This window comes from Pongo abelii, chromosome 20, assembly GCF_028885655.2.
Source record: "Pongo abelii isolate AG06213 chromosome 20, NHGRI_mPonAbe1-v2.0_pri, whole genome shotgun sequence".
Classification (NCBI taxonomy): domain Eukaryota; kingdom Metazoa; phylum Chordata; class Mammalia; order Primates; family Hominidae; genus Pongo; species Pongo abelii.
The window spans coordinates 36,140,841-36,212,929 of NC_072005.2; the positions used below are offsets into that span (position 1 = coordinate 36,140,841).

Genomic DNA, 72,089 nt, shown 5'->3' on the forward strand with positions numbered 1-72,089 from the left:
TACCCACCTCTGCAGCACAAGCAATCCCTCAGTTTATGGTATTTGCTCAAGTGCGTTCTGCAGAAATCAATGTCTGTGACATGCTTCCCAGGATTTACATACTGGGAGGATTTCCCCTGTGGGGTTTAAGGGCCAATATCTCAGGGGTTGGCCCATCAGTGTTTGAAAATATGAGTTGGAGCAGACTCTGGAAATCAAGACAAGTGTACCTCTGAGAATATTATTATTATTATTTTTCTTTTTTTTATTATTATACTTTAAGTTTTAGGGTACATGTGCACAATGTGCAGGTTAGTTACATATGTATACATGTGCCACGCTGGTGTACTGCACCCATTAACTCGTCATTTAGCATTAGGTATATCTCCTAATGCTATCCCTCCCCCCTCCTCCCACCCCACAACTGTCCCCAGAGTGTGATGTTCCTCTTCCTGTGCCCATGTATTCTCATTGTTCAATTCCCATCTATGAGTGAGAACGTGCGGTATTTGGTTTTTTGTCCTTGCAATAGTTTACAGAGAATGATGATTTCCAATTTCATCCATGTCCCTACAAAGGACATGAACTCATCATTTTTTATGGCTGCATAGTATTCCATGGTGTATATATGCCACATTTTCTTAATCCAGTCTATCATTGTTGGACATTTGGCTTGGTTCCAAGTCTTTACTATTGTGAATAGTACCACAATAAACATACGTGTGCATGTGTCTTTATAGCAGCATGATTTATAGTCCTTTGGGTATATACCCAGTAATGGGATGGCTGGGTCAAATGGTATTTCTAGTTCTAGATCCCTGAGGAATCGCCACACTGACTTCCACAATGGTTGAACTAGTTTACAGTCCCACCAACAGTGTAAAAGTGTTCCTATTTCTCCACATCCTCTCCAGCACCTGTTGTTTCCTGACTTTTTAATGATCGCCATTCTAACTGGTGTGAGATGGTATCTCATTGTAGAATATTATTTATAAAAGCCTTTTTCCAAACTTTAGAGTCTTGATGCATTTTTTTTTCAAGATGGCAGCAATTGCCTGGCTGGAAATATGCAATAGAGTCCCTGTAGAAATGACTTCCATTCATCCTCAGGGACCTGGCTGTGGGGAACCATTAGGGAAAGCAATAGGGAGCCCCTATTGCTAAGGTATGGCATCCAATGACTGGCACCAAGGGTGATGTCCATTGCTGAGAATTGGCTGTAGAATTCCCATTTACATTGATATCTTGACTTGCTAGCTGGACACGTAACTATTTCAAAGTAGAAAAAAGCAGACAACACAGTAAGCATCGAATGAAATAATTTCAGCTCAAATATCCTGACGTGCACAGGAGGCCAACACTAACAGGCAGAAACTTTTAACCGGCATGGGAGGTCAACACCACACACTAGCACAGCTCAGAATCAGCGGCTGCAACCCATCAACTCCTGGCTGAGCATGCTGCCGGAAGGGTCTTTGGGAAACTTGACCTTGCCCAAGCTTATCAACACCTGTCTGTCAATGATACTCTCGTGCACTCATCACTCACCAAGGGCCATTTTGAGCTAAGTGCCTTCGGTTGCAATACACAGAAATGTTTGGGAAAGTTTGGATGTGTTGGGTATCACTGAAGAAAAGAATATTTGAACCCAGGGCTCCCAAAGCAGTGCCCATAGGCTGCTATATCCACATGGAAGAAGGTATGTTTCTCATGTCTCACGTATGCATTGTGAAATGCTGCAGATAGCAAACAAAATTAAGTAATAGATGCAAAATGCTTACCCCAGGTCCTGGCACAGAATAAGTGATTGATATGCAATAGCAATAATAATTGCTTCATTATTCTCTAACTACTGCCACTATTCCTACTAGTACTTCTCCTGTAATTACTACTTCAAGTTAAGTCCAGGTTTGCTTCAGGGCTCCTTATCTAAATTCACTGTGGCCTTCCACAACCAAAAAGGCTGTGCTTAAATGCTACACTTCATGATTTGTAGCATTTCACTCTAGATGGCTCTCTTGGTTTTAAGAATGAGGGGCATTCCAAGAGGGAGGACTCTGCAGCTGTAAAAAAGAGTGGTGTCTCTATATTCCACAGTGATCTCCAAGAAATATAGTTCTGTGAAACAAAGCAAGATAGAGAACAGGAGGTGCTGTATGCTCTTATTTGTTTAAGACAAGGGGGATGCCAATATACATTTTATATTAAATAGTTAAAAGTCATAGGTGTGGTTATAAGGGGAAGAAAGGGAAAGAGTACAAGGGACAGAGAGAGAAGCTAGACTTGTCTGAATAGACCTGGTTTGAGTAATTAATTTAGGAACCCACTAGATATTTTATATAATGATCAAACACAATTAATTCAAAATTTAAAAAAATTGGTTCCTACAAACCAAGGGCAAAAGAAAAAAAAAAAAGAAACCAAATGAAAGTAAATATGTGTTGATTTGATTATGTAACCTACAGAGATAATTTGCTTTAGGTGAATTCAAAATAGCTTCCCTAATGGGTTATATCCTAAGGGCAAAAAGGAGCTGCCAACATGGTTTTCAGTATCATATTATTAGTAATCATATTGGTATTGTCATTCTGAAACTCTCTTTCTTTCACACATATGTGTAGTAGGAAGAAGCAATGAAGTAATTATGCTAATGCCACTAGAAAAGTATTTGCATAAGAAAAGAAATACAAATGGAAAATCAAAATTAAAACCTAAGTTTGAATTAAAAATGTCAGTTTGAATTTGTGATGTATCTTCTCTTGGGAAAGGAGAGTTATTTCCTGTCCGTTCACTGAAAAGACCTGAAAATGATGACCAACCCAGGAGTGCTGAGAATCTCTACAGCCAGACTGTGGTCTCTAAATACCACTTTCACCAAAACGAATCGGGGCTCCTTAGAGAAATGTCTGATCCCAGATTCAGGGCAAGTCCTGCAGAACATCTTGTCAGATAAGAAAGCAAGAAGGCTCTCCAGGATGCCTGACATTGTGTCAAAAAAAAGTAAGAGCCAACATGAGGCTTCTGTTGGCCAGAGACATGGAAATTTACATGGTCAGAGAGTTTCACTGTGAATATTAACCACAATGGCTGGAATCACATTAAACTTGTTAAAATCCACTTGCTTGCAGTAGTACTTAAAAAATCAAACAAACACCTTGTTAGTCATCTTTGGAGGCCACATCATCCATTCATTATTGTGAAAACTGGCAAAGGCAAATAAAAAAGAATCCAGCATTTAACTTGTGTTTGCTGTGAGAACTATACCTCAGGCTAGCCAAATAGTTGAGAAGAGAAATTACTCTTTATAGAAGTATGGCAGCTAAAAAAGGAAGAAATGATGATAGGTTGTTTAATTCCTGAAAAAAATGGATTTAGGTAATAGTTATTAATGGCTACTGACACCACAAGAAAAGAGATAGTTGGGCATCATGTACTTCCAAGCCTGAATCATACCCAGCTTCTAGATCTAAGTATCACTTTACAGGAAATAAATACAGGGGACAGAGAGACATGTTTAAGGGCACAATAGAGTTGCAATCAGCAAAATCCAGAATGAAGAAATTTCTCTAGGACAAATGACATGTTTTTTCCAAAAAATAAAAATATAGAGGAAAGACATGGAGAAAAAAATCTAAGATTAAAAATGGAATAGTCCTTTGGGTATATACCCAGTAATGGGATGGCTGGGTCAAATGGTATTTCTAGTTCTAGATCCCTGAGGAATTGCCACACTGACTTCCACAATGGTTGAACTAGTTTACAGTCCCACCAACAGTGTAAAAGTGTTCCTATTTCTCCACATCCTCTCCAGCACCTGTTGTTTCCTGACTTTTTAATGAATGCCATTCTAACTGGTGTGAGATGGTATCTCATATAAATCATGCTGCTATAAAGACACATGCACACGTATGTTTATTGCGACATTATTCACAATAGCAAAGACTTGGAACCAACCCAAATGTCCAACAATGATAGACTGGATTAAGAAAATGTGGCATATATACACCATGGAATACTATGCAGCCATAAAAAATGATGAGTTCATGTCCTTTGTAGGGACATGGATGAAACTGGAAATCATCATTCTCAGTAAACTATTGCAAGAACAAAAAACCAAATACCGCATATTCTCACTTATAGGTGGGAATTGAACAATGAGAACACATGAACACAGGAAGGGGAACATCACACTCTGGGGACTGTTGTGGGGTGGGGGGAGGGGGGAGGGATAGCATTGGGAGATATACCTAATGCTAGATGACGAGTTAACGGGTGCAGCGCACCAGCATGGCACATGTATACATATGTAACTAACCTGCACATTGCGCACATGTACCCTAAAACCCAAAGTATAATAATAATAAATAAATAAAAAAGAAAATAAAAATGCGGACCCAAGAATCTGGGGTGAAAAGTTAAAAAAAAAATGGAATAAACCAACGGTAAGCTAACAAGTAATAAAATTTTTCCTGTTGTCTATTAAGTTGTTTTAAAATCGACTGTATATTTGATGATACTCTGCTCTCATTAGATAGGATATAATGTTGTTTTTTTAGAAGTACAAACTGACATATTTATTGATGAAAGAGTGTAATAGTTGGGGTTTGTTTGTCACAATACTTTTCTTTGGTGGTGGAGAGCTCGTGCAATTGATGAAACAAGACAGGCCATGATGATAGATAATTGTTGGAGCTGGGCAGTATGTAAATGAGAGTTCATTATGTTATTCTCTTTATTGGGTGTGTGTTGGAATTTTCCATAATAAACGTTAAATAAACGAAAGAGTGTGATATGTGATATAAGCCTTTTTTTCTCACACATCTATTGCATACACATATTTTGTCTGGCACCGTGCTAAGATAGCAGATAGAAAGTTTGCTATGATGCAGTCTTGTCCTCTAGGGACTTGTGGAAGTTGGAGAGACAAGTCTGTGGTCCAGAGATCACAGGGTGTACTGGGACCCTGTAGGAGGGCACTGCTGCTGTGCTGGAAACCTGCTTTCTGGTGTGATCTGACACCAGCAGCAGCCAATTCTCTAGAGTCCACTGCCTCCTGAGGACTCAGCAGAGCCACGGGATGAAGGAGGTGGAATTATCTCTATTGAGATAGGAACACACACTAGTATTACTGGCCACCTCACTGGGGGTACTCCTGGCCAGGTAAAAATATACCTTGTAGAATCAGATATAATGCATTGGTGTAGAGACCATGTGCTCACTGGCACACATGACAACTTTAAGTAAAGTCCTTCAGTTATCTCACAACTAACTGAGCATCACTGCTGCCTGATACTACAGGGAGCCAGGTGGGTCGACCAACACCTGCTGATGTAATGCCATCCCTTCATGGGTGCTTATGATAATTCTAGTTTGGGGAAGTGTACCTTGAAATGGAAGGGGGAAAAATCACTGCATCGAGTAACTAGGAGGGCTATTGTGTATCCCAGGGGATGCTGTAATCCATTTAAGTCATTTTTAGTTTTCAGCCCTAGTGTGTGCCTATAGCCTCATGCTCTGTGGTTTAGGATGAGCTGAATGGCTGCTCTTAGAGGTTGCTCTGCTCCTGCCTAAGTCTCCACACCCGGGAGAAACCCACAACTCACCTCAACCAAGAAGACAAATCCATATACGGTGGCAGCAGCTCGAAGAAGCAAGTGACAACACAGCCTGTCTAGCACTACCCTGTGCAGTGCCTGTTGTGTGCCAACCCATCAGCTTTGCCAAAGATGTCTCTTTGTGGCACAGGGAGTCTAAGGTGGCCATTTTCTCCATTTCTGCTTGCTATGAGATGCAGCTAAAGAGTTCATCAGTGATCAATAAAGAGCCACATGCTTACGTTTGCTCCTTGGATCTCAAGGACACTTTTTTTCCTTTAAACCTCACCTGCTTTTAGAGGAGTCCCTGCTGGGAGGGAAAGAACAAAATACTCTTAAAGTAGAAGAGCTTCTGTAGAGGTCCCTGGTGTCTCCTTGCTCACTGAGGACAGCCACAGCTCTGGCATCTCTACATAGTTTTCTTTGATGGAGCCTGCACTCCTGCAATGAAAGGGCCTCAGGTGGGCTCTCTATCTGTGGGGCTTACCCCATGCTCTCTAAGGGCTTGGGGGCATAAATCAAGCAAGTGGCGATTACAATAGTGGGAGACCCAGCTCTGCCTCTGGGCAAAGTCCTGCCCTTGGGGATGCAGAACACTGAGCTGTTCTCCATAAAGCACAGCTTGGAATTGTGAAGCAGGTCAAGAAAATGCACACCTTTGAAGAAAAAGAACAGAGGACAGAAGGTAGAGGTGGGCTGTTTTCCAGGAACCAGCCAGAACTGTTGAGGGGAGAATGGGCTCATCCAAGGTATTCATGTGCATGTATGAGTCCTCCAAGAGCACAGATAAGTGCCTGATCTCTCACTGTGCTACAGCCATGACAGCATGGAGACTTTGACACACACTTCTGAGCCTGAAGTTACTCCTCCCTTCTCCTGCACATCCTCTTCCAAATTTCCCTTCCCATCTTCCCCTCTTTAACACGAAAGCTACCCTTGACTGTGAGTTAGCATGAAAGTGTGGGCACTTTCTTGAACACACGCGAAGAGTCCTTGATGATTCAAGTTCCATTTGATCCCCATACACAGGTCTTTCCACAGACAAACGAGATTTCTTGGGGATTTCATATGATACAGTTTTTCCTTCTCCATGCAAGTTGTAGTAAGTCTTCTGGCTTCTCCTTACTTTTTACCACCATGTTCATTGTCAAGGTGTCACAGGTCATCACTAACCATTTTAATGTCTTCTATGGACACAAAACTACTGGCATTAATAGGCCAAAAAAAGCGCTGCAGTGAACAGTCTCTCTAAGTATTGTGTAGACCACATTGGTTATTCTGTATATTGGCTATACAGAAAAATGTGTGTGTAAATGAATGTGTGCAAAGTAGACCTATTTCACGTTTGTGGAAGAGCCTGAGAAGTAAGGTTTTTATGTGGGATTTCAACACTTTCATCTCCTGCCTTAAAAGCTATATGGTTTGATCATCTGTGTGGATGTGATACAGAATGCACCCAAAACCCTTTGACTAAAAGCTTCAGAGTGTAGCTGTCTTAATTTGGTTTTTTAAAATACAGAGATATGGGAGCCTCTGCGATATCAAATTCCAGAATTATTTGCAAATTTCAGAATACGCTTGAATTTTGCCTTCTTAAGTATATGTAGTTAGGAAACAATATGAAAAATCCACTTAATCATGATGAGATTAAAGGATTTTTAAAAGCTGAGTTGCAGCCACATTTACATTCCCCGATAATTTCTTAATTTTCTTTCAAATCACCTTTCATCTTCATAAAATGAACTGTAAAAATCCTTCTGAATTCCATAATGTGCCAAGAAAAATGGGGAAAAATTAAGGAGGCCCCTACCTTTTAATCATTCTGTTCATAAAGTGCTTTAACTGCACGCCAGAAAAAAAATGGAGGCTCTGGTGTCTGAGGTATTCTGTGCCATAAACTCCCATAATAGAAACAGATGGTGAAACTGCCTTGGAAGTGAAGAAACTAGTGTACACGCAGCTCACCCTAACATATGAAGAGATTCAGGGCTGACACATGAAGGAATGCATTTGGCGCTGTGCCAGCAGTACACTCTAATTCAGCCGTGAGTGTTCAAGCTTGAGATGGGAGACCCACAATTTCAGGATCTGGAATGCCGGCAGCTCCAGGATTTAGAATGCCGTGGAAGGTTCTTGGGCTCTTTCCATCCTGCCATGGAGGACGGTGTTCTCAGTGTTTCAGGTGACCGTGAGTTCCAACAGAGAGCTCATCCTGGCTTTTATAAATGGTTCATAAAAACAATAGTGGAGAAATGCCAGGTTTGCTGGAGCTTCCTTTAACTAAGTTAGGATTTGCTTTTTACCTAGAGCTGCCGCCAGTGGATGCTGAAAGAAGAGAAAATGTGCAGGACAAAGAGACATCAGTGAAAATGATATTAGATGGGAAGGGAAGGACCCTGGTGTCAGCCCTACCTGTGACCCTAGTTGATTGGATGGCACGTGCAGGCAAAGGAGCCTCTCTTGGATATCGTGTTTTCCCAAGAAAATTTAACACATTTCCATGTTGTATCCCAATGGCATTAATACATGCATTTTTTTTTCTACGTGCTGTATTAGTTAGGGTGGGTTAAATTCTGTTACACAGACCCCAAAATGTAGCTATGCAAACACAGTGGAAGTTTACGTGTCCTGTATACAGCAGTCTAGGGTGTGCAAAGTGGTGGGGAGGTCTCTGTCCACCTTGAGGCTCCCCATCCAGCGGGGTCTTGTCACCTCCAGCACCCAGCAGGTGGGAGGGAGAGAGCACAGTGGAGGCCCACTGCTGTCTTCAGAGCTGATTCCCAGAGTTCTACATTCCCCTTTGACTCATAATCCACTGGTCACAAGGACTTGGGTGCCACGGCCTTGCACGTAGACAGAGAAGTTTTGATGGGCAGCTGCAGTGTGGCACGTGGATGTATTAACTAGATGTTCTGTCATCCCAGGAGGGTCTTGCATGTTCTCCCCACCTATTCAAGCCTGTCTGAAATTGATGCTCTCTTTTCCCTTCCAGGAAATGTGGTGTCCTCTGATCCTCCTTCCTTCCTGAGAACTGGGGTCCTTGCAGATCCACCAAGTCTGGAGGTGCCCAGTGGCCCCGCATTTCCTTCCACCAGAGTCAGCTGAATTCTGATAAAAACTTAGAAGAACGTTCCTCCCTCCACGGGACTCAGCCCTGGGGCTGGGGTGGAGCTGGGGACCAGACCCAGTGGAACCCTCATTGTTTATCCTCTCTCATCTCTGATCCCAGGCACTCAGGTCCCAACCGTTCTCTTCCTAGCCTCTTTAATTCTATGGAAATCACTCAGACATTGAGAGATCCCTGTTGTGAGAGGTTGGGAGACTCAAGCTCTACAAGCCAGTCTCAGCTGAGGCTGAGCCTGAATTATTCCTTGTGTCCCTGCAACAATTCTCCTTCTCAGCACTGCAAATGATATTTGTTTCCCAAAAGCTAGGAACATGCGAGGAGCAGAGTGATATTTCCACTTAGGACCAGACCTTACAATAAGTACAACTTCCCTCATGCCATTAGCCCTCCTTGATCCGGAGAGGAGACAGCCAGGCAACTTTAGTCTCTGCAGGGCCTGGTCCTAAGGTGATTGTGTAGGATTTGGGAGAGGAAGGGGCAAGCTGACCACTCTGATGTTACCCTGAGATGGCTCCTGTGCCGTGACTGACTGTGCTGTGACCAGGCGACTCGGCATATCTGGGGTGGGCCTGTAGGGACACAGGAGCCAATTTCCTACCTTAGGCTGGCCAGAGGCTGGTTTGGGAGCAGGACTAGGTTTTGAGGGGTGCTAAAGCTTACACAGTTTGAGAGGCCCTCTAAGAATAAGAGTATACAATTATGAGCACAAAACTGCTAGAGTTCCTCCAGGGCCTGTGACTGGTGGGTGGGGCAAGGGGTTCCCCAGAGACTTGAGCTTCATGAGGACTCTGCTGTTTATGGAAGTGGGGGTTAGGGGGAGAACAGGCAGCATGTCTAGGTGGTGTGCACCAGCCAGTTCGTGCTGGTAGCAGGAGGCAGTTGAGGACATCTGGGGCTGAGGGTCTTTCTGAGAGCAGCTGATGGAGGAAAGGGAGGCCTTTGCAGAAGAGAAGTCTGCTGCTCAGGGATGGGACTGAAAGGCTGATTGTACAGATTCCTGACCCCTTCAGAACTGCTTCAGCACTTCTGCATCACCTGAAGAAAGAGAAAGAGCGCTGGTGCCCCTTCTGCTTCTCCAGCCTGCTTTTTCTGACTGACCATTCCCTACCCTGGTCACCCCTTCACCTGTGGCCACAGACCTCTCTCCAGTGGGATTTATAGCTGGTTTCCCATTGGCCATGTGGCTTCCATGAGAGCATGCATTCTCAAGAGTAAGCCCAACACTGTCTTTCCAGGAGGCTCTCCTCACCCTCACTCCCCACCCCACTTCCTGTACCTGGAATGCTGTGGGGAACAGTACCTGGAATGGTGTATGGAAGAAGCCTGATTAGATGCATGGAAGGATGAAAAGATGGAAATCTTTAGCAGGTTCCTATTGAACGGAAGGATCAGACACTGCCTCACAGCTGCTTCTGTATTTATCTTTCTTCTTGGCAAGTCTGGCTTTGAATAGACTGCAAGCCCCGTGTAAGCTGGCTGTGTGTCCGTTGCATTATTGTTAATCTCTCACAGCCTGGTAGAGGGCTGAGTGCTCAGAAGGATCTGAGCAGGGCTGGTGGTGCAGCTGACTCCATCAGTGGCTGCTGTTGACATTTCTCTAGCATGGGAAGACAGTGGACCCTCGGTGTGCAAGGGAAAGATGGGCTGCCTTAGGCATACAGGAAGCTGCTCTGGTTGCCATTAGAAGGTGTATTCCTGGAAGACTGTGGGGGTGTGGCAGCCATCTCTGCAGGCACCAGGCAGGGGTAGCTAGGGGTCAGCCTCCCATCTGTTTCTGCTCTTCTTATCCTCCTGTTCATACCCAGCTCCCTTGAGAGCCTTATTCAGGCCCCACGAGGCTCAGTTAGATTCTAGGGAAGCTTCTTTTTTCCTATGCAGAAGGGTCAGCAGTGGAGGACGACAGGCCAAGTAGGCTCAGAATATTGGGACTCCAGGACCCCAACGGGATGTTTCCCAACTGATTCTCTAGGCCCATAAACAGATGGGTTCCCTGAGGGCCCTGCTCTGTGTCTGGGGGAAGGAAACACCCAGGACTGGTTGAATTCCAGTGAGAACGATGCCGCCGTTGATTTGTGGTTTGACAGTCAAAAATAATCCAAGTATTGCTTTGCATGTGATTTATACAAGTGTCTTAATTGGCATCTTGATTATATGATTGCGTGAAGGGCTGTTTTCAAGAAGGTGTATCTCTAAATAGAAAAAAGAAGAAATATACAGCTGTGAAGTGTGTATGAAGCCCCCCAGGATCTATGCCTTCCCTTTGCTTTTATGCACTGACACCACATTTTCCAGTTTCTGCCCCTAGACTGGACCTTTAGTGGGAAACATTTCCTCAAATTGCGTAAATTTTTCCTGCAGACGTGGAGCTTGGTTTGCAGTTTTTCTCTGGATCTGATGCATTTTTCTCTGTTACTCAAACTCAGTGATGTGGTCTCTCCTAGTCTGATTACAGCTAATTATTTTAGAAATATATTTTAAAGGCAAGTGATCTTAACTTTATGGCTAATCCAATGGAGAAGATCTAAGAAAGACCTGAAAATCATAAAATGTTCCAGAACATTATATTTTATGCAGTCCAGAATGTGACACATGGGGTCTTTAATAATTCACTGCTTGTTAACATTAAACAACTGTTAACATGCTCAAATAATTAGTTATGCTTGCTTGACATGTTTGCATCTTTAATAATTGATGCATTTATCTTAATTACTAACAGTATTATGGTCGTAATATGCATCTTTTTTCTATCTTAAAATTTTAACAAAAACTGACTTTTTGCCAAAAATGATTATGCTCTAAGTTTTAATTACTCATTGTAATTAAATTGCAAGCTGCAGTATTTTACTAAAATATCTTTCACAAAAATATTTAATGGAAAATAGGTGATTTGTTGTTTATGTAGCCAAGTTAGTAAATATTTCATAAGTTTGATATTACCCTTTCAGAGTGGATATAAAATAGCATTGCTTTGAAGATATGAGTCAATTTAAAAGTCTTCCGTAGCTTAAGATTTTTCTACCATTTCTACTCAAAATGTCATTCCCCCGCCAACCCACCACCACTATAGAAGTCTGGTACCACTCTTTGTGTGGAAGAGAAAGGTTTCTTTAACCAGCCAGGCAAATAGGAATTTGAACCTCTGTTTCAGGAGGTGGTGTTGATTGGAAATCAATAGAAAAGCAATGTTCACACTTTCCCTCCATTTCCTTTCTCCAGTCCTGTTTGTGTAAGCTATTCCAGAAGACCAGCATTGGGGTGACTCTTTGATTAAAATGTACCTTAATAAGGGCGCAGACATATGTCCCATTGTTTAAGCTTTGTCCAGGTGCTCATGGATGACTGGAAGGTTACTATTGATTAAGAAAGACCTACTGCTTTTGAGAACATTAGCACTGTGAAAGCCTGGGAGATTATGAGAAGCAACCACTTCATTTACTGACAGGGAGACTGAGGCTTGCAGGCCTTTGGCCCAAGCTCACACAGACTGACCCAGGTAGATAAGAACCTAGATACTCAGATGACATGTCCAGATCTCTGTCTTGTATACCTACAGGCCTTTCCTTTAGCCCGTTGGGCTATCTTTGAGGATTCATCAGGGTTCCTGCACTAGGCAAACTCTATCAGCACAACTGGCCAGTTCCACAGAAGGCAGGGTTATGGGCCAAGACCTTGCCATTTCTTAACTTTCTAGGCCCCTTACTGGGATCCCATTCATCTGGGCTCTATTTTCACTGTTCTGGGGCTCACCTAGGCTGGAAGCATCAAGAAGTACACGTGGTTGAGATTTGGGTGATGCCCCAATGTGTTTTGCTGGTTAATTAGTTACTGCTGTAAGTCATCAGAGGTTTTCAAGATGCAAGTCAAGCAATTATGGGGCTACTTGGAAACGACAAGCAGACCAAGAGTAAATCTCAGCCCCAGCAGAATGAGGCCCGGCTTACTAAGGACCTGGAACTCAACCCACTCCTGTCTGCATCCTGAACACACAAAACTATTTTCTTCATCAGCAAAACTGCCTGACTTCTTGGGGACCTAAGAGAGGGGCAGGACCACTGGATCTGTAGCATGGGGAGGTGCCTCAATTCTTCACCATCAATTTCAAAAGCACCCAGATCAGTTAAGATGCCTTTAGTCATAGCAATGAGCACAAAATCTCAACTTATATTGACTTGAAAAATGTGGAAATTTACTATTTCACAAAACTAGGTATCCAGAGCAGTGGGGAGGAGTGAGGTAGAATGCCTCCATTCACAGCACAATAATCTCATCAAGGATATGAGTTCTTTCCATCTCCCCAGTCTACCACCCTCAAGATCTGCTTCATCACAAGCCTTGGCCCCCTTGGGTCACACAATGGCTGCAGCTGTTCAGCTAACATGTTCAGACACAATATCCAGAGGAAAAAGGTGGCGCTGTCTCTCTCTGTGCCTTCCGTGTAGGCATGAGAAAATCTTTCCCAGAGGCCACAGCAGATTTTCACCTACGTCTTTTTGGCTAGTTCTAGGTTGGACACTTCCTCCTGAACCAGTCATTAGCAAGTGGAATAAAATGACCAGGATTGGCTTAAATTTGTCATCCTGAGATAGCATCGGCATGGTGGAGACAACCACTGTATCCAATATGCTCCCTTATGTCAATCAATCACCCCTTATTCAGTAGTCATTCTCAGCTGGGTACGTTCTTCATGCTGGGTACAGTGTAAGGCACTCCAAGGTAGATAAAATAAATAGACACAGGCTCTGCCCTAAGAAAGTTTTTGATAATAGGGAAATGAGACATAGAAACAAACCACTAAATGGAAACCTACTGCAATTGTTTAGAAGAACAGCTAACAAACGCTGGGCTCAGCACAATTCATCAGGGATTTTCTAAACATCTTCTATGTGCATAGATATAGCTTAGGTGTTATTGAGGAGACAAAAGAACATAAAAATGCATTCTTCCTGTTAAAGAGCTTAGTTAAGGAGTCCAGATATGCATACCAGGGACTTTCTCTGTCTTTCCCTTACTCCAGACAGAGGTACAGATGGCTCTTGGTGAGCTTAAAGGAGTATTTATGGTGAGTAATTTCAGAGCTTCTGCTGGGCCTTTGCATAGGTAAGAGAGTGGCCATTAAGATGTGTCTGTCAGTTGAGAAAGCTTTTCACTCTAAGTAACAGAGAACCAGATTAACTGTGTCTAAAACACCGAGGACATTTATTGTCACAAAGTCTCCAGGTTGTTACTTAGCTCAGCAGTGCAATCAAGGTTTCAGAATTTTTCTGTCTTTCCCTTCTCTCACCTTTGGCTTGCTAGACTTTCATCTGTCTTTTTTATTTTTTTGTTTTGTTTTGGTTTTCCCTCATGGTGGCAAAATGGCCATTGCAGCTCCAGGCATCAAATCTGTATTCAAAGCAGCCAGTGCTCTGCGGGCACACTTTCTCTTTGTTCCTGTTCTTTTTATCAGGAAGCAATATAACTTCCTTAAAAGTCCACCAATAAACCTCCCTTATATCTTGCTGGTCAGAACTGGGCCTCCTGGGCATTGCTATGTGCAAGGGAGGCTGGAAGACTACAGTGAGACGTGGAAAGGGAGTGGGGTGTGACGAAGGCAGTGGATTTGCCAATCAATCGTGCCTATCACAGGAGGCGTGGCTCAGTCATACGTCTTTCTTTCGTAACAGGCAGGAGGACCAAAGGAGCACAAAGTGAGAACAGAAAGATGGAGGAAGGGACCCACTGTGCCATTCAAGGTCTTATGAGTCATTAGTTTCATCGTAAGAGTTTCTGTTCAAATTGTGGAGCAGTTGGGCAAATATTTCTTTCCCCTAATATTTTAGATGGCACTGTCTTTAGGATAGTTGTTGGCTTTGGTTAGGGGTATATGTGTGTGTGTGTGTGTGTGTGTGTGTGTATGCGTATAAGTCAAACTATTGGGCAATTTGAAGAATCAAAACAAAACAAACCAACAAACAGCCTCAACCCCTGGTACTAGAGACATCTGTGCATGGATGGCTTTGGTGTATCTAACCCTGTGGTTCCCTTTCCATCTCCATCCCTCTACTTGTTGCAAATGTAGTGAAAATCCTGGGACACTGAGAAACAGGTGGGGCATGGGTGATTTGCGGCGGGGGGGGGGCATTCTTTCACAGGATGTGGTAGAGAAAGCAGAGCCTTGTGCAAGAGTAAGACTGATTTTCTGATCACATAAAAGGCAAAGACTCAGCATTAGAAAGTCTGATGCAACCTTCCCTACCAGGATAAAGTCTAAACACCTTAACCTAACACTAAAAACCCTCCAAGATTTGGACCCTCCAGCTTCCAGCCTCACCACTCTGCCAACAGAGACAGTCTTCATCTCCACATCGCCCTCACCCTGGGTTCCTGTGTGTTTTCACATCTCCCTGTTTTTATTCATGCCCCTTCCCATGTCCAGAGCTCCCTTCTGCTCCCCCTTCCTATGCTAAGACAGTTCATCTCTCCACACCCTGCTGGACCTTTCCTATCCCTAAGCACAGACCTCAGGGCCTGGGCCTCCTGGAGTCACCCACTCAGCAGAGTCACAGCAGCCTGGGGCCAGGACTTCCCTTCCAATGACTTTGCCACAGTTTGGCTGCACAGAAAGATCTGTTTCCGGCATGCCATGTCTATAAGAGTCTTGACTGTGGCCCAGGTGCAAGAGACAGACATCCTTTTGTTGTGATGAGAGGAGTGATTCCTAACCTTGCCACTTCTTAGCTGTGTGAGCTTGGGTGAATTATTGAACTTCTCTGTGCCTACATTTTGTCATCTACAAAATGGGAATAACAATAGCATTTTACATGAGTAGGAAGCCCAATATGGCCCTCTTCAGGCTCTCCCATTCTATAAATTACTCAGCGGTTGCTTCCACGGACAGGGATGGCTTAGAAAGAAAGTCCCAGCGTCACTTCCACCTGTCTCTCTTTTTGCTTCTGATGAGGGCACTTCACAGCTGGCCTAGACTTGCTTCCACTGCAGGCAGGGAAGACAGAAGGCAAGGAGGCCTTCTTTGCCCAGCTCTCTGGGCAGAGCCCTGCTGATGCTCCATGCTAGGTATCCACTTTACTGCTCCCCTTGTTCTGAGAGCTGCCTGGCTCTGCTCAACACAACAGAAGGGCTGGTCCGGAAAGGCCTCCTGCCTTAGACTCCCACTGGCCAAAAGCCAGGTCTTTCTTCTGAGCCAGTGTCAGGACCCCAGCCCTTAATTACCCATGCCCTGCCTGTTTCTCAGTGTCCCAGGCTCTTCTCTACATTTGTGATAAGTAGAGAGATGGACATGGAAAGGAACGATGGGATGAGATAAACCCATCCATGCAAAGATCACTCCAGCACTGGGAAATGAGGCCGTTGGTTGGTTTATTGTCTTTTAATTTGATTCTTCTAATTGCCCAATGGGTTGAATGCCCAAAGGGCATTCCTCTTTGGAGACTTCTGTGTCCTTTCTGTCCTGTAGGCTAAGTTGGTCAACCCCGACAGGCTGCCTCGACATCAGTTCTTAGGATGAAGATGTTACAGGGGCAATCAATGGGCTCTCTGCACAATGCACAGAGAGGCTTTTGAGAAAGGAAAAGTTTCACTGTCAGTCTACTGGCAAGGAGACAGGAGGAAACACTCACTATGTCTCCAGAACTGAGGGCTGGGTTGGATTTTATAAACATAGAATAATGAGGTGTGATCTGATTAGATCTTGCAATGAGGTGATGACAGGCAGCATGATCTGATTGGATCCTACCATGGGGTGATGCCAGTGTTTGATCTGATTGGATACTGGATCCTACTATTCATGTCCACTTCTCAATTCAGTTCCCACTCCTGAGTCCCAGTGGTTAGGTTACCCATGGTGGTTGCACAGTTGGCTCATCTGGGCATGCTCAAATTATGTGACCTTCCACTTGGGGTCCATGGCCACTGAACAACAGCTCACAACTTTGTACATGAAAGTTGAGCCAGATTGGCCTGGTATGGTTCCAAAGATAGTGGGATCTGTTTCTCCCGCTATAAAATGAGTAAATGGCATGTAGTCAGTGGTTTTGAAAAATTACGTTAATCACTAGAAACTTTTATAAAACATTTCCAGGCAATTCCATGATGGAAGCTGGATTCTGTGGGTCAGGTAGGGCAGGCATGGGCAGGGGAGGAGATGTTTCCTTCCCCGGCCTCTCTGCCAACCGCCCACTGGAGATTTGCTTGGGAAGAAGGTTCTCGGAAGCAGGTTCTGCACCAGGATGTGTGTGCAGGGACATCCTAAGGAAAGGCATCCGGGGAACTGGTAAGGGAGGGGCAAAAACATGGAAGAGAAGGAAGCCACTAAAGGATGAGAGTTTCTGAAGCCCCTCAAAGGGTAGCCACAGCCTGATCCTGCTGGGGAACTTTGCGGTGTTAGTTACAACTCAGTGTCATTCACTTCTAGGCAAGGGACCGCAGCTTTCACACCTAGATTAGGAATGACATCCAAACCCCATGGGGGAGGTGAGAATATTCCCCAGCATTTCATACTCAAAGGGGACCAAGCAAGGCTTGCAGCCTTCTGAGGGTGGTCTGCACAAGATGAGCTGCTGGTGCTGGCTCCTGGAAGAGAAGACCCACTCAAGTCATGGGTCACACAGGAAATGATGAAATTGAGTCCCCAAGGAAATCTGGGCAGAGCAATGACATCATGTCTCTGTGGGGAAGGTGCCTGAAACCAGGCAGAGGAGGGCCCTGGGGCAGGGGACACAGGGAGAGGTGGGCTGCCTCTCCCTGGGCGTCCACCTGTCTCCTTTGCCAAGCACCTAATCCCAAGGATCTGCAGAGCAACGGAGGGGGCAGCCGAGAGGAAGGGCGGATGGCAGAGTGAGAATAGAGGCTGTGCCCCTGCAGAGCACTTTTCCACGGATGTGTTTTTCTTTCAGACTTTATAGTTAATTTATTTATCTGACCACTTGGGAAGGGAAGAAAAGTACCATTTTATGAGTGCAGGACAAAATAAAAAACAATAGCACATTTAGGTGCCTTAATTTTTCTGTTCCTAGAGATTTATTTCATTTTATTATATTTGACAGCAGTCAACAAACAGCAAATAGGCAGCCGAGTGCAGTTCTCTCAGCCATAATGGTTTGTATTCTCTGTGCACAAGGCAGAGATTTTTTTTTTTTTTTTTTTTTTACCACATACATCATTTGGAACTTGGTGCATTGATCCCAAAAAGTAATACACATTACTTTTGTTCTCCTGACGTAAACCAGCAAAATAAATCCAGTGGACGGAGTGGGGTGGGGCCAGACGTAAGGGTGTGACTCCCTTTGGGAGGGGAGAGCTGTCAGTTTAGCACGTGTGTGGGGACTTCCCGAGAATGTCAGGGCTGGTGAGGTGCAAGCATGTGATTAGGTGAGGGCGTTGTGTGAGTGTTCAACTGTGCAGTGTGATGGGGTCCAGAATTGCTTGTCTGTGGGTCTAGTGGGAAGCAAAGTGATGTTAACTTTTCTAGTAGACATGAGAATATGCAGCCTGAGAAGTCCTTGTGTTCGGGTGCATCCAAACACCCTGAATCTGTTAAGGCTTACATCAATGTTGAACAAGCGTTCTGGCTTTAAGGGAGTGGTCATAATTTGGGCAACCCTTATGCCCCAAGATTGTCAGCCTGGAAGTCACATGGGGGCCACATCTCCATTCATATTTCAATTCCTCCTGTTCCATGCTCTGGGATTCCAGTCCCTATCTTAGAACTCTTTTGGTTATCTCAGCAAGTTCCTAGTGTGCTAGTATTTCTCATGGGTTTCTGCACCCACAAGTCCCTACTGCTGTTGTTGCTTGGATCCATGTGGATGATGTCTTCTCTGCACATTGACTCCTCTGGCAGCTCAGAGACCACTCACCTTCCACAGCTAATGCTGGGCTGGCCACCAGGATGGGAATGGGTCCTTTCACTAATGACCTCCAATGCAGCTGAAACCAGGCTGCAACTTCTGGCAAGACTTGACTGAGGGGATGAGGACTGCATCAGGAAATGAAGTCACAGCATGGCAAGTAGATGTGGCTGTCTCCATAGCCCACAGGCTCAGGCCCATTCTGCCCTAATAGGCTGGTTGGTGCAGCCTGCCAACTCCCTGCCAGTGTGTCTCCCTGTGCCAGGAACTGGCTTCTTTTGTCCCGACAATGGCAAATCCACATGCATGACTCCATTTTTTTGGAGTCCAGGTTCAGCTTGCAAAGAGGCCAGAGAAAAAAACTGTTCTTGGGCTAAGTCCAGTTGCGGCTTCTTGACGCCCTCTCTTATGACGGTTGACAGTGGGTGAGTCCAGTTCCTTCAAAGGAAAGTCTTCCACCTCTCACCTCCAGCTTCCTTGAATTATGGCCACAGGGGATCAATGGCATGAGAGTGACAGAGACTACTTGGGAGACTGCATTGTTTGATCTGTCCCCCATGACAATAATAACAGATAACACACTAGTCCTTGTCCTGCCTGGTCAGGGAGGGAAGCTTCTTTGACCATCTGCTCCCTGCAATTGGAATGCACCCAGCTATGATCCACCAGCAATCGCTTATCTCTGCCATTCAGCCATTTATCAGTACTGTCGTGCCTAAATCCCAAAATACAAAAGCTGTACTCCCCCTAGAGGAACAAAACCTTCTGAGATTTGGTGCTGGATTGATCCCAAATACCAATTTACTTCCCCTGAACAAATCTCAAGCTCTGCTTGCCCAACAATGGTGAGTTCTGCTTTCTCCAAAACACTGGGAGAGGATGTGCTTTCCGTTCACACCCTGCAGGGCCATTCAGGTGGATTTACCCCAAAGGAAAGCAGATGGAGTCTTCTTCATAGGCATTTTCAAATGTCCTCCTATTCTTAGAGAGAAAATGTCTGGAACTACTGAAGGAACAGTTATTCCAATATTTTTTTTGTTCCCAGGGAAAACTGAAACAAACCTTGTAAGTCTTATCCTGGGAACCATGTGATGTGTCAGTTGACTTAGGCAGGAATTTAATTTTCAGATGGTATAGAGCAGCCACAGTTTGGCTGGTACTGTGCCTGGCCTTTGAGGCTACAGAGATAACTGGGCAGGGTCCCAGCCCACAGGGCACTCACAGTGCCAAGGAGAGCATGGGTGAGGTAGCAGGTGGGATCTGACTTTGGAGGCAGGGCTCAGACACCGGACCAAATTGATGACTAAGGGCTGGGGCAGAAGCAGCTTTCCGTAAGACACACCCACTAATGTGCCCTGTCAGTTTACCATTGCCATGGCAACACCTGGAAGTTTCCACCCTTTTCCACAGCAATGACCCAATGACCTAGAAGTTACCTCCATTTTCCTAGAAATTTCTGCATAGGCCACCCCTTAATTTGCATGTAATTAAAAGTGGGTATAAATATGAGTGCAGAACTGCCTCTGAGCTGCTGCTCTGGGCACACTGCCTGTGGGATAGCCCTGCTTCACACGGAAAAGTACCTCTGCTGCTGCTGTATACTGCGGCTTCAATAAAAGTTGCTAAGACCACCTGCTAGTCCTTGAATTCTTTTCTAGGTGAAGCCAAGAACCCTCCTGGGCTAAGCCCCAGTGTGGGGGCTTGCCTGCCTGCATCACAAGCATATCTTCAGAGACCCCACAGTGAGTGGCCTCTGACAAATGCCAGAACCAGGATCCCAGAGAGTGACAAGGAAAGGGGGAGGCAGAGATAGACCCTGGCTGGGGAGGTAGCTGTTTGTCATGAATCTTATTTATTGCTCTCTACTTTAGGAAAAAGAGGTACAGAACAAGCTGTCTGTGTACGTCAAAGAAGTTAAAGAGCCAACAAGTACCTCTGAGTCCAGTTGGGAGTGAACAGAACCCAAACACTGATCCCACTTCTTCTTCTTTTTTTTTTTTTTGAGACAGAGTTTTGCTCTTGTCGCCCAGGCTGGAGTGCAGTGGTGTGATCTCGGCTCACTGCAACATCCGCCTCCCAAGTTCAAGCGATTCTCCTGCCTCAGCCTCCTGAGTAGCTGAGATTACAGGTGCCTGCCACCATGCCCAGTTAATTTTTTGTATTTTTAGAAAAGACGGGGTTTCACCATGTTGGGCAGGCTGGTCTCGAATTCCTGACCTCAGGTGATCCACCCGCCTCGGCCTCCCAAAGTGCTGGGATTACAGGCATGAGCCACCACACCTGGCCCCCATTTCTTCTTTTTAAACGAGCATGTGGAAATGACCAGAACTTCCTTTATTCTTTGCAGGTATCACTAGAAGTCAGCTGTGGAGGGTTACAGAGCAGCTCCACCACCTTCATCTCACACAGACCCTCCTAACCACAGCAGAATGGAGAGGAGCCCCTGAACCTCCACCTAGCCATGTGATCTGCTCAGGGTTCCATGTTTTGGGGGAGGGGAAAGAGGCCGCCTCTGGGGACACTGCACACTCTGTTCTTTCTGCCTCACAGGGTCTCAGAAGCTTTCGAATGATGCCCCATCACTTGCAGGAGAGGCAGGTGGTATGGAAAGGTCTCTTCACAGGCACCCCTCTGTATGTGCAGCCTTCAGCCCTGCGGCAGGACACCATGATGTCCATGTCAGTGAAAAGAAAGGGGGCCAGGCCACGCTGTGTTGGAACACAGGCCCCACACATGTGGGCATGTGTTTCTGGGAACCACATGGTGTCAGTCCCATGCTAGCCACTATCACCACCCAATCTCTGCCTAGTGCCCTGGGGCTTCATTTGGAAGGAGAAAGAACCTGGGCTGTCAGAGCCTAGACAGGCCAAGCTATAGGGTAAGGCTGTGTGTCCCAGATAAGCCAAGCTACAGGGCAAGGCTGTGGGCTCCTGGATTCCCACAGAGGAGCCAAACAGCTGAGAGATGAGACTTTATTTACATGTCTCTCTGTCCCAAACAGCCCAGGCAAAATGTCACGGGTGAGTTGAGGAGCCGGGAAGTCCCTGCTCTGCCCTGAGCTTCTTTAGGTACTTGTTGGGCCAGGGACAGACCTGGAATGGGACTCATGGTGTGATCATTTTATGAGTTGTGGACACACAAAGAGATCTCCATCAAGTCACCTTGGGTCACCTGGGATATTCACAGAAGTCCCACACCAGGCTCCATAACTGTACTGGGACCCCAAGTCTCCCCCTGCGTTCTTCTTTGAGAAGTAGACCCTCAAAGGGAAAGCCCAACAGGGCAGGAAGACCCAGGTTCTTCCACTGTCATGAGTGCCCACAGCCTGAGGTCTTTGGGCCATAAGAATATATGCTACCTGGGGCTTCTAGCCCATATCAGAGAGGGGACTCTGAGTCCCAAAGTCAGAGGTTTCTGGGAAGAAAACATTGTCTGTCTTTTCAATAGAGACCCAGAAGTCTCTGCCCTGGGAGACCCCAGGTGACAGGCTTTCAGAACCCCTCTGGGTCTGGCATTCATGAAACCTGAGACACCGAATATGTAACTTTAATGGTCTCCACTAATTCATGGTCTGCCTTTATGCACTTAAAAAGAGAACCCTTCCTTCTCGTGACACTTCCATTTATTCAGAATTAGCATGTAAAATCCTAAATTAGGCATTCCGCACTCGGGTTCTGACAGAGCCATTACTTTTTATGCTGAGAGAGTTGAGTTAATTTTAAATTATTGAGGCCCAGCACCTGAGTGAAGTGAGTGTCTTCACAGAGATTGGGCATCTGTAGGCCCTGCTAATACAGAAACACAACTGGATTGAAACCCATTTCTCCTCTGCTGGCCAGATGCATATACACAATGGACCCAGAGAGAGGTCTGGCATTGCCATTAATTTTGCCAGAATAGATTTTGGGCAGAACCAGGCTTGGGTCTGCCTCTCAGGAAGCAGAAGGCCGACTTACAGGTGCAATCTGCTTGCCCGACCCAGTTACGGAGTGGAAGGGCCTTGCCTTCCCCAGCACCAGTCTCTAACAGCCACAGTGCTAGGCGCTGAGACTGTGTTTCCAAGGAGTCCTTACTGGCAGAGACACTTGGGGTGAATGAGAGTCACATTATAGTTGGACAGGAGAAAGGAACCAGAGCCTGTTGATCCTGTTCTCAGTGCATAGCCTCTTCCCTGGCACCTGCCTCCCAGCAGGGCAGTAGAGAGCTGTCCATGGACTTCAGAAAGTTGCTTCTGGAATCTCCCGAGGCCTCCTCCGCATTGTATGTGGCCAGCATCCTTTATAGAGTGGTCACTGCAGGATGCCTGCTGTTCTGTAAAATGTCTGTGACCTTCCCCACCACCCAGGGTGCCCCCAGTCCCCCTCGCTAGATTGCTTTAAGATGAGCCTTGCATCTATTGGATAGAAATCGGCAACAGAATTGGCCAGCTGGAACAGGGGCAGCTGCCTCCCCAGCTGCCAAGGCTGCCGCCAGGAAATGAGAAGCTTGAGCCTCCAGCCAGCAGATCCCAGAGATGCCTGTCTTCAGTACAGTCCTCATTCCTGGAGGACCCTAACTCCACTGGGGCATCTGTATTCCAGGAGATCCCCTCTCCTCTCCCAGTAGCCCAAGTTTTTCCCAGAGAATTCCTACTCTTGTTGGCCCCTCCCACTTCCTCACACCACACTGCCAGAACAGCAGCACTCCCAATTGTCTGCCTGTGTTGTCTCCAGGGTCATAGAAGGTGGGATGTGGGACCATTCTAATCAGATGCTAAAGAGTTTGAAATTTGCAGATAATCACACTGTTGACATTAATTGCTATTTTTACTATCTGCAAAAATTTGACCCATTGTCCAGGTAAACCTAACAGATATGTGGATTATATCAGTTGGGGCTGCCAAGGTGTCATTGGCAAGTTGATTTCATGTCATTTTAATGTCTTCTGTAGGCCCTATACTCTCTTAACCAGAGCTCCTGTGGCCAGAGTGGAATGGTCAGAGCTTGGAAGATTGTTCTGCCCATAGAGGCAGTTGTTAGCCTCAGAGAACCGGGGACTTCCAGGCGAGAGAACTGGAACTGTTGTCTGTCCTGGAGGCTGGGAGAGTCCAAAGTGGGGCCAGTGTGGACAGCAGAGCCATGCTCTAGGATCAGCATTCAGCAGACTGCCTGGAGCAGCGCGGAGCCTCCTAGGAGCTTAACTTGATCAACTTTCAGCCTGAGCTGGAACTAAATCCAATAGAGATTGGCTTGGAGCAAGAGACAGCTGGCTGCCTGGGCCCTCTGGACAGCAGCCCCCTGAGAGTGGCAAATCAGAAACAGGCGACAGGCCAAGCCCAGCCTCACCCTGGTGTGGAACACAAAACAGACCCACTGCGCATTGTGGAAGACTCCTGTGGGTTTCTGCTCCTGACCTTGAGAACAGGAAGAACCCAAGGTTCCCACTGCACCTATCCCAAGATGTCCATGGTCTGGCTCAGGTCAGAAACCAAAGGCCTCCTGGCCACCCTATGCTGCAAAACACTCACATTCATCTACTGGGAAACAGGCGGCATGGCACCGAGGAGTGTCGTGTTCAGTTTTAAAATGCCACAAATAACAGATTTATAGATTTTTCTAAATACATTATTTTAGCTTGACAGCATTAATCATTCATGCTTCCTTCTTTCATTTTTCTACCTGCAATGGATTATTGAAACAGAAAATAACAATGAAAAAGGCTAGCAGCAGTATCAAAATGTCAAGTTTGTACTTACAGTTGTATGGGCCCAGACAGGGTCAAGAGCCCCAATTATTTGTGTATGTACACAGTGGTACGACACGAAAGGTTATGTCACCTGCAGCTATTTTCCTGCAGATTTAAATAGGACTGATATTCAGCTTTACAGTGAGCTGCTGACATGGGACAGAAAATTGTAAAATATTGCAAACTCTGGTGTCAGAACCTAAAATATGAATTGGGTGATTGTAAGGTATAGCTGTGGGCAGTGCCGCATGTTGTGGTGCAAATCCGCTCAATTACTTTGGGTTATTCTTGGCCTGCACTTTTTCATTTAAACATAAGGCAAGAGTGAAATCACAGGACTGGGTTGAGGGTAAAACGTCAGGTCTGTCTACTTTGCAAGATGCCTTCTAGAGACCAAGAGAGCACATACCAACCAGCCTGGACAGAGAGACCAATAAGCATGTGAATCTACAAGGGTGACCTGGGACACCCCTCAGCTGGTGAAGCTGGATAGATGATGGGACAATAAAAGCCTATTATGCATATTCTATAATTTTTTGTTTCTTTTAGAATGTAGCCATTATATGGAAAGACCTGCAGAAACGATTTGCCATTTGGTCAATAAATGAAACATTGATTTTTTTAAAAATTAATTTTATTTAAAAAAAAAAAAAGGCCCGGTGTGGTGGCTCATGCCTGTAATCCCAACAATTTGGGAGGCCGAGGTAGGTGGATCTCCTGAGGTCAGGAGTTCGAGACTAGCCGGGCTAACATGGTGAAACCTTGTCTCTACTAAAAATACAAAAATTAGTTTGGCATGGTGGTATGCACCTTTAATCCCAGCTACTCAGGAGGCTGAAGCAGGAGAATCACTTGAACCCAGGAGGTGGAGGTTGCAGTGAGCCGAAATCACACCAGTGCACTCCAGCCTTGGCAACAGAGAGAGAGAGACTGTCTCAAAATCATAATAATTTGTTTTTAAAGATGGAATCTCACTATGATGCCCAGGTTGGTCTCGAACTCCTGGCCTCAAGCAGTCTTCCCGCCTTGGCCTCCCAAACTGCTGAGATTGCAGGCATGAGTCATTGTGCCTGGCCATTTTTTTTTCTGTCAGTGAATTCCAACCCTATGTCTTCCTCACAAGGATTCTGTGAGTATCTGTGGTCAATAGACGTATGGGATAATACATGGGAATAAAGCCCTAGAAGGTGCTACAATATCCTTTCACAGACAGCTCAATATCTCATTTGATCACCACTGCCACCCAATGAGATATGTTTTAGACAAAACAAACAAAACAAAAATAGGATAAACACAGATATAGATAGGACATGATTCAGAGAAATGAATCGAATGTTAAATGCCACTCAGCTATCAATTAGCAGAGAGGACTCCACCCCACATGTAGATTTCTGTGCCCCAGGTGCTGTGGATAACCTGTGAGAGTGACCCTTCTGTCCCTGCTTCAAAGGGCAGTGGGTCTGCATAGGCTAACTGGTCCTAGGAATGGCACATACTCTTGTTCTTGGCTTTCCTACCACTGGGGCTTTGGGAAGCAACTAGTTTGTTTTAGGTCAAGATTTTACAGTTTAGCTCACCAGTGGGGAGGAGAACTCAAAAGGCAGTGATTTCCAATTCTAACATATTTTGTAGTGCCACAAAAATGCCCCCTCTAGACTGACAGAGATAGAGAGAAGCTGACTTTTGGACCTCAGCCTGCCTAGTTGTTCTTTATCCTGACACCAACCTATCTCTCCACGCATGGCACCCCTGTTCTCAATTTCCCATGTGTTGGGTGAGCCACTCTCCTCCAGTGCTTGAGAACACCGCTCACATCTTTGCTAGTTCTGTCTTTACAGTCTTACATGGCTTTCCTCCTCGCCTCTACTTTTTCCTTTCCAACTACCAAATCCTTGCTCTCTTTTTCCTGGCTCTGCTCAAGACCTCACCTCCTTCAGGAATCTTATCAGGCAATTCCTCCTGAATTACTTAGGATGAATACAGAAACCAAAGTGAATTGCCGTGGACCTCAGCAAAAGGGAGCACTTATATCAGGATGTGAAGGATGCACAGGTTTCTCTAGGAAACAAAGAAAAAAAGATATTCCTGGGCTTCATAGCTGGATAAAGTGAATAGATAAGAAGGCATGTTATATCCACACAAGAAATGAAGGACTGATACATGTTATAACATGGATGGACCTTTAAAACATGCATGTTAAGTGGAAAAAAAAAAAAAAGCCAGTTGTAAAAGAACAAGCTAGGTCCATACATTGTATTACGCTATTTACACAAAATGTCCAGAGTAGGCAAATTCATAGAGACAAAAAGTAGATTAGTAGTTGCCAGGGGTTGAGGGGAGAGGAGAATGGGGATTGACTGCTAATGAGTCTGAATTTTCTTTTTGGGGTGATGGAAATGTTCTGAAATTAGTCGTGATTGTTGCAAAACTCTGTGAATATACCAAAAATCACTGCATTGTAGAGTTTTAAAAGGCACATTTTATGGCATGTGAATTATAGCTAAAAAATGATGGGAACGGGAACCAGGGACAAGATGTTCCCAAGAGCATTTCCTCTTTTTTTCTCATCTGTTTCCTTCTCTCTTCTGAGCAGCTTGTTGGCTTGCTTTGCTCCCCAATCCAAAGTAAAGAAAATGGCCTCCCATAACTCCCGAACTTCCATTCCTTTGCACAAGAGACTAATCAGAATGAGTCAGAATCTCTTAGTCCTGTTTCCAGGTTTCCAGGAGAAAAGCTAATTGGTCCAAATTGGGTCAAGTTTCTACTCCTGGACCGTTCTACTGCAGTTAGGCAATCTGGCTTCTTAATATAATCATAGGAAGTAAGGGGAAGAGGTGCTTCCAGAAAAGAGGTAGAGGAAGGATGGGCTATCCACTATATTTAGACTATCCACCACTGATATCAATCTTCCAATTAGAACTAAGATATTAAAACCTCTTTTATAGACATAGATAGACATGAACACATGGATAATTCTCTTAACTTTTCTGCTACCCTTTAGCACACTTTCCCACATGCTACTTCTTGACCCTTTCTGTGACTTTTTTTTTTTTTGCTATAGATAGTTTCAAATATGTTAAATTTTACCCTACGCAAGGGCCACTGTCTTTCTTTTGTCTCTATCTCTGTAGCATTAGATGCATCCCTGGAGACTTACACTAGAGTTCAGCATGGGGAGTGAGGTTCCGGTCGGAGATGGTTCCAGATTGTATACAAGCTTATATAACTTTGGAGACTGTCTTTAAGAATACATTACATATACAAAATTAGAATTGGAAGTAAATATTTACTTAGGATGAGAAAAGAAATCTCCAAAAATATACATTTGAAACAGCTAACAAGTATCACAAATATCTCAGGAAAAAAAGCATATTTTATTAATCAATTTTTAAAATTAATTAACATTCTGACACATCTCGATGGTATATTTTTTTCCTACCGTTTTTTCGGCCTGCATTCTCTTTGATCAACAATTTTATAATGTCATTTTCTATAGTGGGACTGAAAAGATCCTTCCTCTAGCATGCATAAAACATGCAAATTCACACTCAGATGAATTTGCTGAGTGACGTACTGCTACAGATTTGTGCCTTACAAACATATGAATTCTCATACATTCTGTTTCTCTTATTCCTCATCAAAAAGGAAAAGGAAGTATGGTATGTTTATAATTGTATGTTTTATGTTAAATATATTCCTTATGGGAGATGATTTCCATTTTGACTATGCATCAATAATAACCTATTCTACATTAATAATTTTACATGTCTAATGACTGGAAGAATTTCTGTAGACTAGCTTCTGGTTTCATACACTGCAAACCATTTTAATTCTCTACAACCCTTTTGAGGTGCCATTGGATACATGCATATCTCTATAGAGACACTGGCCTTGCGGTTTCATGGCTTGCATGGGGGTAGATTGATATAGAAGGCAAATCATTTCTGCAAGCCATCAATATGGCAAGCATACAACTACACACAGAATTGACTACAAATACATTAATGCATCCCTCCAAACTCAAAATGAATGTATCCACATTCAACCTGTCCTTACCCAGATCCCAAAAGTGTCCATGGCCTCTCCAACTCCAACTGACACTAGAAGACTTATGGTGGAGAGGAAGTTTGAGTGGGAAGAGACAGTGTTCTCAACCAATTGTAGCTAAAACCTTTGGGATCTTCCAAAGCACAGGACCTCATTCCTAAGGTTTAGGGCTTAGGAAGGCACCCATGCAGGCAACGGGCCATGAAGATCAAGCTGTATCAGTGTTAAGGTAAAATGACTTCTGTTTAGAGTGTAAATGTTATGGGATATTAGAGAAGGGAGAGATGAGTGCATTTGCTGGGTGGATTACAATGGGGTACATCTTTTAATTTTCTTCTTAAAAGACATTAAGAGCTGGGGTTCAAAATCTAATGGTCTTAGCCCAATCTCTTGAAGCACAGTGTTCCAAATAATAGAAGAGGGGATCCGTGTCTCTTGGGTCTCCCCATAATTCCATGTCTACCACCTAGTAGGACCTAGCAGATAGGTATCTGCACAGAGATCTGATAGATGGGAAATGGATGAGGGCTGCAGCTCTTGCTGTGAGGATCAAACAAGGTAATGGATATGGAAGTGTTTTACAAATAGAAAATTTCTGTAGCAAAATATGTCTAACAAAAGAGTTCAGTTTGGTTGAGATTCTCCCTAGACCATTGATTGAGGATAATCGTTAGTATTTTTGGAAGACGTCTTCCCCACCCAACAAATCAATTTGAAAGAGGCACACCACTTTTAAGAAAGAATAAAATCTCTTGCCATCTTCTGTTGTCTTCTGTCATCAGGAGATTGTGAAGAATGGGTGGAAAAAATTCTTAAACCATAGTCCAGGTTTTATATAACACCAGTATTTTTAGACATGTGCCTGCTATGAACTGAAGTGTATTTTGAAAACTTAATAAAAAGCAGATATTAACCCACAAATGTTTCATTTTAAAGTGAGATGAATCTTCTTCCTTGCCCCATCACCAATCCTCTGCTATTCTAAGTCTCTTATTCTAGCCAGGATTTTTATCTGTTTAAGGTGACTTAGCACAGTAACTATATTGAAGTAATGCATCAGCCGAATGGGAGAATTGCTTTATCAGATACTGTGCAAGTGACCAAAGACTCTTCACAGAGAAGCTTGAATAAAAAAGAGAATATTCTTATTGGATTATATAAGTTATATAAATGGAAACTCCAGAGTTAGAGGCTCAGGCACAGCTGGGTTCAGAGACACATGTGATATTGCTGGGACCTGGTCTCTCTCCCACTCAGCTCTGCTCCGTCTGGTGGCAAGGTGGTTGCCAAGAGCTCCAGATCTCCATCTTCTTGGTTTTGAGTACATGGGAAAACAAGAGAACTTCGTCCTCAAAAGCCACAGCAAAGTTATCATTGTGACTCTGAGCTCTGATAAGGTCATGGAACCATCCCTGAACCTATTGCTGGGGACTTCAAAGTGTGATGACGTCCCATTGGTCAGGACTGAGACATGTCTGCCATGGTGGGAAAAGGATTGCCAGTCCCAACCTGAAAACATAGATGGAGAATGGGAGAAAGGTGGTCCTCCAAAACACAGATGCTGGGCAGGGTATCCACCAGCCAACCACCAACCCAGGGCTGACCGCACTCCAAGCCAGCTTTGAAACAATTGTTCTGTGACTTAGAACCAGGACTCAGTTCTAGCACACTCACTAAAAAAAAAAAAAGGCCTCTGAATCATCCCCTAGGGTGGTCAACTGGCAAGAGAAAGGAATCACTCTAACAAAAGTTTATCTTAACCAATCTACCCAAGCAAAGGTGACAGCACCAAGTCCCCGCATCCATTTTGTGTGTGTGTGTGTGTGTGTGTGTGTGTGTGTGTGTGTGTGTGTGTGTAGATATACAGAATGTACTTTTTCATAGACAGCTCTTAATTACGATTCTTCACCAAGGTGGTATAAACAGATCTCTGCCAATAGAAACTTTTAATTAGATTTATTAATTCCAGAATGTAGTTGAAATGTGGTGAATATTGATTGTAATGGCCTCTGTTTTAAATATAATTAATTCGCGATCTGCGTAATTGCTCATTACCTGTATCTTAATTATGGGACATAAAACATTGTTTATCACTAACACAGTACTAACGGGGAGAGGAGCTCGCTCTGATAACTTAGGATTCTTGGTATTTTTGTTGAAGAGAGCAATGAGACATTTCATTTTCTTTAGAGGGAGAGAGAAAAAAATAGAAAGCTGTGTCTCCAATGACAACCAGTATGCACAGACAACCTGATAAACACAGGGCATTTATGATTCTTTTATGACTACATTTTCTGACAAGATAAAGTAAATACTCTTTTGTGGGACTTTACAACTGCACAAGGCTAAAGCTACTGTCCAAGAAAACTGAAAAATTTGAGTATAAATATACTAGTGTGTTTAAGGCTGGCTCATGGGCAATGAGGATATCCTAGCAGCTTGACAATTTTCATATAATACCATGAAGAATTTCATGGTTTTTCTTCATCTTACTGCTAGTACCAGCACAATACATCTTTTCTAGGAAAAAAAAATTATACAAATCTATGGCAGTTTCTGTTTTTTCCCATATACCATAAATCCTAAAGATAGTTCATGTGCCTATTACCGTTAGCATTTTTTTTAAGTCCGAGCAACAAAACCTGAAATATGCCACATATACAAAAAAAAAATCAGGTTGCCAGAAAATCTGAGTTAGGTGAGATTTTAGTGGTTTTTGATTCTGTCAGGTTTTTTGGGGGGGAATTTCTTTTACAAAGACTGTGGTCTGTGGACATCCATCTGTGCCTCTTTGTGAGCTCAGCACTTTTCCAGTGGGAAAGAGTTGTGTACCTGTTTATAGGAGCTTGCAAATGTCATCTATGGTAACTGACTTCATGTGGTTATAGAAACAAAGAAAGATTAGCGAGAGGAAGACAGGCCACTTCTAGGCCACCTTTTCCTAATGCTGCTTAGCCCTGTGGGGGAAGCTGGGGAAGGTAACCAGTAATTTTAGATCATCTTCTCAATGTAGGGAACTCTTTACAACAGAATTTCTCACAAGCCCTCATCAATGGCAATGCATTTTTGTTCATATTTTTTAATGCATACGTACATGTCACAGAATACTACTACATGTCCTTAATCCTAAAACCAGTTGGCTGCCAGTCACCTGAACTTGATGATGTAGTCATTGAAATAATCCACCAAATAATGCACGACAGTGTGCTATTTACTGAGGACAGTAAGTGGATTTATTTTATCTAATGTACAAATCTGTATTAGGTCCCAAGAAGCTCTGAAAATTGAAACAAAAACTGAAGAAAAAATGGACAGTCGGGAAAAGGGAGAAACATGTTTTGCTGCACTAAAAGCCAGAAAAAGAAGCCATCGCATATTTTTAGCAAAATGCTTAAATTTCATCCATGTACATTTCCTCTGTCTTCAGTTAAGTGTGAGCGACCGGTTAATAGTATCTAGGTTTAAGACAAAAAAAGCAGCAAAATAGGAGCTAATTCTGGATAAAGGAAAACACTATGTTCAAAGCAGGTGCTACTTCCCTCATACTGATCATCAAGCAAGAAGCCTGTAATTTCTCTAAATAGAAAATCTCTTTGTCTAGCCCCCAGTAAATACATGCTGACAAATATTCACAGGCTGTCTGAAAGGTGCCCAGAAGGTGCAGGTTTTCTGTCTGGGTCCCCAGTGAGCGAGGAGCTCCATGCCTCTGGGAACAGGGCTGTTCCCTCCGAAATAGGAACTCAGTCTGGCCAGACCCCTAACATTGTGAATTACTCTGCTGAGCTGCCATGATAGTGCACTATGGACTGGCTGGTTTAAACAACCAACATTTATTTTCTCACAGTTCTGGAGGCCTGAAGTCCAAGATCCAGGTGTCAGATGTGGGCAGAGTTGGTTTATTCTGAGGCCTCTCAGCTGAGCTTGCAGACGGCCACCTTCTTGCCCTGCTTTCACCCTCTGTACCTGTTGGTGTCCTAATCTTCTCTTCTTATAAGGACATTGACAAATCAGAATAGGACCCACCCTAATGACCTCATCTTAACTGAATTACCTCTTTAAAGATGCAAATACAGTGACATTCTGAGATACTAGGGGTTAAGACATCAACATATGAATTTTGGGGGGAGGGCACACATCAGCCCTCACAAATAGTAACATGAAAAACGTAAGCAGAGGTATGGAAAACTGCTCTGTCAATTATAAACTATTAGGTAAATACAAAAGAACGTCCCCACATTCCCACCCAGTGCCCACACTAAAGGGTGCATTTTGAGCAATGGTTTTCAATCGTGTGTGTTGTTGTGGTGGTGGGGTGGGGGTAAGTTTTTTGGGGGACACTTGGCAACATTTGGGGACATTTTTGGCATTTTTGGTTGTCACAGGTGGAGGGGGTTGCTACTGGCATCTAGTGGGTTGAGGCCAGAAATGCTGGTGCTAAACAAGCCACCATGCACAGGACTGCTCTCTGCAACAAAAATTACCCCATCGCAGATGTCAATAGCGCCAATGCTGAAAAACCCCAATCTAGAAGGATCTGCCCTTTTTCCTTTCCTTTTAACCTTCTTTTTCTTCTTTTTAAATCAATGTTCTCACTTTCACGGAATAACCTGCTTCTTGAAGGCAGAAGAGAATGGCGTTTGAAAAGGAAAAGGGAGCAAAGCCTCTTCCAGGCGGCTGCTCCCAGGAGCTGCAGAGCCTGCTAGCGGAGCTCCTGTGTGACCTGCAAGCCACCGCCATGCCCAGGCTGCCTTAGTGCTTCTCCAAGATCATTTCTCTGAAGTTAGAGAATGCTCCACTTTTCCCTCCATCAGAATTATGATTGCTTTACTCTTCAGTTTTCTAGAAAGCTCCTCTCAGTGTCCAAAAAGCTAATAACGAAATGGATGCCTGTGACCAAGGGTTCCCTCCATGAAGGCCTTGGACAGCTGGGGAAATAATTCTGCTCCCTGCATCCAACCACACAAGCATTAGGCCTGCCTCATTTCCCCTCCCCCCTTCCATTTCATCCCCTGTTACATCTAAATTTAGCCCTCTCCCCAGTGACCCAGGGAAAGATCAAAGCTCTCTACATTCCTGCAATCTGGAGAGGAGGGAGCAGAACAAGTCCTGAGAGTAAATGGGACAGGAAATGGTAGGGGGAGAGAGGGGGGAGGCACACAGGGATCTCCAGGGGCTGGCTGACCCCAAGGATATCATTGGAGACCAGAAGGCCCAGGGAGGTAAAGGGGAGGTCTTGCTCCTCCATGTTCTGGGTCTTTGGAGGTGTTAGGGGGGTGAATGCCTCCTTCCAGCAGACAGGGCACTATTCAGCCCACATGGCGAGATCACTGGCTGGGGCCCTTGGCTCAAGCCTCCCACCTTGGGGTCCCTTCACCCCACTTCCCCACTCAGCAGATTCCCTGGGGCCTCCCTTCCAGTCCTGATGAGGGAGGAGAAACCATTTGTCTTTCACTAGCAGAAACAGAGCCTCTGTCTCAGGCTGGGTTCCCTGGGAGGGGCTCAAATGTTGAGTAGCAGGCAGGTTTTTGGGGAGAAAAGCTGATGGCAGTGCCTCTTGAATGAGGCCTCAGCTGGTCCCTGGGGCACTCTGGGGCTGGGTGGGGCCTTCAGAGCTGTTCCAAATGGAGGCAAGGGGGCTGGGCCTTTGTACCCTATGAGTCCATCCCAGAGAGAGGTGAGCCATGTGACCTGCTGCAAGCTAGGGCATCCACAGCGGGGGCATCTGGGCAGAGCACCTCACTATTGATACCAGCCTCTTTGACCAACGCAATGGAGAGTTTTAAACTCAGACAGCTGCTATCCATTGGCCCTCCTCTGGCCATCTCCCCAGATAACAAGTAAGCATCAGAGGGAAAATGCCCATTTATGGTTTGACTTTCACTAAGAAATTCACTTTATAATCATATCTTTGAGAAGCAAAGGTTGCACTGGGAAGGGGCCAGGGAGGGCTGAGTTGGGGCAGGCCTTCCCCAGGCCTCACACGGATGGGAGACTGCAGGCCTGGAGTGCGGGCTTGGAGGGTGGGAGACCACTGTGGGGCAGGTTGGGCAGGAATACAATGGCCACAAACCTCCCCAGACTTGAGTCAAATCACTCTTTTGTGAATTCTGTGGTTCAAATAAGTGCTTTCTGTTTTCATTGTTGTTGTTTTGTTTATTTTTTTGAGACGGAGTCTCGCACTGTTGCCCAGGCTGGAGTGCAGTGGTGCGATCTCAGCTCAATACAAGCTCCACCTCCCGGATTCACGCCATTCTCCTGCCTCAGCCTCCTGAGTAGCTGGGACTACAGGCACCCGCCACCACGCCCAGCTAATTTTCTGTATTTTTAGTGGAGACGGGGTTTCACCGTGTTAGCCAGAATAGTCTGGATCTCCTGACCTCATGATCTGCCTGCCTTGGCCTCCTGAAGTGCTGGGATTACAGGTGTGAGCCACCGCACCCAGCCCTGTTTTCCTTTTTTGTATTTTGAGACAAGGTCTTTCTCTGTCACCCAGGCTGCAGTGCAGTGCGATCATGGCTCACTACAGCGGTGACCTCCCAGGCTCAAGCAATCCCCCCTCCTCAGCCTCCCCAGTAGCTGGGACTACAGGCATAGGTGGGACTACAACACCACACACAGCTAATTTTTAATTTCTATTTTTTTTGTAGGGATGGGGGTCTCACTATGTTTCCCAGCCTGGTCTCAAACTTTTGGGTTCAAGCGCTCCTCCTGCCTTGGCCTCCCAAAGCGCTGGGATGACAGGTGTGAGCCGCTATACCTGGCCCAAATAGACATTTTAATGCAAGTCATCGTGAAGTGGAATAAAGATAGTTAACAACTATGGTTAAGATGCGATGTGTACTTATCAGATGCTGGGCCCTGCTGTGAGCAGTTTCTGTGTGTGACAATCATTTATTCTCACTGTATCTTATAAGGTAGACATGACTGTTAATGTCTTGGTACCTTAACTTCCCACCTATAAAACTGGCCCAAGCAACTTGTTGGAGCGACTTAACCAGTAAGCGGTGGAGCTGGGCTTTGGCAGAGGCTGCCTGTTGTTGGCTCCTGCAGATTGGGCCACTGGGCGTCCCTCCCTCCCTTGCTGAGAACAGGCAGAAGGAGGTCTTTTGACTATGACCCTGGGATTCAAATTTTCAACATCCAAGAGTAGGGACAGAAACCACTGTCCTGTTTCGTAAACCAGGAAACAAGCTTAGGGAGTGTCTCACAATTACTGCTGGTACAGAGGCCAGATGGCAGGGGCTTTTTACAGAAAATCATGCTGCCCCATGCTGGGCACTAACATTCATAGGTCCCTTGGACATCTTTGAATGAATGATAAAAATGCGAGTTTCTGTTGCTGTAAAACATTGTTCAGTAATAGTATATTATGTATTCACATCATAGAATTCCAAAGTGGGAGGGGGCCTTAGAAAATATTGGTTTCTTCTCTATCCTTGCAGAGTGAGAAACTGAGGCACAGAGAGGAGACGTCACTTGCCTAAAGCCACACGGCAGCTAATTGCAGAGCTAAGATTAGGTTCCTGGATTTCTGCCTCTTAGTCACGGTCCTATTCGGGAAGCAAACTGTTTTGGAGGATGGGGAAAGAGGAGGAGATTACTTGGCTATCAGTGAAATTGATCAACAGAGTCAACATTTAATTAAAAAATATATCAAAACCTTTCTTGATAATGATCGACCTGTTACACTGGCACAATTAAAGTGGTGATTTTATTTACTGAGTTACTGCCAACTCCTATGATTTTTTTTCTGTAATACCCTTGTGATAATTCAATTGGAAATATGTGGTAAGACACAGAAATATAATGCCTTTTCTTAGGATAACTCATGCCACAGCCAACCAGGGAGTTGATCTGATGGGTCCATTGCAGAACTGAGGTCTCCTTGGTGCCATCCTATCTCCAATGGCTCTAGAGGGATGCATCAGGGACCTTAGACAGGGCCCATATTTGAACTGGTGAAATGCACCCCCATATGTTCAACAGCTCTGAGGCTGCTGCACATTAGAGGTAGTTAGGAATAGGCGTTTTTTAAGATTTAAATGATAACTTTTAAAAATTAAATTTTCACTTAAAATTTCATGAGACAGAAGGACAGCTACTATGGTATAAATTCTTGCATCTCCCCTAAATTCATATGTTAAAATTCTAATCCCCAGTGTGGTAGTTGTAGGAGGTGACGCCTTTGGGGGTGATTAGGTCATGAAGGTAGAGCCCTAATGAATGGGATGAGTGCCCTCACAAGAGGCCCCAGAGAGCTGCCTTGCCCCTTCCCCCATGTGAGGACACAGCCAGGAGGTGCCATCTTTGAATCAGAAAGCAGGCCCCTGCCGACACCAAATCTGCCTGTGCGTTTATGTTGGACTTCCCAGCCTCCATGACTGTGAACAATAAATTTCTGTTGTTTATAAGGCACCTGACTTATGGTGTCTTGTAATAGCAGCCTAAAAGGACTAAGATGACAACACACCCACTCCCCCAACTTCCTCATCCCACTCTGAGACTCTTTCAAGGACGGACAGCCTACAGCTCTCCAGGCAGACAAGCTCACAGAACTACTGGTGGTGGCTGCTTCTCTTCTGATGAGCCAAGGCCTAAAGCCATGTGGATCTTGCACTTTGAAAGTGAAATGATGACTTTCACTGAAAAACATAATTGATTCCCATTTCTCTAGTTAGGTGTCCTGGTACACTAATGCCTCAACACATTTTGTTGGGGGATGGATGAGAAAGAATTCCATGATCAATTAAATTTGGAAAATGCTACATACAATATTGCCTTCTTGGACTCACATACTAAAAGCTCTGGGATATTCTGAGTCAATGAATCAATTTAATTTTTGGTTCATCATTTTCCAATTTATCTGACCACAGAACACTGTCTTCATGTCATACCTATGAAAAACCTGAAGAACCCATTTTCAAAAACTCCTAATTGGGCAGAACTAGACTGAAACTGATTATTAATCAAAGGAGGCTTAGGCAATAGAATGAACAATCTGCCAGGGGTCAGAAGACCCGGATTCTGGTCTAGACTCTTTCATTAATTAGCTGTGTGAATTTGGGGAAATCACGTTCTTCTAGACCTTGGTTTCCTTGCCTATAAAACAAGGGACTGAAATTAGATCATTCCAAAGGCCCCTTAAAGGGGCGATATACAATGATTTTTCTGATTTGTGAAGACTCACCTGCTGGTAGGCTGTCTACTCTCTCCTCACCTATCACAGCTCCTGTTGGCACCTGCAGGGCCTGCAGGGTGGCCTGGAATCTGCTCCAGGCCAGGGGAAGTGCATTATAATCCTTGAGGACATTCGGATAGGATTGCTGTGTGTTCCTGGTGCACCATAGGCTGGTGGCTGTGCCAGTCAGTCCCTCTCTGTCTCTCAGAACTCTTCCCTCTGTGCAGAATTTCATGGTAAATATTATGGGATGAAGCAGGAGACCTGGACCCTCTACCCTCTGCCCCTAGGATTGTGAGTGTCGAAGAGGAAAGAAGCCAGGTCCACACGCAGACGCAAGTGATTACACGCAACAGTGGGTGTCGACAGGCCAGGTGCTTAGGGAGATCTTAGAGGAAGCTTCCTCCTCAAGGTCTGGGTCATTGTAGAGACCTCATGGGGCATGGAGGACTTCAAAAAGCCAGAAAGATTTGTTGAATTCAGGGGTTCAGGGGCCTGGATAGAAATGAGGATGGTCTGAGTAATGCTAGGACAGAACAATACCAAGTGTGGTTAGAGGCTGGTGAGTCTCTCCGCACAAACATAAGTAGGCAGAAGGAGTGGGAAATCAGGTGGGGCCGGGGGCTTTAGACAGAAGGCAGAAGCCTGTGAATGCCAATGCAATCAGGCTCTAGGGTCACACAGGCAATGGGTATCCCTTCTTCAGGAAAAAAGAAAACTAGAAAATACTAAACATAATACTAGAAATAGAATAATTCAAACAAATATAATAATAATGTAAAAGTAGGCTCTTTCTGCCTCTTCCAGAGGATCAACCAATAAGACAGGTTCCCACAGAGGTGATTTAGTACACTGTCATGTGCAATGTTTAACATCAGTAATAATAAATCAGAATGGGGGCTAATGCTTTACATGGGGGAGCATAGAAAGAGGAGTGACAGGCTTAGATGAGGAATGGAGATGGAACCTCTGCCCTGTGAAAGATCGCGAGGGGTAGCTGGGCACTCCTGGGGGAGCTTTCCTTTCATTCTCATAAAATGAGAAACAGTGAGAGTAAGCAACTGCTACGGTAAATACTTAAACAATGATTAAAAGACCAAGGCTGCTGACATCAGTCTTAGTAGAGATGCTACTACATATGAGTTCTACCATCAGAGGGCCTAGAGCCACTCTTTGGGGGCACCTGCTTATTTCTCCTGCCTGTGTGCTTCCACTTAGGAGTCTAGACAGCCATGCTCACAGGGGCTGTCTGCCGCTCACTGGATTGAGCAAGGACTCTCAAAATCAGGAAAGACTTCCTTAGACACCCTCTCTTGGTTTCTTTCTCCTTCTTCCCTGTGTGCTGGATTTTGTGCTCAAATCTCCAGTGTTCATTCCCAGTGTCCTCCTTCCCCGCTATGCACTGTCTGCTAAAGGCCTTCAGGAGTGTCTCATAGTGGTCATGGTCACTGTTCCATTCACCTGGTGATGAGTAGAAACCTCCGGCCAAAGTCTCTGGGCACAAACCCCAAATACCATCCTGGGCTTTCTGTTAGAATGCCAGGTGGATAGAGTGTGTGTGTATGTGTATCTGCAACAATACGTTTGTTTCCAAGTGACGGGAGCTCTGACTGGTAAGAACAACAAAGGGGATGTATTGGCTCATGTAGTGGGAAACCCACTTGTAGAGAGGACTTTAGGGTCACTGCAATGCTTTTCTTTCTGCCTCTCTGTTCTGGCTGCTAGGACGTCCGCTTCATTCAATGGCCACCTCCTCTCTTTGAGAGAAAGATGGCAGCCAGCAAATCAGCTGGAGTACGTTTTCTTCCCCAGGAAGGTTGAGATTGCGAGAGAGAGAGAGAGAGCACGCTTCTGTTTCAGAAGAGTGAGAAAGATCCTTTTACAGAAGCTCTAGGAAAAACCTCTTTTCATATATCGTTGGCCTGAAATGGAACCCAAAGTCATTCCTGAACCGATCACTGTGGCTAAGGCTAGGGGGCTGGGCTTCTCTTCTCGTCTCGCCAAGCAGCACCTACCACCAGGTGCTGGGGAATTGGTCAATTCCCAGTACACATTTAATACAAAAGAAGGAGAGGAAACTCTGCAGGGGAAAAGAAAGGATTTTCAGTACAAGTTTAAAATGGGTGCTGGAAAGTCAATCAGGAGCTGTCCCGGGCCAGGAGTTTGACGCTATGAAGAATACTGCCCAATCATTCATCATTTCTGAAACTCTTCTTATACATACAAGCCCTTAACTGGGCCCTTGTGTATGTGCCTAGATCAGTTAGGATGCTTCTGGCTGCAAGTAACACAAAATCCTGACTTCATCTGTCTTAAATAACCAGAGAACGTGGAATCTCACATTTGGAGTAAGGACATCTACTGGAGACAGCCCAATGAGCTTCTCAGTAGTCACCAATGGCCCAGGTTGTTCCTGTCTCTCTTCTCTCCTGTCCTCACCATCTGTTTCATCCTAAGTCTTCTTCCTTTTGTATTTTCTAGGTGACTATTGCATCTCTAGACATGACAATCCAGAATAACAAGGAGAAACCATCTCTTGTGATTTTCCCTTGGAAAGAGGACATTTTCCCCAAAGCACCTGGGCTGAAATCTTATCTCCACCACTCAGTGGCAGGTGGCCTCAAGCATCATCAAAGGGATAATAATAGTCCTTGAATACTTGTGAGTATCAGTGGAGTGATCCCGCTGAAGTGCTCAACACCAGCCCTGGTACACTGTTGTTCTCAGAAATGAGGAGCTTGGCTTGCCTGGCGTGTCCTGCTAGTTGAAAGTGTTTCCATGCTCTGGCATGGATTGTCTCCGAGTATCCCAGTGTTCAGTATGCCTCTTTCAGCTGTCTACAGCCAAAGTCAAGGTCAGAAAATGAAAGGTTTGGGGGCTTCTCTCCCTTTTGTTGAGCCCTTTGATCAATCTCACCCTCCACAGTTCCTTTACTTATTAACCCTAGGGTGGCCACTTTGCTCTAATCATCATGTTTGCTGAAAGGCCCCAATCTATAGTCCCCTGTCTGAAAAAAAAAAAAAAGAAAAAGAAAGGAAGGAAGGAAGGAATAAAGGAAGAAAGAAAGAAAGAAAGAAAGAAAGAAAAAGAAAAAGAAAGAAAGAAAAAGAAAAAGAAAGAAAGGAAGAAAGAAAGAGAAAGAAAGAAAGGTTAACAATATATGTGTCGGGACCTATTTTTAGTGCTTTATAAGTCAGATCTTCCCTCCCAGCCTCCTCCTGTCCCTCAGGACTTTCAGATTTACTACTTAAATATTTATAAACTGTTATAATTATTTATTAAAGGTTTATGTTGTTATTATATTTAGTGTGGAATATGCATTTCATCCTCCAAAAATAACAGGACTTTCCATTAAACGACATCTGTTAATGATGCAGTAAATTGTCTCTTAAAGCAATAGAGAAAGTTCTCTTCTCCTTTGACAACCTTACTAAGTACCCTTATTTAAAAGTAGGGGCCCTACCTCACTGGAAAATACATTACTTCTGGGTTCCCAAATGTTACTCTATGCAGATTTAGGAAATTTGTAGTGCTTACACAGAGAAATTTTACCCTCAGCTATCACCATCTAGTCAAAAGCAACAGATGCCTTCGTAGTTGGTAGCCCTTCCTTTCCTCCAAGGCTTCTGTTGGTGCATAAATGTGCACACACATGTGTGCATGTGTATGTCTTTGTGTGCATATGTGTGCACACATGTATGTGTAAGAGAAGCCCTTGTCTCAGCTCAGATTTATTCGTTCATTCATTCAGTTTAATCCACTCTGTGTTAGGTGTCAAACTCAAGGAAATGCATAAGAAACACTGCCCTGAGAGATTCACAGGATGAACAGAAGAGCAAAAAATAAGTAACAAAATATCAATGGTACATAAGGAATTATTAAGCAGTGTAGATGTACATGTGCAATGCCATGGAAACAAAGAAGCACTAATTTTGTAGAGGGATATTTTGATGTACATGTAGCTCTATGTGTAATAGCAAGGCTTAATTTGAGAAGAATTCTCTGGCTTTTTTCTTGGAATGGGACTTGCCTTCCATCACTAGGTTGCTAACCCATCCATCTGCCAGTGTTACCCAGACCATGGTCTAGCCTGGTGGTTCTCACCCAGGGGAGGTTTTCCTTCTAGAGACATCTGGCAATCTCTGGAACCATTTTAGGTGATGAGAGGGTGCTACTGGCATTTGGTGGGTAGAGGCTAGAAATACAGCTAAGCACCCAGCAATGGCCAGGACAACCCCACACCAAATAGTTCTCTGGCTCCAAATATCAGGAGTGTCCAGGTTGAGCTTGAGAACCACTATCTTGCTCAAAAGGGTCCTGTGCCGGGTGGGAGTCATTCTGAATGAGGCCAGTGAAATTGGCCTGAGTTTCTTGGAGGAGAGCTGAGATTTGACTTGGAGGAGAGCTGAGATTTGACCTGGAGAGATAGTTAAGGGTCTTAAAATGACCATTACCCCTTCCCCTTGACTTAGTAATTTACCATCCAGAAATCTGCCTACAAAAAAATGGTCAGAATGGCTGATACCAAATTATGCACAGAGATGCTCCAAGCTACAAGAGAAACAGGAACAAAAATAATAAAGTTAAAAACAACCTAAATGGCCAACACTATAGGTTGGCTCAGTAAATTAGGATATATTTTTAAGATTTTAAAGATGTCTGCAAGTAACTTTAATGACATATACAATGCATGTAATTTTAAATTCAGTGAAAAGGAATGTCCCTTCCCCAGTCTCTCTTTTTCTCTCACACACATAGAAAAAAGGATGGAGAGAAATAAACTTATGAGTTAATACCTGTTAGTAGACGTTGGGATTAGAAATACTATTTGTTTTTAATTTTACTTTAATTTTTCAGTATTCTCCAGATTCTCAAAAATTAACAGAAACAATTTCCTTAGTTGTTTTTGTTTTTTAAAGATTATTTTAGACTGGGCATGGTGGCTCACACCTGTAATCCCAGCACTTTGGGAGGCCGAGGTGGGTAGATCACTTGAGGTCAGGAGTTTGAGACCAGCCTGGCCATCAGGGCAAAACTGCATCTCTACTAAAAATATAAAAATTAGCTGGGCATGGTGGCAGGCGCCTGTAATCCCAACTACTCTGGAGGCTGAGGCAGGAGAACCACTTGAACCCAGGAGGCAGACGTTGCAGTGAGCCAAGATAGTGCCACTGCACTCCAGCCTAGGTGACAGAGTGAAACTGTGTCTCAAAAATAAATAAATAAATAAATAAATAAATAAAATAGAAAGATAAAATGTTGGTTATTTTCAAAAGACGGCACATCAGTTTAGAAGCCAAGAGACCAGGATACTGGGCTTGGCTCATCCCCTAGTAGATGCCAAGATGTCAGCGACCCATAGCCCTTCCTCACCTTCCTCAGTGGATCTGCTTGTGCACTTGGTACCAGGGGACCCCAATAACCTCCACCTTCCTGTCTTTCAGAGTGGCTCTGAGAAGCCCAGGAAACACCACATGGAGAAATGAAAAGCTTAGTAAATGAAATGGTTCAAGATCGTACTTCTGGTAGAAGAATTTATCAAATTCTTCCTATGGGGAGGGGAGGGGAAGGAAGGGGAAGGGAGGGGAGGGGAAGGAAGGGGAAGGGAGGGGAGGGGAGGGGAGGGATCTGGATCTAGCCTGGTTTTCCCTTTGCTCTTGGCAGGTCCTGGGGCACCCAGGAGCCACCATGGGGCATTGCACTTTACGGATGAATTTCCCTACCTTTGCAGGAGGAAAAGCAGTGGCCCTCTGGTTACTCGGTTGCCTAGGATTTAAAGCTGGGAGTGGACTCCACAGTGCGTTTTTGCTTGTGGTTGGAATTTTCGAGTTATACACTCCCTGGGCTGTTAGCTGAATTATTAGTGCATCCTCACAAATAAAATCAGTCCAGGAAAAGGGTTGCTAGAATTTCCAACAAAGGCTGTCTTTGCCCTTCCGCGAACTTCCTAGATGGGGGTTCTCAAGCCACTCCTCAAAATCTGAATCCTACCAAGTGATGCCTGCCTTCTGCCTGCTACTCTGGGCCCCTGGATCTGCTGTCCTCTGGCACAGGCATCATTTGCTCCCTGGAAGCTGGGGAACCTTGCTTGGCAGTCACTAGGAAACTAGCTTAGAAAAACAGCCTCCCAGGCACCTGTGCCAGCAGGCAGGAATCCACCTGCTTTTTCCAAAAGTGTTTGCCTGTAGGGAGACTGCCTGAGGCCCATGTAAATTCAGAAATTTCTGGGGTTTGGCTTAGCAGACCCAGAGGGCCCCGGAAGACACTGAGCGATTTCCCTCTGTGGCATCCATGAGAGTCAGTGTCGCTGCTGGTGAGTCCATTTTTCCCACTCAGAGAGTTGGGGCACCCCCTAAATAATTGAAGTATTAGTAACAGTTTCTTTCCCCTTCTGCAGGCACTCCCAGAGGTCTGCCGTTTTCTTTGCAAGAACAGTTGGCATTAAATATGCTGGGTGTCAGTGCAGCAGTGAGGTGGTTAATTTTGACTGAATATTATGCTATATAACCACTTGGCATTTAACTTGAAAAATGGCTTTCTGCTTCACCTGTCAGCATACCCAGTTCTCATCAAATAAGTGAGTGAGAAAAATTTTTAAATTTCAATTTCCTGATGCTATTAGACACTACTTCTTCCATACTTAAACAGTTTAGCAGTGCATGTACAGGTTTTGGTATTCAGACCATGCCTGAGACTACATGCTATTACAATAGCTTTTTTGTTTAAAGGGTAAAGAGATGCATGGATCTTTATCTTGAGGTTAGGAAAATGTATTGCAGGAACACGGCCAATCAGGTTCTGAATAACTTTGAAACATGGTACCATCACCCCAGTGTAGTACAAGGAATTCCAACGCCTACGGTAGAGGATTTGAGAGTGTCAGAAGAAAGCCTTAGAAATGAAGTAAATGTGCAGAGTAATCCCGCATGGTACTTCAGGGGGAAATTGATCACTCAGGTTAGCATTAATCTATTTTTACTGTTTCTTTTGTCAATTATAATTCAGTAAACCATGCCAGGGACTTACATTCATGAACTCTCTATGTTTAAGATTAAAACCCCAGGCTCATCCACTTATGTGAATTAGACATCTCCTGTTGTTCGTAGTTCAAACAGGTTGATTAGTGTCACCTCATTTTGTTTATACATCCTGAAAATGAAAAGCCAGCAGAGGAAAGATGACAGTATTTGATTTCTATGTCTCAGAACCACTTTGTCATAACTCATTTTTATGGTGGATGTGTTGTGAACAGGATGGGAAATGTGCCTTGTTGGTTTGAGAAAGGGTCAACAAGCTATGGCCTGTTGGCCAAATTCAGTCTGCCTCTTCCCTGGCCTGTTTCTGTAAATAAAGTATTATTCGGACAGAACCACACACACTTATTTATCGGTTTATCTGTGGCTGTTTTCAATCTGCAGAGTTGAGTTGTCCCAACAGACACAGTATGACTCATAAAGCGTTCTTATCGGCCCTTTACAGAAAAAGTTGTCTCCCTGTAATTTCAAGCTTCAAATGCTCATTTTCTTCCTTTTGTGATTCCAGGCCTAATTTTTCCATATCTTTAGAGGGGACATTTCTAGAAAGAATGAATGGCTTAAGAAGTTGTGTACTTATGAAGACTTTTTTTTTTTTTTCTTCACTTAGGCTGGATGAGGGGGATGTGAAATCATTCTGTTTTACAGATAAGAAGACTGAGGTTCAGCAGAGTTCAGTGACCTGTTACAGGCCACACAGCTGGGAATAAAAAGACAAACTCCATTCTTCATGGGAACTGTGGGGATTAAATACATCAGTAAATGTAAATGGGTTGAAAAAATGTTCCCAACATAGAGCAAATTTGCAATCCTTGCTAAATATGATTATTCCCTTTATTTTCATTGTTCCAGGGCCCTCACCCTGGTATACCAGGCAGCCAGGAAGAAGGGATGCCTGCTGCTGTCAGCCTGTGCCAGCAACACAGAGACCCAGGCCTTCAGCCCAAGCCGGGCTCTGTGCCTCCATCAGAAACATGAACCAGTTTTCCTTGTAATGGGCTCCATATTTTGGCCCAGCAGCCTTAGATGTCTGGCCAGTAGGAAAGCTATGTCCTTCCTGCACAATTTCAGCCCTAAGAATCTGTGACTCTCCCTCCCTGGAGGCCTAGAGAACAAGAGGAGGGAGGGCTTGAAATCAATAAATGGATTGCACACCTGCAAGGCTCTGCCATTTGTCATCTGTGACCTACGCAGGCATTCTGGGGCTTATGTTATCCTGAGCTGCGTGTGTTTCCATGGTCTCCCATTATGCTCCACTTTGACCCCTCAAAATATTGTTTCAACTTCCAGGAGGCTGGATGATGGGGAGAGAGGCGAAGAGAGAGGGAGGGAGAAGGGAGCTGGCAGAATGAGAGAGGGAGCATGTCCAGAAATGCCGGCTCCAGCCAACTGTATCAGATGCCAGCTGCCAATACCACCCGAGTCCCTCTGAGGTCAGCCAGGTAGCTGGAGCTCTTCCTTGCCTTCCAGGCAAACAGGCTGCTACTCCAAGGGAAAACAGCCCTCAAATGCAGCCCTGCTCGGCTTCTCAGAAGGCCAGGGAGGAGAAAGGGGATTGAATTAACCAAGATATCCAACATGGTCTCCAGGGTGAAGTGGAAAATCAACAGCATGACCTTTAAGGCCACTTACTCATTCACTCCAAGATACATTCTATAGGTGCCCATGATGTGCCGGGGAGGAGAGAGGAGGGGAATGGACAGCTCCTACCCCGAGGAGCTTTGTGTCATCCATGTCATCAGCCCAAGCGCTGGCTTAATAGAGGGAACTTGTTCTAAAGGTATCAGAAGGGTAAATTGGAGATGGTAATTGCAGGAAGTGATGGCAGAGGGAAGAAAGAGGTAGTGTTTTAGGAGTAGTGTCTGGAGCTGTTCCCATAAACTAGGGCCATGGAGGAAGGGGCTGCCCATGAGGGTTGTGAAACCACAGAGGTGATGCTGCTACAGGCAGATATGCCACCCCTCCACAAGCCCAGACTCTCAGGGGTACTGCAGACAGTTATTTGGGCTCATTCCCTCAGGCCCCTTTTAACGAGAGAGTCTTAAGACAGCAGGGCAGGGAGTATGTGAGGCAGGAGGAAAGTTCCAGCTAAAAAGACAATCCCCATCGGTTCAGCTGGGACTCTCAAGAAGATGAGTGCTTTCCTAAATGCAATGAAGGCAAGGAATAAGAAGGATAGGCTTTCCTCCCAAGGCTGCTGGGAGCTCACTTGGTAAATATGAATTGGTCTCCTTGCCAGGGGGGGCCTCAGCTCCCTGACTTGCAGCATGGGATGACTGGGTCGGCTCAAAGGTGTTACCCATCCATGTTATCAAAGGGAACAGTTTTAAAGCTCACCACTTAGAAGATGGAGCTTTAGAGAAAAGACAGTACCCAAGGCCTCTCAGGAGCATCGTGCATGGGGCCTGATATGGCGCCACAGCAGCTGGGGTCTGGGGACTCTGGAACTGAGGGCTGAGCCTGAGACACGTGGTGTGAGTGTGAATGAACAATGCATTGGCGTGGTAGGTGTGTGTTTATGCATGACAGTCTTCAAACCCTGCTTCTGCAGAAAACACAGTGACCATGACAGATACTGAGTTCTGTTGTGGTAGGGGCCTGGGCCACCAGGGCCTCCCTTCGTCCCCAGCAGCCTGGAGCAGGGCGTGCTGCGTCCCTCCCCAGCCCTCACCCCTCCCAGCCAGTTAAGAGAGTCTCCAGCCAGGAGCTGATTTGTGGACGTGCCTCAAGGTCCTCCAGTGTCACAGTCCCGTGTGATTTATCAACTGCTCCACACCTCGCACTTTCTGTTGTGTGCTAATGCCCCGTCCTTCATATCTTTCTTTAATCATGAGAGAGTAACTGCAGATATTTAAACACTTGAGTTTCCTGCAGGAATTTCCAGACTGGGTTTTATAGGCCTTTTATAACAGAACAAATCACAGTTTGGATGAAATTCTGGGAATTCTCTTGCAGGATAATCATGTTCAGATTGCCTCCCTACTGCTAGCTTAATGTGGCTGTCCAAGTTTGGGATTTACTGGGGAGCCAATTTGTTTTAAGAAATTAACAAAACCGATACCTAAGTACCGCAGTGAACATAAAGTTTTTATTCATTTTGGTGAAAGGGAAAAAAAATACCCAACATTCTACTACTCACAAAACAGCTCTTGAAAATCATTTTTATGAAATTGAATCTCTCTCCCTAAATGATTCCCCGATGCTAAGCGGGATGGCCTTGTAATAATCGCTCCCTTGTATTTGTGCGTTAACCGGTTCAAACTTCACAGGCTTTGCCCAACCCAAGGGTCTCATGGCACCGGCTTTATACTTTTTAAAATTTTATTTATTTATATTTTTATAGAATGCAGGGAGCCACACGGATGAGAGAGAATTCTCAAGTGGGGAAAGTCATATATGGACTGTGAGATTTAGACACAAAAAAGGAATGTATCTCTCACACCCCACACCCCACACATACACAAAGTAGATTTTTTTTTTTTTTTTTTTTTTCCAAAAATGTGGTCTGGAAAAAGGAAGGAAGAAGGATGCCTTTCATGGAGCTGGATGTGTGAAAACCTCTTTGAAAAGCAATGACATTTCCTCCTTGGGGAACTTCATCTTCCCTTTGCTCCTACCTGGTGCTGAACACAGGAAGTTCGTGCTCTCCCTTCACTATCACAGCTGCTTGGGAAATAAACCACATTTAAAGCAACCCCTTTGTGTCTGCCTGCAGCTGCTAGGCCTCTGAAGGAATCTCTCCTCTTAATTCCCTTTTGGTGAAAGAAAGGGAATTTGCACCCAGACAGGGGAGGCTCCCTGCTGGGCATGAGCTGACTGAGTGCCCTGGCCCAGGGCAGCTGTGGGTGCACGGAGGGTGTATGGGGAAGGGCCCTGAGATTCCATTTACCCAAAGGGTTTTATGACTCTCAGGTGCCTTCTTAGTCTGCCTGGAGAGTGGGGAGCCACCACAGGAGTCCGAGACCACGGACAGGACAACAGAAACTCACTGCTGGGGCTCATTCCCTTTGGGCAGCCCCAGGCAGTTACAACCAGGATGACTGCGAGGCTGTGGAAGGAGCTTGCAGCCAGTGGCTCTTCTTCGTGGGCCTCTGTGCGGAGCATGGGCAGAAAGAAAGGAACCAACGTACTCAGCAAACAGTGCTCGGTGTATCTGCTGCCAGGCCCAGTGCTGAACCCTCCAGGTGAGACAACTCGATAAGACACTACTGCCCCACCATTTGCACCTGGGGCATGCGTCACAGGTGTCCCAAGACCTGCATGGGTTGATTTGCTCTCTCTAGGTAAGGACACTCCTTGGGATTGATGTCACTGTCCAACCTGGCGTTCTGAATATGTAAGACAGAGTGTGCCAGGGAACAAAGTTACCACATTTCCCACATGGTCCAGCCCCGGGTAAGGCGTTTCCTGGGCAGTGCAGGCATCCATGGCCTTGTTCACCTGGCTCCCTGGAGTCTTGTCTCCTACACACACGCCCTACTGCTCCCTCTGCTGCCTGGGACTCCCAGCTGTCTCCACCAGCCAGGGCCTCACCGAGGGTCCATGCAGATCTTAGCTATCCACACCGGATGCTCCTAGAGCCAGGGTGCAGCCTTTCAGACCTTGGCCATGGTCCTGTGTGGCCCATAGTTGTGGCAGGCTTCCATACCTATTCTTTCCTAGCTGGTGCCAGGTCCCGGCCCTGAGATCTGGGGTAGAGGCTCCCTGGGCTGCCGTGGTTGTGACACAGATGGCTCTGAATGTGCTTGGCTTTCCAGAGCCTCTGCCGCACCTGTGCTCTGGTCCTGCCTGGCCCTGTAGGCTGCGACTTCCCCAGGAGGCCAAGCTCACTGTTGGAACCTACTTGCTACCTGATAGCCTTTACTGCAGTTCTAGCCTAGAACCTAGAACCTCGCCAGCATCAGGACAGTCAGATAGTGGTGAAATATGAGGCAGGGCAGCTGTTTGCTCCATGTGGGTGTGGGGCTTCAGCCAGGGCCTCAGCATGGCTGTTTCTCCCTCAAGCCGCCTCCTCAGTGCCCCCTGCCCACCCGTTGTACTCTCTGTGGCTTTGAGCTGCACCCACCTCCCTTAACAGGCTTGCAGGGTCCTCACCAAAGCACAGGGCTGCCCCTCTGGAGGGAAAGAGCCTCAGGTGGTGCTGCTCCTGCCTTCCTGTGAAGTCTTTCTAGTCTCCCTACAATCATGGATTGAGCACCTACTGTCTCCCTTCACAAGGCTAAGAGCTGGGGATACAGCAGAGACTAGACAAAGTCCGTGCTCTCCTAGAGAGTAGAGCTCAGTAGCAGCGACAGATCACCTAGAAAAAGGCAAATAAAGATCATTTTCCATAGTGAGAAGGGCCAGAAATGAAATAAAACAGAGTGATCGGGATGGGATGTGGGGGTGCAGGTGCCCACATTAAACATCATAGTCAGGGTGAGTGTCTCTGACACTTGAGGAGGTGACCCTTACAAAGTGTCAACTAAGGCCAGTGCTCTTGCCTGTAATTCCAGTGCTTTGGGAGGCTGAGGTAGGAGGATCACTTGAGCCCAGGAGTTCGAGACCAGGCTGGGCAGCACAGCGAGACCTCATATCTACAAAAAAATTAAAAATTTAGCCGGGCGTGGTGGCACACACCTGTAGTTCCAGCTACTCAGGAGGCTGTGGCAGGAGGATCACTTGAGCCCAGGAGGCCGAGGCTGCAGTGAACCGTGATGGTGCCACTGCACTCTAGCCTGGACGACATAGCGAAATCCTATTTCTAAAAGAATAAATAAAATAAAAATTTAAAAAGTGGTGACTAAGTGAGCGGGGCAGCCAGCATGCAAGGATTGGTGGGAGGGAATTTTGGGCAGAGGAAACCGCAACAGCAAAGGCTGGGAAGTGGGACAGAGCTTGCCTAGGGTGGCCGGGGCTTTATGGTATGAGGGGAAGAGTCTGACCACTGAGGCCTCTGAGTCTGAGAGGGAGGCAGGGGCCAGATCACAGGGCACAGCCAGCAAGGAGAGGAGAAGTCGAGGCTGGGCTCCATCGTCCTGCCCTGCTCCTGGCTGATGTGAACCCGTCACAGCCTGGAAAACACACACTTGACACAAGCCTGTGCCAGCAGGGATTAGGAGAACATTGTTGTCTCAGAAGAATACGTTTTTAATTAACAGGTTTTATTTACCACTACGCGTTCTGTCTTGCTCACATGGCCCTGTTTAAGAGCATTTTAAATTATCAACTTTTATTTATCACGAGAAAGTCCCCCCAGTAGGGGCACTTTCCTGTTGTTCCCCATGCTGGCCTGAGCAAGCAGGGAGATGGGGAGACCAGGAGTTCAACCCTGTCCCCTGCAGGCCTGGCCCCAGTCTCAGTGGGAGACACAGCCTGAAGCAGGGCTTTCCTTGCAGATGGACACACATGGCCTTTTCCTCTCCTCTTTCCTGGCTGCTGACACCGGGGCAGGTGACAGTCACCTTTTCGGATGTGGTTTGCCCAAGCAGTGTCTGAATTAAATCCCACCAGTTGAAGCCTGCCAGGGTGCTCCTGGTCCGGAGAGCTCACTGGGGCTGGGCGGGAAACATTGTGGCTTTTGCACCCTAGCTAATTCCATTGCACAGCTTTCAATGCCACTCTATTTAAATCCCTGTCAGAAAGCCCTTAAGGGCAGCCAGTTTTATTTACCGTCAATGTAACCATTCCTTTGGTTGATACTGGCCTAAACACCTCCAGGAAAGAAAGCCCAGGCTCATCAACTGGACCACCATCCTGCCCAAGGAACAAAGGAGGCCTCCTTCTCTCCTTGGCATATGTGCATATTAAAAAATTCATTGAACCTATTTTAATATCCTTCGACTAATGGGAGGGTTATAAGACCTTTCTAAGTATAGTAGTAGTAAATCCTGCTGCGTGTTTCACCCAAATATCCAAAATAAAAATACCTTTGATTGAGAGAGGCGAGTCACCCACTGGGGCCCATACCTTCAGTTTCAGTAGCTCAGTTCAACATCAACAACAACAACAACAACAAAAACCACATTGTAGCAATCAGCCCTCTAATAAGCCTCTAACTCGCTTTCTACCTTATCCCAAAGGTATAGGAAATAGCACCGCTTTTTTAAAAATATCAAGAAAACATCATTTGCTCTAAAATGTCCCTAAAAGCAGGTCTAAATTGCCAATAAAGGCTAGGTAATTGTATCAGCATGGATCAGAAAGCATTTCTCAGGCCCGATGAAAGAGTTTGCAGGGCTGAAGGACTCCAAAGCTGCTGCCCAATCCCCCCCACGCTTGGTCAACAGCCCGCACCAGCGGTTCAAAGGGAGATTTTCAGCACAATGCAATTTCCCTTTTAAAGCCAAACGCCTCTCTACTCCCCCCACTCTCATTTTGTTCTAATTTGTTAAACTTAATTTCTTCTGAGGAGTTGTCTGGAAGCTCAGGTCAAATCAGAGAAACTTTCCGGCTGTTTGTTTTTGAAAAGCAGAACGTTCTCCTTCTTAAGCCTCTGGGTCTGAATTACTTAATTATTCTCTCCTTTTCCTCCTCGTCCAGGTGAATGATGTATGCACTGAAAAAGCAAACTGCATGGGTGGCTTGTCTTCTTAACCACATCACCAGCCTCGCTCTCCACCTTAGAGCACTGTAATCACTTGACTAGCAAACACATATACAGTATAAATATTTAAGAGAAAGTAAATTCTATTAAGCCACTGTGTGATAGATGCAGTGGTAGGTACTTATCTTTGAAATATTAAACTCTAGACATTTATATCCATACAAAAAAGAGTTTCCTGCCATTTGATGAGAATTATGTGCCTGGCACTAATAAAATATTAAACTCCAATTTAAAAGATAAGTATCTTATCCACTTTTTTCATAATAAAACATTTTACAGTGCTCAAGAAAGCCAATATGCATCAGAATTTCTATACAATACTGTATTTACAAACTTTCACAAAAGTTTTGTGTCTGCATTTATCAGTGGCTGGTTTCACACTAGCATCCTGATCATTCTCCCTAATGATACGGTGCATTTCAATAATGCGTGATGGAAGGTGTACAAACAGCCCTTTGTTTTTGTGTATGATAATTCCATATTTTTGGTTAGTGATTCTCCCTGGCAGTTAATTAAATGGAGGTGGTCACTAAGATTGCATTATCCCTTTTGGTCCCCATTATATAAATTAATGTCAAACTGATGCAATGCTTCATGTTTAAAATAACAGATACAAGTGTTAAAAATTATAGCCTGCAGTTTTCCTATTTGACAATGCATTATTTTCAGCTGCAAATGTCAGTTTCTAACCCCTGCCAAGAATATTGTGGCGAGGCAATGAGTAATAAGCGTTAGTTATCAAATTTAGTGTCTTTTGAAATTTGCCCGTGTTGCCAGGGTGGGGGTGGGGAAGCAGTCGATGCACTTGTGTAAATTTATGGAAGCTCCACTTCCAGAGCCCTGTGGGGAAGGAAAGGGATTCTAGCAGGCAGCTAGACTTTCCACGGCATCAGCTGCCTCCAGCCACAGCACCCAAGTCCTGACGAAGGCCTGCGAGGGCCAGCCTTGGGTGTGGTCCCAGTGTCCCTTGGGCTGGGGATAGTTAAGAGGTGAGAACAGCTGAAACGTATATGACTTTCCCAAAGGGTAAAACATTTACAAAGGGCCTTACCTAATTGGACCCGGACTGCATAAGCCCCAGTCTTTTCATTCAAACCTGATGTCAAAAGCTGCCTATTTGAAACCTCCTTTGCCTCAGATGTTGCAGAACGGGGCTTTGGCCATGGATGGGATGTTCCCAAGCCCTCAAGACCATTTTGGTCTCTGGGAGTGGGAGTCTCCCCTGACCCCTGGAGATCGGCCTTGACAACAGGATTTCTATTAGCAGCCTCCTTCGCTTCCCTCTTTGTTTTGATAGATGTCAAAAGACAGTTCTGCCTTAAGAAATGTAATTACTCAAGAGGATGATAGGAGGTAAAAAGCTATATGAGAGGTAAGTTGGATGATGTTTTAAAATAAACAAATATCACCTTGGGCACAAATCCCCTATGCACTCCCACTTAGGTTTGGGGTTGAGAAGTGGAAGGTGCATCCCAAGGCTGCGCCAGTTGACTCCTGAGCAAACAAAATATTTAGATTGTGTGATACACGTAGAGCAAGACAAACTAAATGGTTCTAACATCCAGAGACATTTTCAGTTCTCAGGGCAATGCTGGGTACCCCAAAACAGTGTTCCACTGGAAAAGACCTTTGCTTTTTGTGAACCCGGGTCACCATCAGAGAAGGGATGGGTGGGCATGCCTGTCCCCTCCTCAGACCAACTGAAGCTTGGCCAGAGGGGTCCCGTGAACATCGCCCATTCCAGGCCACAGAGAAAAGTACCGTCAAATTTTAAGAGAGCAGAGGCGTCTCTCCACAGAGATTTTTAAATTAATAAACACCTTGTAGCCAAAGAGATAGCTGATTTGCAGGTCTTCTTTCTGTTGGACATATGTCCGGATGCAGAAGATGAAAATATGTTTTATATTATCCTGGGAATGTTATTGTAAGTGGTCGCTTTTGCAGGTGTGAGGGACCGTGGCTAACAGTGACTGGTGACTGTTGTATTGTCTGGCCACAGACATCAGCTAAATCCTGAGTAAGAACTCTTTCCGTTTCTTCCAGGAGATGAGCAGCGGTAGAGTTCCTTATTTCTGTAAATTACTGTAGAAACAATAGGCTGCAATTATCATCACGTTTGAAAAGCATCCACTAATTACACTCAGGATAAACTGCACTTAATACCTATGATATCTATTGTGAGCATATCAGTGTGATGCCCTAGCCTGCACTGATACCTTTATCTTCTAATATTTGGAAGAAATAATTGCTTTGAAAAGAGTACCTTAAAAGCTTGGCCTGCTGGGCTTCTCTTCAGCAGCTGTTTCACGGGCTGGGGTCTGAGGGGCACGACTCAGCTTGGACTCCTTTATTCTGGGGCAGAGACCGCAGACTTCTGCCTTGGACACTCGACACTCACTACCTGTGTGATCTCAGGTGAGTTTCCTAACCTCTCTGCTGTTTCCTTCTCCATAAAATGTGGATGAGAATAAGGCTCGCTTTGTAGGGTTGTTAGGAGGATGAAATGCATCAATACATTGAAAGCATTTAAATTGTCCTTCCTGTGTATGATTTCAAGGTTCCAAAAGACTTGGTCCTGGAAAGTTTTCCTGAAGAGCTTCACACCTGTGATCCGTGAAGCTGAAATTAGAATGCTGCTCTCCCGGTCTTACCGAGAGACCTAAATGAAACAAATCACATAAAAAGGAGCATTGAAGAGTGAACGCCATGCAAAAAAAAGATACTGATAACAATAACACCATATCATTGAAAGCATGGCCCTAATTTATTTATTATTTCATGCCCGCTGTTCCCTCATCTCCAGCCTCTGCCTAAGATGAGACCTTGGGACTCATCTAAAGGCTTTTATTTGACCCTTTCCTTGCCTCTCATCTCACACACGGAAAAACCCTCCTAACATAACTGACTATTGGCAGCTTAACTGAAACCCTCGCTTGGTTCTCCACTGCCACAGGCTCAAGTTCAAGCTCCTTGCCTTCATTCTTCCACCCCTGACTATCTCTCCAGCCTCATCTCTACAAAAAACTCCCCTTTCTCCGCATACTCCAGCCAGATGGAATATTTTGTAGTTCTTTGAATATGCCGTGGTCTCCCTCCATTCTTCCACTCCACTCTTTGCAGAGCATTGAATAGTTACAGGCAAGGACTCAAGAGGTAGACTCCCCAAGGGTTCAAATCCTTGCCGAGGTCTTCCAGTGAGCACCATGGAAGCCCCAGAGCCAATCAATTTCCACTTGGAGCTCTGAGCTTGGAGAAGCTGTGTGAACTTGAATAAGTTACTTACCTCTCTGAGCCTTGGTTTTCCCATCAATAATATGGGATATTTATCTCATACAGTTGTAATGAAGATTAATTGGTTAAAATATAAAAAATGCTAGGGGCATTGGGTGACTTTGTTATTAAGAAAGGGTAAGTCCTAGGCAAGTTTCGAAGATTGGTCTTCTGAGATGGGGGGAGAGGCCTGTTTTTTTTTGTTTGTTTGTTTTGTTTGTTTGTTTGTTTCTACATGTGGATTCTGAGAGGTTTAGGTTCAAGCCCCCTCTTTCCCAAGAAGACTCTTTAGTTCTCCATCCCACATCAATTTATGCTTTCCCTAAATCCTCTCTCCCACTGTGCCATGCTTTAGCTTTGCATGGGTTAGTATTTGGTCATGACCTAGAATTATTTCAGTCTTATCTCTGCCAGTCAGTCAGACGCTGGAATAAGGGAGTCTCGTCCCAGCTCTGCCCCGTGACCAAGGCTGGGCACACAATGAACTTGGCTGTGGACTGATTGACACACCAAAATCCCGCCAAGCCAGCCCTTTGTCCTATGGGATGGCACACACAATGGCCAACTCCTCCAGGGATCCTCCTCACACTTCCTAGCCTAGTTCACATCATCTCTGTTCCCTGTGCCCAAGCCAGCCAGATGCCTGGCCAAATAATTACATAATGGGGCTGGAGGGAGATGGAGACACAAGACAGTCAAGGGAAGGGCTAAACCCCGGCCTTGCTGCCAAATTCTCCCGTTCCAGGAGTCCATCTTGACATCCCCAGATGATCATGTCTCATAGGATGTCACCCTATTAGCACTTTAAGGAGGCAGAGAAGCCTGAAGCCAAACTGGTACTTGAAATGTCCATAATTGGCCTTTTCAATCACTAATGTGTCAGATAACCTGGTACATGATTGTAGAGTTGTTATGGATGCTGTTCTGGTCATGTTCCTTTTTTTAATAGAAAAAAAAGGTGGAGAGAAGTACGGTTCTCTATAATATGACTCTTAATTAAGAAAAGTTACAAGAAGAAGAAAAGGAGAGAAGGAGGAGAAAGGAGAAGAAAGAAGGAGCAGGAGGACAAGGAGAAGGAGGAGGAGGAGGAAGAGATTAAAGAAAAGGAAGGAAAGAAAAGAAGGAAGGAAGGAGGGAGAGAGGGAGGGAAGGAAGGAGGGAAGGAAAGGAAAGGGAAGGAAAGGAAAGGAAAGGAAAGGAAAGGAAAGGAAAGTTAAGTTGAGGTCTCCTGCCTGGATCTCTGGGACCCCTGTGTGGACAAGGAAGAACTTCCAGCTCACTGTCCTCCTTCTAACTTAAAGCTAATCTCATGGAAAATACGATGCCTCAAATCTGAATTATTTGTTCTGTGTGTCAGGGACAGGGTGGGTGGCTTCTGTCTGCAATTTAAGGTAAAATTAACGCATATGCTTCTCCAGTATTTTCACAGTATAAGACTCCCAGCCAAATGTGAGTGTTTCCACACACTTCCTTCTTGAGAAGACAGATTTGCATATGCATTAAGGCCATTTTATCAGAATGCACACACAGAGGAATGACACATCTCACTGACAGCGCCCGGGTGACAGATAACTCCACACAAAACATACATTTGAAAGGAAAATAGGAGGAGGAATAGAATTAAAGGCCGGTGTGAGAGTGGCATCGTGTTTTGAGTGAGGCAGCACAGATTGGATTGTTTGATTCACTTCCCGGCTCTGCATGAGTCAGGTGGCGACAGGTGCTCCTCCAACTACCTGAGCTCCCTGGGAGGTGGGGGTGGGGGGCGGATGCCGCTGGGCTCTGCAGCCTTAATACTGCATGACCTCATCACCGAGGTACATAGTGAGCCCCTTCCCTGTGGCAGCTGAGGTCTGGCCCCTGACCACCTCACCATCTCACCTCCCTCGCCTGTAACTTTGCTCAGGTGCTCTGGCCATGTGGACAGGGCCTCTGGACATGCAGATTCCACTGCCCCAAAAGCTCTTTCTGCAGACTCTCCTGTGGGGCCCAGAGAAGCTCATGCCAGTTAAGCTACGAGGAAACTCACTTGCTGGGTCCTGTTAGTGCCAGGGCAGGTAGAGGGTTCAGGTGGGGAGTGGAGACTGGCTGGCAGTCAGGAAACATTTCTATGCTGACATTTCAGATGAAGACATACAGAACTCTCAGGAGCTCCTGAATCTCCAAGACCCAGGAATTTCTTGTGCTCTCCTCTTATTCTCAGTAAATATTTACTTCATATGAATATTTTTCTTTTTATTTTGTTTATTTATTTTTTTATAGACAAGATCTCATTCTGTCACCCAGGCTGGAGTGCAGTGGTGCAATCACAGCTCACTGCATTCTTGAAGTCCCAGGCTCAAGCAATCCTCCTGCCTCAGCCTCCCGAGTAGCTGGGACTACAGGCATGCTACCACGACTGGTGAATTTTTGTATTTTATTTTTTGTAGAGTCAGAATTTCACTATGTTGCCCAGGCCGGTCTTGAACTCCTGGCCTCAAACGATCCTGCCACCCCAGCCTCTCAAAGTGCTGAAATTACAGATGTAGGCCACCATCACTGGCCTATAAATATCTTTCTTAAAAGGATTCCACAAATTGTAAAAGCCTTAGGACCCACAAATCATTGATCTGTCTTCCACAAGCTTCTTTCTGTTAATTTCACACAAATATTACCTTCTCCTATGGGCCTTTTTGCAATATCGCTCCCATCTCTGTATCACTCCACCCTTTACCCTGGCTTGTAGAAATTAACTCTTCTCAAAATTTTCTTAGTTCATTCATTCATCCATGCATTCATTTGAGTTTTTGTTCTTCATCTGTTCTACATCTAGACTCTCCGTGACCACAGGCACCTGCTCTGTTCACTCACCTGCATATCTCTGCATCTAGAACAGCTCAGGGTAGGTGTGGAGTGAATGGTGATTGCATGAGCGAATGGCTGCCAAGTCTACCCATGGCTTGCCCATCTTCTGAATACATTATCTACTTCTCTGGAACTGCAAGCTTTCTCATGAAATACGAAGGGCTACCCTAGATGTATTAAGTTGCTCAACCCATGTCTTCTATGCCTCACAAACTGGGCTGGGTCCAGGGGTCTAACAAAGAACAGGAGAGATGTAGCCTCTGTCTTAATGGAGAGCGCAGTTTGTGAAAGACAGACATTGAACAGAAAATCACACAATCGTTCAGTGAAAGTTGAGATGGCATCATTGGAAGGCTTATGTGAGAGAGCAGCAGCATCTCTCTGTCTGCCGAGACACAAGCAAATGCTTCCAAAGCTCTGTCCACATCTAGCATGCATTTCTGGTGCTGTTCATCAACCACCAATGAGAGGATGGGTTGTGCCGTGGTGTCTAGAAGTAGGTGCACCATGTCCTTTGGTGTTCCTGAGGCTTTCAGCCTCTCTCTTCTCTGAAAGCTGGCATGGGGAGGAAGGGATTTTCTGCCACCCCTTTACCACTCCCCAACATACACATCTCTAAGTCTAAGGGTCCCTGGAGCCCCCAAATTCTGACAGCCATGTTACCAAATGAGGCACTTCTTCTCTCACTTGCCAGCTGAGTGATTGCTTCTGGTGATTAAGAGGAGTAGGAGTGAACAGGAGAGGGTGTGGCCGATGTGGAGTAAACTTACTTGACAGAAACCAACTTGGACAGGGTCTTCGCATTCTAAGCATTTGGGAAATTCAAGTTGAAAACTGAAACATAGGCAACATCTAAACCAGGGTTGTCCAATCTTTTGGCTTCCCTCAGCCATGTTGGAAGAAGAAGAATTGTGTTGGTCCACACATAAAATACACTAATGCTAATGGCTGCTGATGAGCTTTAAACAAATTGCAAAAAAAAAATCTCATAATATTTTAGGAAAGTTTACGAATTTGTTCTGGGTGGCATTCAAAACCATCCTGGGCCACGGGTTGATCTAAACCTTCCCTTTTTATTAGATTTCTGTATGATACATGTAGATAACCAATTTGCATTTGTTTTTTTCCAAAGCACTGGATGAGCTGTTCTGGCTGTCTTCTGTTTTATGAGTCTGTGCACCTGAGTTCCTTGGGAACCCTCTTGCAGAGTTTCACCACCTTTATTCCTTCAAAGCCACCAGTGCCCTGAAGAGCAGCAGCTCAGCCACCTGGGCCAGGTCCGTGTGCTGATGAAGGCGGTGGCTGGAGGGTGATACCCATAATAGACCCTCAGCCAACTTTTGCTGGATGCTGAGATGCTGCTGTTAGTTTTGCATGCACCTGCTAGGCCCACTCATGTACTGTCCCCAAGTCACTACTGTAGAGCAAACAATGCAACTTGTGTGTTGGGGATTGACCTCGGCAAATGATAAGCAATTAACCAAATTTGCCCTACCATTAATCATATTATTCTGCATTGTCAATTCATATGACCCCAAAATTGCCAACTCTTCTCAGTGTTTTCAGCTGTTAGAGATATATATCCAGGAACAAATGACTGCCTTCAATTCTGTCTCCATCCTGTTCTTCAAGTCAGCACCCAGCTGAGGCATGTGGCTAACAGTGGGAGAACAAGAATTACCATAGGTCCGCCAAGGATCATTTGAGAGAGGACAAAATAGCTGAATGCAATTAAGCCTATTGTCAGTGGCTAAGGTTCTTGGAATGACAGGTGTCTTTGAAGTGCGAGGTATTAGCGCTGTTTATTGCTAAATTCCCAACCTAGAACTCTATCATTTTGCTAAGAAATTGCAGCAAACTCATTTTTTTTTCTATCAAGTGTCTCCCTGGGTGCTAAGTCTATCACTGTTACAATATATTAATTTTTTTTCCTTTGGTGACATTGATGATGGGGTACGTCTTCACTCTCTCTCACCTGGTACCTTCTCCGTGTCTTTAGGAGAGAATTTGGAATTGCTGGAATATTCTTGGCCATCCTTCATTTGGAATTTATGTGGTAATTTCAGTGAAACCGAGACCTTGTGCAGCAGTTTTCATCTTTTTCAAGGCTGCCTCTCTCTCTCTCGAGATGCTGGAGAGTTTCCAATTATTCCTTCTGGTCTCTTTGGATGTGAATTGTAACAGATCAGCTGAGAGTCGCAGTTCAACATTGTTAAGCTTATCAATATAAATATAATGTTAAACCCCTTTTAGATAATTGGAGCTATGTGTGAAAATGTGACCAATTTGTGCATAAATTGGTCCTACACTTCTTCCTGGCAAAGACAGAGAGAGAGGGAAAGAGAGACCAACCATATGTGAAGTTGGTTTGCTTCTTCTCGGGGACTTTCCACACCTTGAATTCTTGATCTGGCTTTGTGGCTGCTGACAGTTGGAAACCTGCACAGGTTATGCCAAAACCATAAGGTCCTTTGCCCTTTTGAACCAAATTCTTCTGTTTTAGAGGCTGCACGGCGAGTATCAACAAGGCACTTGCATATCACACCAATGGGAGGGTTGCAGACAGTCTTGAGAATTAAACGTCTCTGCTTGGACAATTACCAAATTCAAAGAACCAAATGGAGAGACTGACGCCCATGGAGGGGGAAGGGAGGGGTGCCGAGGGAAATCCTGGAACTAACTCATCCCGCTTGGAAACCTTGCTGTCACTTCGGGATCCTGGAAAAGCTCATATTCTCCTCCTGGCTTCTCCTTACTGTGTGTGTTTGGGGTGGGGAGGAGGGTAGGATGGAGGGTGCGCTAGTTCATTTTTCCAGGCGTGAGTCCTCCAGAGAGAGTTAGGAGGCCTGAGATAATTATTCTAAAACTGCCCACAGCATTTTACAGCTTAAGGCGAGTGTTTAACAAAATCAGTTCCTCCCAACAATACTGAGCTAAATATTATTATACAATCTCTACCGATAAGGAAGTTGAGGTTCTCAGAAGATTAAAACTAAAGACAAAAAGAAACAAAGAAGGCTATTCAAGGATACTTGGAACCACTTCTAAAGTTCACTCTGGAGTTTGTAAATTTTTAAGCAGTGTGTTTGTTTACCTGTAACAAAGCTGCAATGAGACCATAATTAAGGAAGAAAGTTGCTGAGGCTCTGCAGCCTGTGACGTCATCAAGCAGGCTTCTGGCTGGCCTGAACGTGGAGGTGGCACCCTGTTTCCATGAATTGCCAGCCCAAGATGTCCCTGGGGCTGGAGGCATTCAGTCAGGAGCAAAGGCTCCACCCCTCATGCGTTTACTGCCAGACTGCCTTTCAGCATGCAGAACGAAAGACTCACCCAGATATTACAGAGGCCTGGGTAAAAGACAGACAGGACCTCTCCAGCAACTGCTATCTCAGATACCGAAAGGCTCTACGAGGCCATGGTCTTTGCACAGAACCAAGCTTTGCAAGAAAGCAGAATTCTCATTTCCTTTACTCCGGCTCACCCAGAAAACAGAGTCTATCTGCAAGCCCTCCAGGTTTGACCTCTGACTTTAGGGATGCTCAGGGTGGGAGGACATATGACAGCCTCCCCAAATCCAAAAGACGCCCTGGCTGGGCACCGTGGCTTACACCTGTGATCCCAGCACTTTGGGAAGCAGAGGCAGGAGGACTGCTTGAACCTAGAAGTTTGAGACCAACCTGGGCAACATGGCTAGACTTCATTTCTACTAAAAATACAAAAAATTAATCAGGCATTATGGCATGCGCCTGTAGTCCCAGCTACTTGAGAGGCTGAGGTGGGAGTATAGCTTGAGCACAGGAGGTTGAGGCTGCAGTGGTCATGCCACTGCACTCCAGCTTGAGCGATGGAAGTGACACCCTGCCTCAAAAAAAAAAAAAAAAAGAAGATGCCCCATGATCTCATCTTTTGCCCTGGAAAGAGAGATGCTTTCTGGGAAAAATCAAAGATCTCTGTTTAAACTCATGGTTACGTTTCCAAATGGACCCCAGGACGTAATGATCACATGCATTTTCTCGACTCCTCACCTTTTCCCTCTAACTTGGGGAAAAGTAAGTGCATAAAGAGGTTTCTTGGGCATCACTTGCTCTGTTAAAGCAGCATGAGTTAAGCAGACATGAATCAGAAAACATATGGACCCAATTTTGGTTTAAAAATTAATAGGAAAACACATTCTCATCAACTCAAAACAATGAAAAATATTTTTTAAGGAGGCGAAAAATCCAAAATACAGCTGGGTTTGCCCGCTCCACACAGATTCTTAACACCCATGGTCTCCTTCCTTGGTTTTCAAAAATAGCAAATTGAGCTGAAGGTTGTGTGGAACCAATTAGGACAGCATAAGTGAGGTGTGAGCTTCCAGCAGGAGGGACCACCCAGTGCAGGGGCCTTACAAGGCATTGCTGGTGGTTGATGTTTATCTCTAGACCTGGTGGTGCAGAAAAACAGGGCAAGTCCCCAGGATAGAAGAGATATCCACACAGTGCCAGAGTGAAGAAGTCACAGATGTGTCTGTGACAGGTAAGCTAGATTCACCTACTGACCAACAAGCTCACAAGATGGAAAAGGTAAACCAAACCCAAGCGAGGTTCATTTTCTGTCAACCATTAGATGTGACCTTACCCTAGGGGAAGGACAGTTTATTCTTCAGGCATCATTCCCAGCCTGTCCTCCCTTTGGTAAAATTCTCCTCTCTCTTTCCCACAGCCCTCCAGCCATGGATTCTCAACATCCCAGTTGCATTGAGCTGCCCCCTGGGATGGCTCCTCTGAACCAAAGCTGTTCCCTGGTGCCCCAGCATGTCCTGCCAGAGCCTCCAGGATGAAGGAGTTTGTTGGCAGAAGTGACAGGTGATGGGAGGGAAAATCAGAAATGTCACCCTCCATGGGTATCCAGCCAGCCAGACTGGAGCCTCTAAATGGCTCCAGCTCTTTCTAGAATTTCCTGGTTGATGACTCTTGGAGTCCATCCTCCTCGAAGCCCTGAGCCACCTTCTCACCTTGTCCTTCCTTCTCAGGAGACGATCCTGGTTTTTACTTTAAGGACTAAACAAAAGCCACCCATTGAACCCATTGTCACCGTACCTACCACGCTTCCCATATCTAAATCCATCGTTTTGTCTCTCCTTTCATGCACCTCCCCCTGTGCAAAGCGAATCCCTCCAGCTTTGCACTGGGTTCCACTCTTGTTTCCTCTTCTGGGACCCTGATAACTTTCATCCTTTGCTCGTAGACTGCTCATTTCCATGTAAGGCATTTTCAGCATGGTGCTTAAATGAACTGTCTGGAAGCCAGACTGTCTGCCATTGTATGAAAGGCTTGGGTAAAACCCAGCTTCCCTGCGCCTGGTGTCCCCATCTGGGAAATGGAGATAATAATAATTCCCATCTAATGAGCTTGTTTTGAAGATGAAAAGGTTAATACATATAAAACACTTATACAAGTGGCTAGCACATCATAAGCATAAAATAAATATAGGTTATCTTATTATCCCTGCTTCCTTCCTGCCAACATTTAAATGTGATCATCTCTCATATTTAAGAAGGAATTCTTTCTCAACTCACATCTACAGCCAATTGCTGTCCTCTCTAAAAATTCACCCTTGCTATTGACTTTCATGGGTGAGACAACTGTGTGCACCTGTTGTTTTTCCCTCCTAATTTCTCCCTCCTTAGTCTAGGGTGGTCCAGCTCCAGTCCGTCCATTCTTGAAACTGCTTGCATGATGAACTTCCTGCCACTAAATCCAAGGAACACGTTTCACTCCTGTCTCTTCACCTCTATGCGCCCTTGGCTCTGGTGACCTATTTGCTCTCTTCCAATACTACTCTGTGGGCTCTCACACCCTACCCCAGGCAGTTCCTCCTTGGCTTCTCTTGCTGTGCAGATTGATAATGTAAATGCAGATGTTTTTAAGAGTTGACCTCACCTATTCCCTGGTTGTTGGCCTGTGATAACTCTTTCCAGCCAGCCTTCTCTCCTGAGCCCCATTGGAAGTGGACCCTCAGATGTCTCATAGGCTCCCATATGAAACCCTCCCCTTTATCCCCAAGCTGTTCCTCTTGGAGTTTCTATGTCCATGGAGTGTATCAACTCTCACCCCATAGTCCAAACCAATGGTGTAGGGGTCATTCTTCAACTTTTCCTCTACTCTACGTTGATTCTATTTCCTAAATACCTATCAGACCCCTCAGCATCTCTCCAGCTCCACAGCCATTACACCAACCTGGACTACTACTCTCCCTCCCTAGGTCACTAGGGTCGCCCTTCACATGTTCTCTGGCCTCGCACCAGTCTCCCCTCTGACGCATGCCCTGCACTGCCCCAGGGTGATCTCCATCGAAAGTTCACTAAAGGTTTCCCATTGCCCTGAGGATAAGCACCAAATTCCTTAACTTGCTTTTCAAAGATCTCGAAACCACTTTTGCAAGAATTATGACAGGGAGAAAAGTTTAACCTAACTGACTACATCTTGCTTCTGACCTCCCAAGTTAACTGTCTTTGCTCATTCCTGGACACAGGCCAAGCAAACTGTGGGAGGAATTAGCTTATAATTTCTCTTTGAAACAAGGAGGATCATAGTCCCTCCCTAAATTGACCCCCTCTGGGGACTGAAACTGCCTTTGTAAGACTAACGAAAGGCCACAAGTTTGGGATTATGGGGGTGGGTGCCTGAATTCTGCTAAACTATAGGCCTAGTGAAAGAATAACCAACCATTGTTCCAGAAGTCGCAAGATTTGGAACTTCCCCAGTCACTCCTGTGGATAATATCACTATTGTCAAAACGTAAGATTGGTCTCTGAGATATTTTTCAGACTTTTGTGTTCTGGTGACTGCCTGACTCCACCTGGACTCATAACTCACAGCAAAGGGCTTATTCCTACCCAGAAACTCCCACCTAGAAAGTAACTCAGTGCATTGAAGGCTGTTTGAACACCCCTGTGATTTCATCCCCAACCAATCAGCAGCACCCGTTCCCTAGCCCCCTGGCCAACATAATTATCCTTAAAAACTCTAGCCTCCAAGCTCTCAAGGAGGCAGTTTTGAGAAATGCCTCCTGTCCTTCTGTTCAGCTGGCCCTGCCATTAATAAGCTATTTCTCTACTGTAACACCACAGTCTCGGTGAATTGGTTTTATTTGTGTGGTGGGCAAGAAGAAACTTATCGGGCAATTGCAGTCTTCACTTACTGGCATCTGGTCTCATTGCCAATGGAAGTTCTCCATTTCATCTTTTATAGTCTGTGTTTCAGCCACATGGGATTTAGTGGACTTTTGTCATGTATTGGTTGCCTAGCATCTGAATACTTTACGTTGATTTGGGAAAATTCTCTTGTGTGAATTTACACCAAAAGGGCTGTAGATACGCCCTCTCCCCCTCACTGGCAACTACCATGTGATCATGTGACTCAGACACGGCCAGTTAGGTGGACAATGATGGCAGTGCCTGCCAGTATCATAATGAAACTTGACTGGGTTCTTGGAAGCCCAACTTCCTTTGGCTACTGCTTGATTCCTCTGTCGTCCTGTCCTTTTATAAGCTACTTAATATTCTTTCAACAAATTCCTTTTCCTCTGAAGTTAATCAGAGTCAGGGTCTAGTACTTGTATTTAAGAACTCTGACACTGACATAAAATTTTTTGCAAGCCCTCTAACGTACAAGGCATGTGTGATGCTATCTGTACACACTTCACTTAGTTTACTCTTACTAATTCTTCAGACCTGGATTTAAGATTTCTTCTTCGTCTGAAACCTCACCCATCCCTGCCTCATTTAGACCAGATTTGGTGTCCCTGTGAATGCTTTCTGTAGCACTGTTTTTCTCTCTGTCATAGCACTCATCATCCTAAAATGTAATTGCTTATTAAGTTGTCTCCACTACTAGAAGCAAGGTGCTCAAGGACCCCACTTGTTTTGCCTATTCTTATATTCCCAGAACACAGCATAGCATCTGTCACATAGTAGCTCTCACTAAATATTTGCTAAATGACTGAATGCATTGCAGCCTCATCCCAGTGCCCAAAGTTGTGACTGGACCCTCCTTTAAATTCAAATATCTTAAGAGATCTTCAGCTCCTAACATCCTACTGTGAATTACTTTCCAATTCATCTCCAAGCCCCACCTCTTAGCTCTCTTTCCTCCACTCTCTTAGAAGTCCACTGCCATGGCCACACTCACAGACCTGGATTCTGTCTTTGGAGGAGCAGATCTGTGATGTGCCATTTTGTGGTAGTTATGCATGAGATGCTACAGAGGCACTTGACCAAGAAACAAGCTAGAGGGAAACATCCTGCCAGAGGCTTTGGAAGGAGAAGTGCTGTGTAGGGATGGTAGGAGTGAAAAAAGAGAAAAGGAACAAGGATGAGAAGGTGTCAGTCTCCCCCACTAGAATGCCAGTTCCATGTGAACTGAGTCCCTTCTTATCATTGCTGTATCCCCAGGTCTAGAGCAGAGCTTAGTGCATGGTAGGTACTCAATATGCATTTGTTGATTGATTGATTGATTGATTGATTAACTGATTGAATGCATATTACCTACAGTGAAGTAACATAAAATACACATGCAAATATCTTGATATTTCCAGCATGAGGGATTCAGGAAACATTCCAGAGAGCAAAACATGCATACAGCTATGCTCATTATCACTGACTGAAGATGGACAAAGTGTAATGGTCACGCCTTTATTTAGATAACACCAGAAATACTGAGTATGAACACTTTCACAATGTCATTTAAACGCATGGTCTTCTAACTCTCCTTTCCTCACACTATCTGAATTCATTGCCCTTGCATTTTCCCAATTTGGAGTTTCTGTTTTAGAAGCGTGTCCCCCTGGGGAAGCATACAATCCTGTCCTCCTCCACCTTCATCCCTGGCCCCTCTCCACATAACAGTGTCTGATATTCCTTCCAGCCCATTCTTTATACATTGCCTTCCCAGCTGCTCCACCCCACTCCTACTAGAAGGCCTCCTTCAAGTCTGACCCGCTCTGAGAAGCCTCTCTTCATTATCTTGGTCCTCATCTCCTGCCCTTCTCTGAACACTTACAGGACCTGGTTCTATATTGACTACTTCTGCTCTGTGGTTGTGTCATTTATGAGTTAAATCTGTCAGAGACAAAACTAAGTCTGAGACAAAATTCACAGCCTGTTTATTCGTAAATACGTAGTAAGGAAACCCATCGGCTGTCACTTTTGTGGACAAGTGTTCAGGGGTGTTAAAGGAGAGTTCTTACACAGCGTAAAACGAGGAAATACAGAGACAGTCTCTGATTCGCAAATATGTTTAGGTGGAATTTTGGAAGCTGGAGAGACTTTCTAATTGGTCTTCAGGTACATTTGGCCATCCTTGGTTGGCGGTAATTTGGGGAGATTTCAAGAAAAGGAGGGTTGTTCAACGTTAGGGTGGGGGTTTTCTGTGGTTGGTCATTTCCTGGAACTGGTGGGTGGGGTACTCGCCGCCGCGGCCAGCAGTCTCTCAAGTCTGATACTGTAGCTCACGGGCTGCCATGAGGGAGAAATCACGTCTCACACGTTGCTTGTATGTGCTTCCCGTCTTGGCGTACAGCCAACGTTCAGTCCTATTTCCAGATTTAACATGAGGACTTGTTGAATCGGCTTTGGAGAAGGAAAGGTAACTGTATAGATACATGCACACCCACTGTGTGTGCGTGTGTGTATACTTCATCTAGAAAATGAATAATTGATATAGGAAAGGGACATGAATTGATATGTACTATACATACTGCTCTCAGCATCTCCATCAAATAAATCCATCACGTCTGAGTCAAAACCCATAGTCTAATTCATAAACATGAACTCATCAGCCATCACTTCTGTGGAGGAGGGTTCGAGAATATTACAGAGTAAAAAGAGGAAGTCATAACTATATGTGCCCAGTGTCTGGCTGGTTTTGAGGTGATTGGGAAAGCTACAATCAGGCTGATGTCCTACAGAGGACCATGCTGCAAGCACCATCCCACGAGAAGCAACTGAGCTGCACTAGCTGAGTTTGTAAATGAGCCAGTGAGTATCTATCAGGACTGGGATGCTCTGGGAGAGGTAGGAGTTGCCTGAAAGTTTGGAATAACCACGAACAATGCATAGGAAGGGAATATTGCTGCAGCGCTGCCTATGTGAATGAAAATGGAAATTTCACAATGGCATCATAGAGCCCAATGTGCTATCACTCCATTGGAAACACTAATGTGAAACAGAAGTCAGGGGGTATAACCCACAGAGAATAAAAAACCTTTTGGGAAATTAGATGCTCAAGAAACATTTATTGATGAACAAAAATTCTTATCAGTGAGCACCAGGTCACTGCCTCCCAGCACTGATGATGCCATTTTGCATTTTGGCCACACTGTGGATGTGGGGGCTGGTGGCAGCACAGTGGTGACCAGTGAGGAATGGCATCTGGTCACTCCAATGGCCCAGCCAGGTGAGATACTCAGGAGCTGGGGTGTTGGGAGTCAAGGCAACACTTAACATAGCCAAGCTATTCTGCACTTTAGTGACCAAGTACTCGGGGGTGGGAGAAGAGCACCGCGAGGGTAGATGGCATTGAATATGGCTGCCTCTGCAAATGAACCCATGTGCAGCACAAAATCTCTCCAGTGGCTGGCTGTGACTTTGCATCTCCCTGTGGCATTTTTTTTCCTCCTCAAAATTAAATGACAGAGTCATTGTGCACTTGGAGTTTCCACGGTATAAATGCAATGGTCAGCCTTTTGATAAATAGACTTTGAAATGCTCTACATATGCCTACCACAAGCTTTTATCCATTTGGCTAATTTTATTCTTTGTAAGCCACGGAAAACAGGGGAAAATGGCCCTGTGATTAGATCTAGCTCGGAGACTGGGGAAGAGAAGTGGAATTTGAGCCATCCTGCAAAGCCTGAGTAAAGCATCCTTTGTAAGAAAGGTGGAATCAGAGCATCAGAGAATCTTGGGGCTGTGAAGGACCTTCGGGGTCCCTAAGCCCTATGACTCCCAACACTAACCCTCCAGCCTGGGTGTGTGCATTTTTCAAAGAGCTCCCTGGGTTGGCTTTGGGTGGGTGGCTGTATAACAAAACAGCCTTGGCATTACGACACTGGGTTCAAAACTATGTGTTTCTACCACTGTTCTGTGCTTCTGTTTGCTTTTCTTACAAAAGGAGGGAACGTAGTATCTATCTCATAGGGTTCTTGTAAATAGTACACATGATCATCCCCGTAGGGTTTTTAGAACAGGATTTAGCACAATATGTCAATCATGATGAAGATCAAGATGAGGAAGAAGGGCTAAGTTGGCAAACCACTGATTCAACCTAGCTGCTGACACAGCCCAGACACAGTGGTGTTTTGGTGTCTGAAGGTGTCATGCTCTGCATTCCTGCTGCGGACAGCCTGGCTGTTAGAGTGTATCCTGATCTGATCCTATCTATAGCTCTGCCTCTGGAGATGGTTGCCAGCCAGCCTGGGTCCTTGCTGTCACGAGAGCTGTTACAGAAGGCCTGGGCTATGCTGGGTTTGACTCAGGATCCTGCAGGCTCACTATTTCCCTAAGAGCAGGAGCTCAGACAGTAAGTCCCCATGGAGGGCAGCTTCTTACAGGTAAAACCTCAGAGCAGAACATTTGCAGGGCCCTCTGCTGTTAACATGCAGGGATTCCTCCCTGGTGTCTTAGGTTAGATTTCCTCACCACCTCCAGAGCCCTCAACTCAGCATGTCCCATGAGCTAATGAGAATGAACCCTGTGTTAGTCCATTTTCACACTGCTGATAAAGGCATACCCGAGACTGGGTAATTCATAAAGAAAAAGAGCTTTAATGGACTCACAGTTCCACATGGCTGGAGAGGCCTCACAATCATGGCAGAAGACGAAAGGCACATCTTACATGGCAGCAGGCAAAGAGAGAATGAGAACCAAGTATAGAACCATCAGATCTCATGAGACTTATTCACTACCATGAGAACAGTATGGGGGAAACCGCCCCCATGATATAATTATCTCCCACTGGGTCCTTCCAACACATGAGAATTGTGGGAGCTACAATTCAAGATGAGATTTGGGTGGAGACAGAGCCAAACTATATCAAACCCCTACTGTGGGATGTTAGAAAATGCCTATCAAGCTGTGTGATTCTTGTCCCACAGTGTACACATTTTCTGGGGAATCACATGACATGAAAACAAATGTGATTTCATTACATGCACCTTTCCAGCATTTGACTTAATATTAAACTTCTCAGGCCCATTTAACTGACAGTTATAGCATACTTCCTGAATCCGAGACACAGAGCCAGGCACCAAGCAGGGAGAAGGTGGTGATATGGCCAACAGAACAGAAAATCAGAAGCCCTATAGTGGTGGTGCCACAGACACACTGGAAGGTGAAGTTTCTGCATGGGTCAGGCATACATTGGTGAGGCACATTCGAGGCCAGCTAATGGGTATGTCACCTGTGTAGTCCCGCAGGTCTGTCACTAGGACCCCCTGACCTGGCTTATTGTCCTATTGTTGCCATTTTGAAATTCTTTTTTTTTTTTTTTTTTGAGATGGAGTCTTGCTCTGTCACCCAGGCTGGAGTGCAGTGGCACGATCTTGACTCACTGTAACCTCTGCCTCCCGATGTTCAAGAGATTCTCCTGCCTCAGCCTCCCAAGTAGCTGGAACTATAGGTGCCCACCACCACACCTGCCTAGTTTTTGTATTTTTAGTAGAAACCAGGTTTCACCATGTTGCCCAGGCTGGTCTCGAACTCCCAACCTCAGGTGATCCACCCGCCTCGGCCTCCCAGAGTGCTGGGATTACAGGGGTGAGTCACCGCGCCCCTCTGAAATTCTTAATCATCTTTGAACAAAGATTTCTGCAGTTTCATTTTGTAGTGGGCCCTGCAAATTTGTAGCTGTTCGAGATTTAATTGTAAATGTCCGTGGCCTGCTGACACCCACTGTATACTGTACCTCTTCTTCCTCTTCCCGACTGCCCAAAACACTGGATTGTCTCTGAGTTAAGGACACAAGACTAACCCACAATCTCTGCTCCCAGACCCTGGTTGTCAAAGGCTATGATATTTTTCTGTACTTGCCCTAAAGTTGCACAGGAAAAGCCCCATGTCTCAATGTGTGCACACACCCCTCAAAGATGAGGTGTCCCTTGCTGCAGTTCATACCTTGGCTAGAAGAGTCAGCTTTTTGTGTCCTCAGCTACCCTGAGAGGCTTAAGAAGCTTTGCTCTATTCTTTCGGAGAAAAAATCAGGATGAGTGAGCTGCCTACCCCGGGCCACAGCTCCCCAAAGTCTGGCTCAGGCTGGCTGCTGAGGTGCAGCATCGAGGAGCCTGTTTATGATTTTGATCACTGCTCATCACAAATGTCCACAACCAGACTTCTCTTTGCTTGTAGGCAGTAGACAAAGCAATCATGCACATTTTGTGGAGGAGGACGCTGAGGCTCTGAAAACAAATGCTTGTTTGCACTTCCTGGTGCTTTGCTTGGCTGAAGTTTGAGATAAAGAACGGGAAGTCCCACCCACAGACTGTCAGGTTGTCATTTCAATGCCATTCTCAGGTAGAGAACTGAGCTAGTACATCCACCTTTGGAAGAAATCACCCCCTGAGTTTAAGGAGAAGTCTACACACTGCAGGGGCTGGCGGAGGGGAGCAGTGCTGGGAAAGACTGGAAAGGCTTAGCTTCTTGCCAGGAATTCCATTGGAACATGCCTCGTGCAGACTCTGGAAAGACAAACTGCTTCTTAAAATATCTTCAGGTCTGGATGGCTGGGCTCGCCAATCCTTCCCTCCATGTGGCAGCTCCTTCTTGACTAGCATGCTTTCTGTGGTTCTTAGATCATTAACAGAGAAAACCAGCCACCACTGGG

The 72,089-nt window shown here is 45.2% G+C and overlaps 1 protein-coding gene across 1 annotated transcript; it reads left to right on the top strand.

The window, feature by feature from the left end:
* Nucleotides 1–33,444: 33,444 nt before the first annotated feature.
* On the top strand, nt 33,445–45,685 carry LOC129051819 (uncharacterized). Its single transcript, XM_054539241.2, has 3 exons — nt 33,445–33,535; nt 43,765–43,807; nt 45,381–45,685. The coding sequence occupies exons 1-3, from the start codon at nt 33,445–33,447 to the stop codon at nt 45,613–45,615; spliced, it is 369 nt and encodes a 122-aa protein (XP_054395216.2). The 3' UTR covers nt 45,616–45,685.
* The last annotated feature ends 26,404 nt before the right edge of the window (nt 45,686–72,089 follow it).

Excerpts from the sequence above, each read along its gene's own strand:
- LOC129051819 (XM_054539241.2), top strand. The coding sequence starts at position 33,445 with ATGGTAGGGGGAGAGAGGGGGGAGGCACACAGGGATCTCCAGGGGCTG. Across the intron at positions 33,536-43,764 it reads AGACCAGAAGGCCCAGGGAG|CGATTTCCCTCTGTGGCATC; the intron begins GTAAAGGGGAGG and ends GAAGACACTGAG. Across the intron at positions 43,808-45,380 it reads GAGAGTCAGTGTCGCTGCTG|GGCCCTCACCCTGGTATACC; the intron begins GTGAGTCCATTT and ends TCATTGTTCCAG.